We start from the raw sequence: 69,130 nt of genomic DNA on the forward strand, positions 1-69,130 counted from the left end.
GGGGGGTGCCTATGGTCATCCTGAGGTTGACGCCAAGACCAGACGTTCCTGCATCTAACACTACCTTAAACCAAAACTTCACCTAGAACCGGGTAATGCGGCTGAATTTATGGCGGCTACCTGGCTGATATCCCGCTTGTGTGTTATTGTTTTTTCAGTGTGATAAATGATCTGATGTGGGACACAACACCCACACAGCCATTAGTCCTGATCCCCTGATGTAATTCATGACACATGCAGCGAGGGAGGGAGAGGGTTTGGTTTGAAAGAAGTGATTTGGCATCTCTGCCCTACTGTAGGCCCCCGTAATCCCGTTTTGCCTTTGTCTGAGCGCGATAATTAAAAACCTCAGGGATGGAATTACCTTGTTTGGCAGCCTCGCAGTGACTTCGACCTGAGATTTACTTGCAATGGGCTATCTTAGGCTATCAAATTAGATTTGCCTAAGGCACAAATTGCCTGGATTTAGTTGCCAAACGTTGATTCAACATTTTTCACCTGATTGAGTATTTGACCTAAAACGGACAGTAAGGCGCACTTGCCTTCCGGGTATTTTAGTCTTTGCATGGGTTAGTTAACATACAGAAGATCATTATTATGGTCCTCGTTAAAAGCGCAGTCGGAGAGAAATGCCTGGAGTCATTTAAAAGAGCTTGCAAAAGTGGTCTAAGTATACAGTTCATTCATAGGCAGTGCGAGCGACCCACCGCTTTGTTACATATAAAGAATAATGATGCCCCACGAGACGCCATGCCGTGTGCAGGGAGATTAACGCTTTGTTCAGCAGAGTTGTACAATTTAAACATAACTCATGCTGCCTGCGTTAGTTTTTGTTGATTTAACATTATATATTTATAGCCTCTATACACATATATAGATAGGGATATATATAGAGAGATTTTTCTATAGGCAGTGTTATTTCTCCATATATCAGCAGTACACCTTTTACAACCTGAGTGGTGAAGATCACCGAAGAAAAAAAAGGTAGTGCATTATTGAAGCTTCTAGAGCTGTCCATGGTGCTGAAGCTGTTAAGTGCACCAATGGAGACTTGGAAAATGTATAAACTATATTCTATCACAAATAAATCCTCTTCAAACCAGTAATGAAAGTTGCACAGTTAAGTGTCACTAATCTTTTTTTTTTCAAAAGGTTTTCTGAGTTTGTTTAGACCTGTCTCACCCACCACAATGAAACAATGCCATTTGCCATTAAGGAAACTTTGAAACACATATCTTCTATGAGCAAACATGAGACTAACACATTCTCCAAAACTTTTGCCTCCGTTGTCTCTGTAGAACAGTATGTTCTATAATTACTTGCCTGCTATTTTTGTACATGTCCAGCCCACATAGATTTATAAGTCTAAATAAAATTCTTGCAGTAATGAAACATTTGTCATACAAGAACATGCAAACAAAGAAGAAAGAACAGAAAATGTTCCCTTCCTCAAACAAGTTTACTCAAACAAGAAGTTCTTTTTCGGAATCTTTCGACCACACAAATTAATCAGAAATGATAGACATTTTACTAAAAAAAGTGTATCCCCTAAATCGCTATACATATGAACAACAGAACATTTTGTCTTCAATTTCATCTAAATCACAAAACAAAGCCTTTTCTCATTTGGGAGTCCTTAAAACTGCCTGTTTGTTCTATACCTCATGGTGATACACATGAACCTGACACAGTACACAAACATATTTTTACTATTTTGACTATATAACAATTAAAGAGAATTGCAGAGTGCAGCGAGAAGGACCCAGAATTTGATTCCTTATAATCACCATCACCATCAAGTCCAGATTTCCTCTTGACCTGGTCCATAGTACTGTAATTTACTGTATCCCATGCTGACCCTTTTGCTCACATTCTGACATTCTTGAAGTGCAGGTTGTGATGCTCCGGCTGGCTTTTTCTAGAGGTGAGGACCCAAAGCCAGGTATTAGTCCCGGCCCAGGGAACCACTAAAAGGCCAAAGAATGCAGAAATCTAGACTGAGACTTAGCTTATAAGTGTTATGTATTCAGGCACTTGTCCCCTGAGGGATTTAAAAAATGAGCAGCATCTTAAAGTGTATTATAAAAATAACTGCAAATAAAAGGGATCTTAAAACAGGTGTAATGTATTCTCTTCTTCTGGCCATAGTCAGCACTTGAAACGCTGCATTTTGTATGGTCTGCAGTTTATTCACAGCTTTGTTAGAGTGGAAAAAAGACCATTAGTTGAGCTTGGTAGAGTTAAAAGCATCCAAAAGATATTCAGTAACCATGACCATGCAAGAAATGCCTTAACTCAGTATTTCTTTCTACTTTTAAGATGATAAAAGACAGTTTAGGGACAATTGTAATAAAATTTTCAAAATTCAGATCAGGAACAAAAACTATAACATAACTGGATTGCACAGTACAAAGTATGGTATACAGCTCATGAGTGTTTCTGTGCAAAGTGAGCTAACTCCCCATATAATGAGCCATTTAAGCAATTTTATTCAGACAGACAGACAGACAGACAGACAGACAGATAGAATAACCAACCGCACTGTAACATACAGTACAAAATCATACAGCAGATACAATATTTTCAAATATTTACATGAGACGTTACTTTAATTGCCTCTTTTTTTGAGATGCAACTTTAATGATCACTGCTGGGAAAAGATTTTAAAGATGCGACTCAACCCGTCTATGTTTTCAGACAATTCATTGATGACATAATTGCTGTGCAGTGGGGACAGTTGAAGCCCTCTTCCTGTTCAAAGCAGCACATTTGAGAGATACACTAAAGCTAATTTTGGCTGAGTACTTGAGACTGTCCTCAGCATTAAAGACTAGTTAAAGCCAGACAGACTTTGACACCAAAAGGACTCCACAGTACCATAAACCCTGAGCTCCATCATCAGATCTCTTCATACAGACCATCTTCATCATCAAAAGGTGTTGCCTTTTGATGATGAAGATAGCTGTAATGACAAGGAAGACTACTGAGACAGTGCTTTCTTACTCTGTGCTTCTTTCTTATGCTTTACCTCTCTGCTTTTTCTGCTTCTCCACTTCCCAGAATGACCAGAAGGCAATCAAACTACAAACAAGAGAGTAAACATAGAAACCGCTTATATCGATCCCAGGGCTTTATAGCTGTGGGTAAATGTGTTTATCTTGTGGACCCACTACATTATACTTAGATTAAATACATATTTGATGTGGTAGCCGGAGCTACAAGCTATGTGCTCATTGGAAGCATCCTCTGGCTAGACTTTATTACATTTTGTTAATACCTTAATTAGGCAAAGCATGAGAGAAATTAATCCCTGGAGAACTGGCTTCTTAAAACACTGTCCAACCACCCCTGAAACCCAGTGGAATAATTAGGCAGAGCAGAGAAATGTGTTTGTCCCTGAGAGGATTTTGGAATAAAGTTTATTCCTGCCTCCTCATCTGAGACAGGGGCTTTTGTTTGTACAAAGACTCAGCTTTGAAGACATAACAATCATAAAGCCCATATCAACTTTAATGACAACAATGCAGCATTGCTCATCCCCAGAAAACCCACCGAAAATATCTCAAGTCCAGATACAGTAGGTGGCGGAGCATTTTCAATATATGTGAACATCATATGTCATCGAGACAAGGTGCAATCAAGCCAGTATTTCATTTAGGATGAACATAAGATGCTGTTTATTTGTTAGGTAAGTAAATAAATTAATTACTGCCTGCGTAGAGTGGAAATAAATGAAAATGTCAGCACACATACAGGCAGACCTCTGCTGTTCAAGCTTTATATTCACAATTGTTTTCCAACCTCAACCATCCAGTAGATGTTGATATATTCACTGTGTAAGTGAAACCTTTGACATTAGTCACACAAGTCATTAGTATTCATCCTCTTGGGGACCATAAACAAAAGTGATCCATTGAGTGATCCATTAAATAGTTTCAGTAAGATAAATATGTCAAAATGTCAACATCATGGTGGTGCCAGAATAAAAGGCAGGGGAGCACCATAGTCTGATTCATCCTCTGGGGACCATGTATTTCTATAGAAAATGTAAAAGAAAATCCATTCATTGGTTGTTGAAATATTTCATTCTGGATCAAAATGGTGGGCCGACAGACATTTCCTGCCTCTCTACTTCTACTTCTACTTCCACACTTAAATGATGTTTTGAATGTGTGTGCGTGTTCATACTGGCAAGTATGGCAACATGCAGTGCATTATAAGTATTATTATAGTAAGACTCAAAAAGTTGAATGTGAAAAGCTGGGCACTTCTCATCCTCGACAGTCGCCATCATGGATACACAACGGAAGGCGGGGCAGAAATTTAGGTTGGTGCCAATCATGGTCAAATGTTGTGATCGTCATTTCTGGTAAGTGGACACCGGCAGTGTTTGATTTGAGACAACACCGTCCTGTCGAAATTCACACACTATCCCAGTGACTATACAGTGCACACAGTATACTACATTACAGTGCAATAATGGAAGTATGCAAATTGAGAGCAAATGTCATCCCTAGAGCCAGGGCACTAGTGTGGCTAAGAATCACAATTATGTTTATCCTCCAAAGATTTGTTGCATTGAGTTTAAAATTGTTCAGCAGAATACAATAACATTTGGTGCAGCCAACCTGGGCATTGTGCTGCTCCCAATTAGCCTGAAAAATCCTTGCATTTTCATAGTCACGGAGTTGGAGAACTTTTTAATAAGTTATATAACTACCCTGAAAAACTGATATTAGTCTTTAGAAGGGTAGGACAGAGCTCTACAGCAGCTACCTTTGTATAAAGCTGAAACTGATGCACATCCGAGGGGTGTTAAACAACCAAATAAATGGTGGTGGTGGGGGGGGTTATTGTATTTGAATGCAAGTGTGAGAACATGTTGGAGACAGTGTGAAAAGTCTTAAGTGAGTGGATTCCACATACTTCAATTCATTTACCATCAACAAGTTTATACATTTCAAGAAAAATATACAGACAAACACACACACACCCAGGCAACCTTGCACAGCTAACCATTAACTTATGATAGAATAAGCCCAAGGCCACATCACTATGTTTGTACTTGTGATTTTCTCTGGATGGTTTGTCTGCTGAGTACCAAACAAGGTCAATGAAACAAGCAATAAAACCAGCTGAGACTTAAACACAGAAAGAGAAATAGAGCATATGAACAGGAATAAACCCAATGCAGCAAGCTTGGTGAAAAATGTTGTAAGTCAAATAATAATAAATAATTATACTTCATTATAGGTCAATTAGTTTGTTCTTTATCCTGCAATACTACACCCCTAAATGCAGGTTTAATAAGTTTCACCTCTTGCACCTCATGCAGCATTTAAAACAAGGCTCATGTGCCAATAATTGCAGGTGTGCTTTTATTAAATTGGTTCTATCAATTCCTTGGTGATCACTGAGCAACTCAGCAGAGGAAGGGAGTAAAGAAAAATAGAGCAAGGTTGATATTAGAAGCAGTCTATGTGTGTGTATGCGTGTCTGACAAATAGAGGGGTTATGTGTGTGTCATATGTGGGGGGGGTCACTGACTCTGCGCCTCACTGACCCAGAAACGACTGACACAAGCACTAAAACGCAATCAACAAACTGCACCCAGTCATTTGCCATCACTGAAAAGGACTGCCTGCAAGAAGAGTTAAATAACCTAATGGTAAAAATGAGAAAACAGGATGGGTGTCGGGAGAGAAGGATAGAAAGAGGGGAGGGGAGGCAGACACAGAGTGGGGTGATGCTGGTGTTTGAGACAGCAGCAGCGGGAGGGCTGTGAAGCACTGGGGAAAAAAGAAGAGTCAGCAGACCATAGAAGCTGTAAATGAGGGAGTAATGAAGCCGTGCAGGTGGGGGCAGGTGATCTATAATGAATGAAGCTCAGAGGGGGAGGAGACAAGGGGCTGTTAGCTTGTCTTTGCTTGGTCTATAATGAATAGAGGACCAATCACAGGATCTCTGACTGACCTGGCGCAGAGGCAGGGAGCAGAGAAGGTTTGTCTTGACGTTTTATGATTTTTTTCAGGCCGGGTACGAGAGTAATACAAAGCGGGGATGTGCTAAAATGGGTTAAAACAGTGAACGGTGGTGAAAACCTGAACTAATATCTAGTATTTTCCTACCAAAATCAGCCTACACTAATATGTGTTTGGCCCGAAACTACAACATCCATGGCAGGTATCAGACAAAAAAGACAATCTTTGTTGTAAGGTATATTGTCAACGACTACCTATCTTCATCCATCATCAACTAGCTTACTGTTGTAGCAGTAACAAGCTATCATGTTTACATTATGATGGACACATGCTTTCAAGGCCACTGATGCTTATTAAGGTTATTAAGTTACTCATTCTATTTCCATTCTTCACAAACAGCCTCTAAACGAACTGGAGGCTTGTACGGAAGCTGATTGATGAACTTTTCACCCAACTCTACATGTATAATACAAAACATACATTTTATATTACCTGGAATTATAAGCAGGTACTGATCCTAATTCCCTGAACTTCATACTGACATTTGATGGATCACAGAAAAGCTCTTGGAGGTCCATATGAAATCAGAAACATTTTGACCAGTCCCCATGTCAATTAACTACAATTGTCATAGGGAACTGATCTAAACTGTGCCACTATGAGCGCTAATAACAGTCAGTGTGGGACTGCAGTGGAAGGTCTCTCATTTCCATCCAATGGTGGCGGTCCTTGACGTTATATGTTTTATTGTGAAACTAGTCAAATATTGGCTAAAATGCAACCACAAGATGATCACAAGCAAAAGATACTGACCAACACAACACATTCTCACTTCTGGCATAGACTGAAAAGTTAAAAGACAAAAATTTAAATTGGCTTTGAGATTTGGTTGCAAGCTCCAACTGACAATGAGTTAAGAATGTGTTAGTCAAACTGTTTTTTACAAGAATCAAGATCAAGAATCAGTAGTAAAGTATCTTAAAGAGACACTCAACACAAATAAAAATTAAAACGCCACCAATGATGGAGAGATGATGGAAATTTCATGTTTTGGCATATTTAGTCAGAAAGTCGAAGTGCCAGATCTGTTCTCATGGCACTCAGACAGTAACACATATCTTTTCGAGGGCATTACTTTGGAACCACCTCTTGGCTGCATTTCTACCGACAGATCTTCTCCAATTGTAATGACAGTTCAGACAGATAGAACGAGTGATCAAAGAAAATCACACCCTGTGCATAAATAACTGCAATATAATCAGTTGTGTTGTGCTGGAAATATACTCTATTGTATGTGTCAATGGGAGAGAAACTGAGACAACAATGTGCAAACTTTCTTCTTATTTCATTTCACTGTGGGCAAAGTTGATATATCATCTGCCCTCATCAAAGTTCATCATGTCAGATGTTCTACAATATATCAAAGGGTTTCTAAAATATCCAGTCCACTCTGGCTATCAGTGAGAGATTTCATAACTGATGCACCTCTGCTCATTGCTGCAGACACAGTTTCAAACAACAGCTGTGGGCAGGGAGACAATGTCATGATCAAAGACTGTATTTTGGAGCCTGGTTGTATTACAAATGAAAGCAGGAGAAGTTTAGCTTCTACAGCACTGTCAGCACTGACATCGGAGACCCTTTCCTCTCCTGAGAACAAAATATCCTTAGTCTGTTTCATTGCTCTGCACCTCCACAGCCTATGCTATCATCTTCTGCTTAAAAGCTGCCTTGTCACCCAAACTGCCACCCAAAAAAAAGGGAGTGGGACCTCCTCACCCCCCCAGGATTTCACACAGCCTTGAAATGCACATGTACTGACTGTTACAATAAACCGTAAAGAGGACAGTTCAGTGAAAAAGCCAGCTGTAAATGTGTCTGTCACGGTCCAGAGGGCCAGGAGCTGGATGTTGGCCAATCTCCTCAGCTATGAATCCAGGAAAGTTTGGTGATAAGAAAGTGGCAAGACGAGACTCCAGTCTAACAGTCTTCTTACAGAATACCAATATCAAATCTTATTTGCATGAATATAGCCTGTTGCCAAAAATTAGATCTTCTAACTTTTTAGGATTTAATATATTTATGATCAGTAGGCATTTTCTGGCATTTGGCTGTGCAAACTGTTTCTCAAAGGGATTAGAAGGTAACAGCTGCTGTTAGGGAAATCAGCTCACAAGAAGCACACCATTGTTTTTGCATATTTTAGCCAATTAACTTAAAATTGCACATATTTCTATTAATGCCACATAAAATTGCCATTCTCAAAGTATTGTTACAGTAAATCTTTAAAACTGCTCGAAGGTTTTATGTTAACAATGGATGAAATATGTGTTTGAAATATGTGGAATGTGAAGTGGTTGTAGCGGTGAACATAGAACAACTTATGACACTACTCTTCAGTTTCCCTCAGTACTGTGGAGCTTTTCAACATCTTTGTTTTGTTTTTCGGTAGTGTCCAAAAAGTGGCAGACGGCAATGCAACAGCATTCACATTCTCTTCTTGTTTGTTAAACAATGTGAAGGCAGTACTGTAGGATATCTTACAATTAAACCTTGAATACCACAATATCCACAAAGAACATTCGTTCAAATGGGCCATATTCCCAAATTACTTACAATGTGAAAATAATGAGTGTGACAAAAAAAAAAAAAAAAAAAAAAAAAAAAAAAAAGGGTGACTAAATGTTCACTGTGATGGATTGTAAAGTAGGAAATCAAAGTTATCGGTTAGAAAATGGCCAACAGTAATGTTAAATATACATGATTTGCAGTCAATGGGCTAAATCGTGCAAAGTTACCATGTTGGTCCTTTAATGGTAGAGTATCAAATTTTTATGATACAGATTTATTACCAGCCAAACATTTCTATGAGTAGAATTCTTTATAAACAATGAAGCAAAGCTTCACTGAGCTGTCCTGAAAACAGTGATAGAGAGTTACACTACTATCGTGTCTTTTAATGGAGCCAACTCTTTTTTTCTACAGTCAGTCAACAGCACTCCTGTATCCCCGTTATAAATCAACATAATGAGGCATAAATCAGCATTAATTAGCATATGGGTTGCAGGCACACAGTAAGATACATAATGGCACATGACATATATTCTCCATTATCGACTCACACACAGTAGCAGCAATCACCACCTCATCTCTCCCTCCGCCTCTCTTCGCCAGCTCATCATTATTGGCAATCAGCGTTGTGTGACTTCTAAAAATCGCAAGCACCAGCGCAGGGAGCCAGACGGACGATGCCTGCCACTGTTTAGTGCTGCAAAAGACTCATCCACAAACACGCCAGTGACTCCAATGATGTAGAGAGCAGGAAAGTGATGACAGAAACAATCTGATAAACAGCAGAGTTTAAGAAGTCAGCATTGCTCAGTGCTCTGAAAAGGCTGCATGTAGTATAGTTGGACTCCGATGAATCACAGAAAGAAGAATCAAATGAAAGTAAAGAAGAACGTCCTTCTGCTTTTATAAAAGGTGCATTACACTAACAAACCTCAGGTAACTGCAGTATGTTCCTCTCTTCATGCCTTCCTAACATCTGTCTGTCCTATGTGTACTTTTCTGTCTTTCTTCTTCTATCCTTTGTTGCGTCCCACTGCTCTCTTCACCAATTCCCTCCTTATCTTCTCCCTCTCCCCACAGAGAGCTCGGTCAATCCAGGGGGGCGTTTTAAGTGTCGCCAGTGAACAAGGAAGCAGTTCTGTCGGCAACGCTCGGCTGCTGGACAGCAAACACACAGCCTGTAGAGGCCCAGCAGTGATCAGTCTGCTGAAGTGTCTCCAAACGCCTCTCTCAGTCTGCCACACGGCATAATCAAGCCTCCAAACGCAGCACGTCGTCCCGGCCCCGCTGGCTTGGCTTTATCTGAAAAGACAGCATGTGTAGATAGACCGGCGCAATTTGTACAATCAAGGGCCAGAAAAAGAGTGGATACATTTCAGCATAAAGGCCCAGTGTCCAGCTGTGGAGCCCCTCATTCATTTGGAATTGGGAGGCGGTTGGCTCTATTCATCTATTCACTTCAGACTCTATAATTACCTTGTGCATATAATTTCACTCCTGCCCTCTTTTTCCACTTCTCTTGCATCACACTTTCTCTGACCTCCAGCATTTCCTGCTACTACATTTAGCGTCTTACGCTTCTTACATCTCTACATATACTGCAGGTTAACTAATAGGCCACACTGTCAACTGTAAAATTTGTTGTGTCGCTGGTCCAAACATAATAAAAACTGCAATAAATCTATGTACTATTACTTAAATTACTTTGTAAAAATACAGCATTTTATGTTTTAGGAGAGAGGACTATACTTCACCTTTTACCTTTTCCCTAATAAAGACATTTTGTTATTTGGTCAAAGTCACAGAACTACAGTCATTACCACCATCCTGAGCTGCATTAGTTTCCATAGAAAGAGGCAGGCATAATAATCACAGCTTCCGATGCATATTTTAGCATGGCAAAGCGTGCCTGGGGCCACATGAATCTGCTTCTTTTTCATGTTGATCTTTCTCTTGTCTTCTGTAGTCAAACAAAACAAAAGAGTAACCAAGCTGCTGTTTTAATGCCTCCAGTATGGTAATGCCTAAAGAACTGGTGATCGTACAGTAATGTATAATGTCAGATTTCATATGCATGTCTATGATGATGAATTAAGAAAAAAAAAAAAAAGGGTGAAAAGTGCTGTTAACATAGCGATTTTTTGTGTCAAACAATAGTTTCAGGGTAAATTTGCAACCTTTTTTTGCTTTCTATCAGCCAGTTATATCTTTTTATTCATGACACTTCTAATATGAGAGACTGTGCTTGCACCAGTATTGCACGTCATTGTTATTCAGCTCTTGTATCTTGCTCCGTAGTGTCATCTTTTTAACTGGAGAAATATTCAATCCTGCAAGTCAATGTGACTCCTATTGGTGCAAAAAATGCCCTGTGTTTCTTTTGTCTTCAATATAAAGCCAAAATTTTGCCAATAATAAATTAATTTGGCTATGGGCATGTTCCAAATGAAACTGTCACTTTGTTATATAAAGCTATTGAGTCGCTGTCGTGCATCCTACAAATGTGCTCGTGCCAACACATGGAGAGAGCCTACTGGTAGTTTCTACTGGGTCTTTATTTAAATAATGGACTGAGCTGAGCAGCAGTCTTGTCCATATGGTCGCCTCCAGCTCTTCCTCCTCTAATGATCTCACTGGAGAATAAATATCAGGACTGAGACGCTTGCAGGGGGAAAGGCTCACAGATAGAGCTGTGTACATTCCACTTTCTTGGGAGGGATTTATGCTACTGCGGAGCTATGCAAGTTCAGTTGGCAGGAAAGAAGATGTAAACCGCTTTACCAAAGCAGGAGAGGGCATTTTTAGAGAAGCCACTCGCTTCTCTACACATTTGTCCTTAACTAAGAGAAAAATCTTGCCAAATATGTTCGTCAATTGAGAATCTTAGTAGGTGGCTGACATGCCTCTCTCTCCCACACACACCCACACAGACATGGACACACAGTTTCCATACAGGTGCCACCCCGCATCTTCAGAAGTGACATTTTCTTAAAGAGATGTTGTGCTCCCTCTTCCCCTCCTCTACGCCATTTGTTAGCCTGTCAGTTCCCCTTACACGTAACCTTTGAAACTTCCCGTGCTCCAGTCTGATGTGTGGTATACGAGAAGATCCAAGTGTGTTGAGAATTACATTTCTGTGACTGACACGCTGGTTGCAAGGGTGTTTTGAAAGAAGCTTGATGTATTTTATGACTCTCTGCCTGGGGTATTAAATGTCATGTTGATAGCGTTATCATATTGTCTCTGGGTGACTGGATGTCATACAAGTACAGAAGTAATGCCTAGAAATTGCTCTATGTTATTGTTAATCTGTTTCAGCTAATAATAATGCAGACTCAAATGTATGCCATTCAAAAAAGCATGAAAGGTTGAGCAGTTTTATTTACTTCTCTCATTCAATTCAGTCAGAGACTTCAGCTCCAGGGAACTGACTGATTTATTGGTTATATTGCTGCCTGAAGAGTAAACACCTCCACACTTTGTCAGAGCAACCACAAGTATTTGGCTCCAACATTAACCTGGAACCACTAACGCATCAAGAGATATGTGCCCGTAGACACTCAGTGACCACTTTATTAGGCACACCTGTACAATCTAATGCATTCCAAAACAACAGCCCTATCATCGCACCCGTCTTTACAAAGCTCATGTTCAGTTTTTGGTGACATTTTCAGGAATTAAGTCATAGATAAAGGTAGTGTTGTACTGGACATGAATTCTAAAACACATGAACACCTCTATGACATTGTCAACAAAAATAAGCGGCTATATGAAAAGCTTTTCATAAAAGACGTAAGGACTGACATCTCCATAGACTGGAATGGCTCAGTCACAGTTATTGTAGAGCTCAGGTCATCTTCACTGTTTACAAAGCCTTTGGGGGAAAGCAGAAAGAGCTATACATAAAAACATATGTGGCTCTGGGCTAAATATTATTTATGAAGAAAAATACATAACGAGTTTAACAGACAGTACTACTCCTAACTCGTCAGCATGGAGAGAATTTGACTGGAAGATATCCAGATCCAAAGCAGACAGCTAAAACACTCAACAGCTCTTTTAGAGGCCCCGGGGCGCCTTGGAGGCAAGCCATACTGTACTCATGTTTACAGTAAAGCGTTTCTGGGACTATGTACTGTAAATGCAACAATAAAAGACATTATGGGATGTGCTGTGCTGCAACTACAGTGGAAACAGTGAGGGGGATATACCTGAAGAGACAGATACATGGTAAAATTTTTGCTTGTAGACAGCAAAAAAGCTCTAACAAGAAAACTGTGTGAAGCTGAGCAACGGTTGGTGGATATTTATTCAGTACAACCGTTTATCTATCTTTTGTGAGTTAAGAAAAATATTGTCAGAAATTGGGAAGTGCATCATTTACATGAAACAAGATTCTCAACTTAATTGTTAAAATACAGAATGAGTAGAAATTAAGAGTGGGTACATATATACAGTGCTGCTTGAAAGTATGTGAACCTTCCAGACATGGTCACTGTTTTTGTAAAAAACATTAAAAGAACCTTATTTAACAGACATCCAAATCCTAATTTGTAAAGCACACTTTCCAAATACTGGACACACACACAAAAAGACATATTTTTCCATTATGTAATTCAACAAATGTGGTTTATTTCACAAACACTGAAAATGTAACGTGCAAAAGTATGTGAACCCTTCTATTAGTAGCTTGTGGCTCCTCCTTTTGCAACCATTACTTCAACCAAACGTCTTCTGTAACCTCTAACCAGTCTCTCGCATCTGCTTATGGGGATTTTTGCCCACTCCTCCTTGCAGAACTCAGCCAGTTCAGAGAGGTTGGAGGGACATCTGGCATGTACCATCTTCTTCAGGTCTCGCGATTTAGATCTGGACTTTGACTGGGCCAATCCAGAGTACGAATCCTCTTTCTCTGAAGCCATTCCTTTGTAGTTTTGCTGGAATGCTTAGGGTCATTGTCTTGTTGCATAATCCATTTTCGTCCCAGCTTCAACTGTTTGACTGATGGCAGGAGATTCTGGTCAAGAATTTGTCGATATACCTGAGAATTCATGGTTCCTCGGATAATATGGCGTCACCCAGTTCCAGAAGCAGAGAAGCAGCCCCAGACCTTCACATTTCCACCACCATGCTTCACTGTTGGGAGGAGGTTCTTTTTTTCATTTGCAGTGTTGGCTTTTCTCCAAACATGGCGGTTTTGATTGTGACCAAATAACACTACTTTAGACTCATCTGTCCAGAGAATGGACTCCCAGAAGGCCTCTGGTTTGTCCAAGTGCTCTCTGAAACGGGCAGCTTTGTTCTTTTTTGCGAGCAGAGGCTTCCTTCTAGCAACCCTCCCATGAATGCCATGGCTATTCAATTGTCGTCTGATCGTAGACGCATGCACATTTGTCCCAGATGCTACCAGAGAGGTCTGCAACTCTGTAGAGGTGATGTGTGGGTTGGCCTTTACCTGATTTATTATTTTTCTGGTGGCTCTGGGTGATAGTTTTGATTGGCGCCCACTTCTAGGCAGAGTTGCTGTCATGTTGAAGGCGCTCCATTTGTAAATTATTTGTCTTACAGTCGATGGATTGAGCTGGAATCTTTTGGAGATGGTCTTATATCCCTCCCCAGACTGATGGGCTGTCACTACCCTCTTCTTCATGTCCTCGGATATCTCCTTTCCTCTCGGCATTGTTGATGTGTATGGGACCAAGTTGGTTTGGTTGTTTTCCTCTCTCTTTTAATTAGTGCAGGCCAATCCCTTTCCCAAGGATGTCTCATTTCATTGGTCTACTGAAATGATTAATTAAGCACTCACATGTATTTCACCTGAGTCTGTTACCTGCTTGACTTAACCAATGCAGCTGGGGATTCACTTACTTTTGCACATACTAATTCCATGTTTCATGTAGTTTTTGGGCTACTTAAACAAGTTCCACTAAACAAGTACAAGCAATAGATGAAACATATATCTGACATTTCATACATAAAAACTGGTGATGATAAAATAAGAAAATCATGGTAAACGACAGAAACATCTGAACTGCTCAAGGAGTTCACATACTTTCAAGCAGCACTGTATATATATATACAGAGTCCAGACTGTAATTATTTGGACAGTTATACATTTTGTGTTCTTCAGGCTCTCTGTTCAGGCACATTCAGTTTGAAATAAGATAATGGATACTTGCATTAAAGTACCAAGTCTTAGTTTTTGTACGAGCTGGTTTACATCAATATACAAAGAATTGTGTGGGAGATGTAACCCACTTAACACAGAGTGAAGCAATTGAACACTGGGCTTCTGATTGTTTCTCTTAGAGCTTTACAACTGGACTTGTTTGAGGTTCTTGAAGACATTTCTCTTATCCAAAAGGCCTCTTGAGCTCTAGCTGGCTACTGCGGAGTTCCAGGCATTTAACTTCTTGTGGGGTCAGTAACATCCTGAGTGCTATTGAGAAGAGTCAGCTTGTTGGTTTGCGAAAATCTACAGTGCAATCTTCTATAACAGCAAATGTTCACAGGAAAACTAGAAAACGCCAAACAACCTGGTAGACTGAGGAGCACAAGTCTTGTGGATGACTAAAAAATTATTTGCATGGTGATGAAAAACCTCTTTATGACTAAGAATATTCTCCAGGATGTAGGTGTACATCTTGCTTTGTCAACTATCAAGAGAAAACTTCATGAGCATAACCTCAGAGGATTTACCACAAGATGCAAACCCCTTGTAAAACAGAAAGGACAGACTGCAGATCACAAAAACATGAAAACAAAAAACAAAAAAACAATAGTTGTAGAAAAAGAATTCTATGTACTGATGAAGCAAAAATCTAACTCTATCAAAATGATGGAAAGAGGAAAGTGTGGAGAACAAAAAAGGAACAATTCATGGCCCAAAGCCACCACCTCATCTGTCAAACATGGTGCTCGTTCTGTTGCGGCTTGAGCATGTATGGCTCCAGTGGAACCGACACACTGGCATTTATTTGTGATTTCACTGCTAATGTAGGCAACAGGACGGATGCAGAGATACAGGAGCATTCTGTGTTCTCAGATTAAGACAAACTCATTCGTCGACATTTCGTCATTCACAAGGACAATGATCCTGAATATACAGCCAAAGCATTTAAAGATCTTTTCAGGGTGAACAGGTGGAATATCCTCAACTGGCTGAGTCAATCACCTCAATCCGATTGAGCTGCATTCCGCTTGCTGAAGAGCAGACTAAAGGCAGAGAGACCGCACAACAAGTGAGAGCTGAAGGTGGCTGCAGTGAGCATCACCAGGGAAGATACAAAGCACCTGGCATGGGTCACAAAGTATTAAATATGATCATTTATGTTTGACGTCACGTGTATCTGTCCAACTTTTGAACCCCTTAACGTTATTAACACATTTAACACTATGTGTTAAATGTGTTATGTCTTACACACAGTTCTTTTTATATAGATAAACCCACTTTAATGTAGTATTCATTATTCTATTTCAAATTGAATGTGCTGAAATAAAGAGTCCAAATACTTACAGTCTGCACTGTACAGAAGGGTCCAAAAGTCTCAGACCATTTTCCCACTTTCATCTGAATGGTAAACTGTATGTCTGAGTATCCCATGACAACTTTTTTTCATTGGTGACAAAAAATAAATAAGTACGTGTACGTATAAAAACAAATACAGTATACCTGCGTGCAGGTGAACACGCTGTATGAGAATCATTGGATGTTAGTACTAGTACTAGATGGAAGCCGATGAGGTGTTGCAAATGCAACTTCACTGTTGTTTGGATGATTCTGGCTTTTAGTATTCCCGTCTGATCCAAGTTAAGAAATATTCAAATAAATAATTGTAATGAGAACACATTCGGCACACATGATAAATAATAATAATAAATATTGAATGGGAAAGAAAATCAAGGTCAAGAGTCTGGAATGAAAAGAGAAAAGCATGGCAGAGAATGACAAATACAATGTTTTTGGATAAAATATCAGATGGTGATGGGTGTGTTTTGGGCAGCTCCTGACACACCAAGGTAAAGCACTTAATCAAACTGATGAAAAAATCTGGTAAATTCAATATTGGCTTAAAGAAGTCCAGCTTATTGATCTGGCTATTGCATTTATACCCCCGGGGGTATTAAAAGGATATAACGGCTATACTGTAAAAAAAAATCTGTCATCGCTGACAGATTTCAACACAGCATATACAGAATATATCATATTGCCCAACCCCATTATTTTATCTGTGTATTGTGACAGGGCTGGGAGAATCAAAGGGAAAGATGGACAGAAAGGGATAAAAAAAAAGGGAAATGATGCCTGAGGGGGGCTGAGAGGACAAAAAGGGTAAAAAAAAAACACTTTTGGCTGAGAATAGTAGATAGAGAGAAAAGAAACACTGTGAAAGGAGAGAGAGGATGAGTAAGAGTGTAGGTCACCAGGGACTTGGTTTGGCGAAGTAGCGGGAGAGGGGGAGGTAAAAGGCAAAGAGTTTGTAAGACAGAAGTGGCAGAAGGGAAACCACAATTCAGGTCCTTTGGGACAAGCATTCTTTTTTGAAAAAGCCCCAGTGTGTGTGTGTGTATGTGAGTGTATGTGAGTGTGTGTGTGTCTCCCTGACCTGTTAAACTCCAGACAACCTCAGCTTTCTGTCAAATCAACACAGCTTTAATCTCACATGCAGGGCCCTCTCCTCACACTGCATTTCACCTCATTTTAGCGTGGTGCATTCATCAGGAGAGCGGCCTGGCATGAGGCGTTTGTCAGGGCGAATTTAAATGAGTAAAAGAATATCTTGTGTTTATTTCACAATTTAAGTCCTGATGCTTTTATCTGCCCTGGCTCACACAAGTACTTAAATACAACATTGAAGCCTTAAACAGGTCAAATTCCAGGACTGACTGCCACTTTTATAAAAAATGATCTCAACCCTTGTAAGTATCCTGTTTCACATCTACCATTCATTTAATAAAATCTGTCAATTTACAGGTTACTCGCTCCATTACAAGTAAAGAAGTGGTCGTTCCACTTTTAGCATTACAAGAGAAAAGTCTTAGATCCAGAGTGTCAATAATATTCAGATATTTTTTTAAAGATTGTGTTGTATTTTGACTTGTCATTATGCCCCAGAATGAAGGCATGATGAGAAAAAAGAGAAAGTGCATATCAAGCGAACATGACCGAGCCCCTTAAGGGCGAGAGGTCATTTACTTTAACAAAATATGTTTCTATTAATAGACAAATTGGCTGTTAGGTGGTTTTTTATGCAATCCAGCTTATTAGAGCCGATACAGAAAGCAAATGCAGCTCATTAAAGTAGCTGTGCTCGCTAACATTATCATGCATATACGCACACTGGCAGCAAGTCTATAGACAAGTTGTCAGAAGTCCATTAGTCTTGCACAACCACAGTAACAGTTTTTTTTATTGGCAAAGAAAAACTCGTCTGTAGCTGCAGCCATGAACTAGCATTACTTTGAGCCTTATTTATTATTAAAAGAGTTGGTGAAGCAGCTGATTGGTGCCACTGGAAATCAGCTGCTTGAAATTGCCATTACACAGCAGCAATGCAATGTAGTCCTTGGTAGACTGGTGCTGTTCTACACAGACTGGAATCAGATACTGAAAGTTTAGAGAGGAATCTTCCTGAGGAAGGAACAATGACTTGAAAGCCACTATCACTGTCTCTCACACACACACACACGCGCGCACACACGCACGCACGCACGCACTAAAAAATATGTGGAAGCTGAAAAAAATGATTTGAGTAGCTTCCTCTGTTTTACTTGTGGTGGAAAAAGCCGAAGAGAGTGTTGTGTCTGAGCCACAACTGTTGTGTCTGTAGACTCTGTGACACACAGCGGTTTTCATGGCACCTTGCTGTACAGGTTGTTGTTGTTATGTTACAACTCGGTTGGCATGTGTCGTGTATTCCTGGACATAACAGAGAGTAATTAAATGTGTTAGCAACCTACCATATGAAAGACTGTACTTTCCACAGTGGCTCATGTCTGGGCCACATCATTATCTGACTTCCAAAAAAAAAAAAAAGAAAGAAAAACACTTAAGATTTAATTGAGTTTAAATTTGTAATTGGCTCCACTGCGGGGGGATATTAAAGTTGTTTCTGTGAACAAAGATTTTCCAATGGGGCGAGAGAGAATATAAGCATATAACATCACCATACACCATCGGTTTGAGTTATAGAAAATATTATAGAAAGTGATTTATTGGCTGAGTTTTGGAGTACAGTAAGAGATCAAAATATAAGGTTGACTGCTTCCATCCATCATTAGTTAACCTTCTGACAAAGATTTGTTCAACTTATCGTGAACGGTGATTCCTTTGAGCTCAAGAACCCCCTCTCTTCTTTTCTTTCTCTGCCCTTGTATCATGTTTCCTCTGCCTGATATATTTATTTTATTTACTCAACTGAACATTGCTGGGCTGCATTTGAAATTGTGAATGAAGTCTCTTTCAAGATGCCCTCTCATACGCCATGTAGTGCTCTGTTTGATGCTGGCAGAGGAAGACAATTAAGGATGGTATAAACTAGGTTCCACTTGTCTTTTCTCTTCTCTCACTCTGTAACTGTCACCCATTATTCTCTATCTAGCGCACACACACACACACGCACAGTATGCAAACAGCCCCAACACTGCAGCATTCCGATCAATTCAAACAACGGCTAAAACAGTGTCTGGCATCATAATGTGGAAGTTCTGAGATGTGTTTATACTGTGTACACACATTTGGCTCCTGTCAAAATATACAGTATATGCATTACTGAATGAGTCTGCAGCAGCCTGACACAGAGTAACAGGGGCCATGTCACAACTAATGTTTGCTTGGATACACAACCACTGATCTCAACAACTTGATATGCATGCATCTGAGCTACAGAAGATACACTGCAGCGCATACACCCACCACATCAAACTGCATATATACATCCATGATCAAACTCCTGGAACCCAAGTGCTTTAATACATCAGATTTCTAACATACATCTACAATAGTGTCATGCCCTTGTGCACATAAAGAATAAAACAAAAGAAAAGCTGGGGGTGGGAGTTTCTGGGAATTCCATGATGGTAAAAAAAAAAAAAAAAAAAAAAAATATTCTCACTGCATTTGGATGGATGATATCTTCCATTCATTTTCTTATTGTATGACCACATTCACCAATACCATAATCATTAATACTGATCATGCAAAATGTCAGATTATTTTACCTCCATCATCATTAATTAACTCAAGAGAAGTTTCCCAGCTGGCAGGTTGGTGAGTTTGTCAACACAACACTTTATTACCCTCAAGATAGATTATGTATACTAATTTAAACTTAATCTCTTTTATGTGATTATAGCATATTTCCAATTACACAGGCTTTTAGTAATATAATTAATTGTGGTGACATACATTTTTGCTTATAGAAACATGAAGTAATGGTGAAAGTTGGTTTATTCTGGATGGTGTGGGACTATGGGGTTTTAATGGCGTGCATCACTAACTATCAGGATTGTCATTTTTGATATTACCACTGTATGGCGCTATAGTGAGAAAGTTTCAAAGTTTCATCCTACAGAAAGTTGCTTTACAGGAGCTATTTGTAGATTCTGCTGTTGCTACATGGCCAATATTAGCATTAACAGCTGTTAACCTACCAGTCTTGCAAAGACCATCAGCCACTGTTGCGTTTACAAGACAACTAAACTTCAAGCTACTTCTTCAGGGCAGACTGGATGATACAATGACTCGGTATTGCAAAGTGACAATATGGGCCAACCAGGCCTGGGCTAACTGGTTAGCATGCTAACTTCAGTAGAAGAAAAGAAATGTTTGAGGCTAATGTGACTGATCACAAATAACCCCGAACCCAATTTAAATATTTGCCCACTGTTATATTTTGTCTGTGTTTAATATTGTGGCTACGCTTTTGCACTGTGCATATTCCTCAATAAAAATGTTTTATTCATCAAGCACTATTTTAAAATTCCAAATAAGGAGTTTTGTACATGCTGAATGGTTCGAGACTCAATCACAGTGCATCTAACAATCTATTATTCTTCCCACCACAACTCACAGCTGTGCCATATGAGTGTGTACTCTATGGAGGGGAGAAACAAATAGAGAAATGAGCAACAAAGAAGGCCTAGAATTGGCTTTCCTGTGCTCTCCTTAACCCCTGCTGCTACAGAAATAGCCCTGCAGCCCGGCGAATCTCCTAACTGGTGGGGGGAATCAATAACAAAAATGTGTACAGTGCTGTGCAAGACTGTTTCTTTGAATGACATCAGGGTTAATCAACTTTATAAATGAACAGGAAAAAAAGATGAAAAGATGAGCTGATTAATGGATTAGTAAATTAGCTGAAAATAAATAGCCAACTATTCATCTGTCAAGCAAAAATTGCCACTCTCTCTCTGGTTTCAGCTTCTTAAATGTGAGAATTTTCAACCTATTTCTGTTTATATCATTGCAAGCTGAAGATCTTTTGGTATTTCACTGGTGATTGGACAAAACAAAACATTTGCAGACATCTCTCTCACGTCGGCTCTGAGATGGGTATTTCACACAATTTTTCAACATTTTATAGACTAAATGATTCATTTGTAAAATAATCAACAAATTAGTCAATAGTGAAAATAGTAGTTAGTTTAAGCCACATTCTGGACTGCACAAGAAACAATACCACATTACACTGCACCCACTTTGGCAGGGCATGACACACTTGGACTAAACTGAAATGCCCAAGGTTGAGCTGAGCTGAGCTAAATTAAACTGAATACAAATGAGCATATACGGATAAGGCACATGAGCATGAAATACAGTTTAAGCTAGGGGTACCACAGGCTTCGAGTCTGGCTGTGGACCTTGTTGCATGCCATCTACCTCTCTCCTCATTTTTTGCCAGGTCTGTTTTATCACTATTTAATAAAAGCCAAAATGTTCAAAAAGCAGGTGTAGTAATAAAAGCCCATCAATCTGCATGTTGACATTGCTATTGCATCAAACCTCATTCTTCATCCCAATCCTGCCTTCTGTGATGCCACTGATAAGCTTCAAGCTCTTTATTTTCTATTACAGAAAAGGTGTTTTTAGCGACGGCAGAGCTTCAAAATCTCTCCTCAGAAAACCTATGGGTGACGCCAGAGGCTATATCCATCTTTATACACAGTCTATGGTATAAACAGGTGGCATTTTAAATCAACCTACATTCTAGGAAAAGCCAGAGAACAGACTGGAATGGATAGTTCTTAAATGTGATCTGTACTATGTCTCAGTTAAGTGAGCTCCATTCAGGTTACTAGCCCCCATAAGGTTTTAACAGGTTGTACATAAGCTGAGGGAAATGGCGTGTAGATGAGGTGATGTGGAGATAAGGTACATGAGCCAAGAAGTACAAAAGAAAAGTGCCATTATTTTCCTCTAAGCTCCAATTATTTGACAATGTTCATTGAACATCAACATAATAAAATGACTGCAGATAGGTAGTTACTGATTTTATTGCATTTTTTGGGCACAAGTGTGTGAGAGTGAATGAGACAGACAGAGAAAGACAGAAAGCTGGTTTTGAGCTCTTTCCAGCAGAGCTTTTCCAGCTTTTCCTGCACCACAGGAGTTTCACTGTTACCATTATTTCAGTTTAAAACCTCTTTCTGTGTTGCAGCAAGTCCATTCATGTCTTGGCAAGCCGGTTTTAATATTAAAACACATTCATAAATGTGCTTCTCTCTGAACTGTAGCATGATGCTCAGTCACTGGAGAGATCAATCTGTAAATCCAATTTCTCTTTATAAACTTATTCACTAGTAAAGGACAAGGAGTGCTGGAGCTCCACATCCATCTGTAATTCACCTGTCTGTGGACCAAGCATATTCTTCACTACTTCCTCTATGGGAACTACGTCAAGTTATCTTTCTTTTTTTCTTTTATTAGTTTACCCACCATCCCCGTCCACCATCTGGTAAATGGGCCGTGGCTGGCAAATATAGCAGTTTATTTTCATTTTACTGAGTTGGGAACTTATTTCTACAGATAGAGAGAAAATCATATTTCACCAGCAGATCTCAGTCCTGCTTGACATTGATGTATTACTTTGGTCTCAAGCATTCCCATTCACTCCTCAAGTAATTGCATTTAGATTCCAGCACCTGCATACTGGAAGAAAAATCTGAAATGTAAACAAACCAGAAATACAATTATCCCGTTTTGAAAATGCGCTCGAGGGGGCTCATTTAGATAATATTGTCTAAGACAACAACATGTTTGATAGCAGGAGAGTGACAGCGAGCTCATGTCGGCACAGATCATTCATCATGAGCTTTGCTAAAGGAGAATATTCACAAAAATCCAGACTTATACGTGAAAGAACATACTGCAGATGTGCTCCTCTGTCCCAGGGGTCTCCAACCTAATTTCCTCTGAGAGCTATTTTGACAAAATGAAAGTGGCTGAGAGCCACTTATGTCTTATATTACTACTTACATTTACACATATTGTATCACAATACTCAAACTGATCTCCGAACCAAACAAGCTGAATAAGCACATTTTTGTGTAACCATTTATCAAATATCAATACCCAAAACTCACATTTTTCTACCAAAAATATCTTAAAATCTCATCAGTCAATTTTACATAGACATAATACACATATTTTTAGATTTAGTGTGACTTACACTTTCCAAGAATACAATTGTATCCTATGTCCTTTACAAATAAAAATCCATAAATCTGCTTAGAAAAAAGAAGGACCTTATAACTCCCAAACTTGCCTGGGAATTATCACGTGAAGTTTTCTTCAGTATTTAAGTAAACCAATAATAGTTGTCAGTACATCCAATGGTACGGAGCAAACGGGAACTTATAATAGCTAATTCTGCATACTTCTGAACATCGTAAACATTATACCTGCTTACTATTAATGATTCTCATTTGTGAGCCTGTTAGCATGCTGATGTTTGAGCATGTAGCTCAAGACTTTTTTTAAAATGGAAATAACCTGGGGCACAACCTGACCATTAACCACAACATCCCCGGTTTGAGTCCAGATGGGGACTTCTGTTGCATGTCTTTCCCCATGTTTCTCTCACTTCAGTTCCCATTTCCTGGCATCTCTTAACTGTCAGAACTCTAATAGATAACATAAAAATGCCTCTGGAAAAATAAATGGGTCTAAATGGAATACCTCGATGCTGGAGTCAGACAGATACAATTGTCAGTTATGTAAGGAGGAGGAGCACACAGATATAGTACGAAGGGGATCCCACAACCACCACCACAACAATGTTTTGGCTTTGGCCCAGCACTCTTGACAGCACCTCCTTGAGTGAAACGCACAAAACTGGATTTGACACAAGGTGAAGAGACTCCACTCATAAGCGCACACACACATAATGTTGAAAGTAGATGACAAGTTATTAGCTCCTTTCTCATAGCTCAATTCCACTTATATTCTAGATGACAGTTTTTCTACTCCAGACCCTTTCGTTGTCAACACTTATAGATCATTTGTCAACCTCATTCACAAGACTGACCTTAAAAAAAAAACCTTAAAACACAGGACACCACTTAGAGACAGGAGCAGAATCACATCAAATGAAACAATCAAGAATCATACAAGGTCAGTAAATGTCAAAGAGATGCTGTATAAGGCAGTGTAGTTAGTAAATGTAATTAGCAAATGTGTGTACATAAATAAAATAAGGCAGGGGCTATTCGGTGACAATGCTATTTGCACCCGGGGTAGATAGCCGATGTAGCTATGTACACCTGGGTGTACTGTATATAGTATGACAGAGACAAGCTCCCAGGTGTCTGTAGCCGACAGTGCTACTTGGAACCGGGATGGATAACCAATGTGGCTATTTAAAACTGGGTTTTAGGGCTCTCCTGGACCTCTCAATGAGTCACATGGGAGAAGTTCTTTAACGCTTTCCTGCCTGATGGTGGCAGATATTTGGACCACCACCTGGCCTGAACACTACCAAATGCGTCCATTGATGAAGAATGGGCAATGGATGGCATAAAGTGACTGTTTGAGCTGATTGTCCTGTCAGTTTTACACCACAAAATTCACTATTATTCCCTCAAGAATATTCTTCCCAGTACTATCAGAAAACCCATTTGTATCTGCTTATTCTGTAAATGACGTGTGCATTAGTTTGATCACAGATTAAACAGCAGAATAAACTCTCTGTTCTCCCTTGTAATGAGTGACAGCAGTGAAATTTAACAAACTGACCTGTCTTTGCAAATAAAGATACAAAGCCTTTAATGTGACATCTCATAGCCATATTAGTTTTATGTGTCAGACTTATTTGTCACTGTTTGGCAACGAGCAACCAACTTTACGAGATACCAGAACTGATATAAAAGCTCTTAGTGGGTGCAAACAACTTAATGTAACTTCAGACAGTTGTACACGGAATTAACTGAATGGAGCAGTCCTTTCCTTCCTGCCATCACCGCACTAATGTGAGCCTCACTGTATCAGTAAACTAGGTTAGTTGTGCTACCTGTGCAATAGAGTGTGATTAAATCTCTGACCATATGTTCTACAGGATGACCTGAGATGGATGGATCTCTCAACCACTTCTCCTGATGGATAGCTCATTTGCGTTGTGACTCAGTAGTTAATTAGGCTTGACCAAGGACAGTAGCAGATCTCTGCATACTGCCTGACCTGATCATAAATAATGTCTCAAGAGTTGCTGCTAGTCAGCTTTAATGGAGATATAGGAGTTTGGAGGTTGCTTCAGGAGACTTTCGGATACACTTTTAGTTACAGAACAGTGCAGACGCTCTATTATTTTAAATTTGATCATTTCCTTTTTATTGTAGGGTTAGCTGTGTTTTATCCTGCCCTACCTATCTATTTGGTATCATAAAAATAAGCAATGAGACTGCACAGATACAATTTTTGCAAATGAAAATGAATACATTCTGACTGTTCTCTTCACATGGTCCAGTACTTTTATTATGGCCTTTATGATAGACATCTCTATAACAGTTGCATAGTACGCAGCACTCTTCCTATTTAAAATATGCTTTTATTATGAACATGTTCAAACAGAAGCACTCTCCTCAGCTAGCTTGAACATTAAAGGACCTGACAGAGAAAGAGGGAGAGAGAGAGAGAGAGTGAGAGAGAGAGATGGAGATGGAGGTGGGAGGAGGGGAAAGGAGGGAGCTGTTGAGTGTCTGCTGATGAGCTAACTCAATTTCAGGGAACACAATGGAGCCAAGGGCTGATTTCCAAAAGGCAAATTGTCATTCTGAGCAGTATGGCACCTGTCTGGTGAGTTCCTCTCCTGTGTGGTGGGTGTAGAAGGGGGAGGAGGCCGCGCCCAGAGGAGAGGGCCACATTATGGTGGGCCCCCGCGATGGGAGGGAATTGAAAGTGAAACTGTTTGAACTGCGTTTGAAATGCATTGAAATGAAAATTGGGCTGGCTCTTATAGCTGCCACTGAAATCCATTCAGACAGGCACTCAACTGGTTTTGACCAGACTGAGTGGGTGAACAGGCGGGGATCGAGTGAATCGACCCAGACAATGATGCGGTTGCCTCGGTGACGGGCCAAGGACCCTGATTCCCAGTACTACTGCCGCCAGTCCCTGCACTCTCAAACCCAAGCACCCCCCAACCCCCTTCACACGAGAAAAAAACACACACATACGTACACCCATCCTCCACCTCTATTATTTCTCCATCTTTCAGGCTGTGGGTGCACTGAAGGTCCCCCTCTTTATGCAGGGCTCCAATTACAAAGCTGTCTGCACAGATTAAAGAGGCAGCCCATCTGACAGCAGCTAAACACCTCATACACACACACACACACAAACTGTACTGTGCAAGCAAACAACATCTAAACCCATCAGCCCCGAGACATCTGCACATGTACATCTCCTGACTGCTCTGCTCTGTAGAATAACAACTTACCTGACACTCTCAACGACACAGACCTGCACACACATCTATCAGCTCAGCACACTTGACCCTAACGACTGCATACACACACCTACACACAAAAAACCCCAGCACACAGCAGGTGTTTGCCGCTGCTGTCTGTCACATCCAGGAAGAAACAACAAGCCATTATGAGAATGAGAGCTCCTAATTGAAGGTGCCATCTTTTTTAATTGTTGTAGAAACAATTTGCCAAGGTTAAACTAGATAGCCCTGCCTGTTCAGGTGTCTGTACAATCACAGCTGCCTGAAAGCTTTTCCAGCTCATGTCCCTGACCTCTCTCTGTGGCAAGTACGCTGATGCTGAGAAACAGCCTCAAGAAAGAAGACTCATTTTCTTTTATGTCCCCATCATTCACTCACCTGTCTCTTTCATCATCTACTTTATGTGTGAATAACTGCCTTGTACTTGAAAAAACAGTTCACCTTTTTATTTAAAACCTATCCTGAGTTGATGCATTTTCTTCTTTTTTTTAAATCTTTTTAACATGTCCTGGAAATACTGCTCACCTAAATGTGTGAGCTGATTATATCTTCTATGCCCGGATGGCTTGTGGCCCTCTGATTGAGTGATCTACCTAGCATCTATGGAGCTGTAGTTTATTTACCCCAAATAAAACAAACCATTGGAGGTGCATTAATAGATTTTTTTTACCTCTTGGGGCAGCACAACAAACACCACATGGACATATTATCACCTGATTAAAGTGTTATGATTAGGGATGCCCTGACTGATCGGCCACCAATCATTATTGGCGGAATTTCATTAAAAATACGTGGTCAGTGGATCGGAATTAATTCTTCCAGTCACCGGTCACCTTAAAACCGATCACCTGTGGTTAATACTCTGGTGTCTGTCGCCCTGTTAAAGTGATGGTGTGAGCCTCCATTTCTCTATTTATCACTCACTCTCTCTCCCTCTCCTCTCATCTTCTTGAACTGTTGCATCCACAAAGCAGAATCATGGGAATTTGCATTATCACAACGGGTACAAGGACAGACTGTTTGATTCAGTCTATCATGTTGGTAAGCCTGGATTACGGTCATACCAAATCACTATGAGATGCAGCAGGTAAATAAAGTTCTGCACTTCTGCTTCATCTGAAACCAAGTATTTAGGAAATCAAATACCATGGTCCCATACTAGCCTTCAATGATCCAGTCTCTCATGGAAAAAAACAACCGATAAATCGGTGCTGAGTGACCTCTGACAATGTAGTGCATCGCTTCTTCTTACCTTGACAGAACAGCGAGGAGTAGGAGGGTACCGCTCTGATGCTTGGCTGCTCATGTTCACAAGGTGTGTTGCTGTGAAAAAAGTGAGACAAAGAGATTAGAAGAATGAGAGATGGGGTCATCCATGCAGCTGGGCTAGTCCGCTGGAATACAGAGTATGAGGATAAGTTTTCGTCCTTGTGTAGACAGCTGGTAAAAAAAATCTCTATGTCTAACTTCATTGCTGTGTAACTGGCGTGTAACTGCAAAATCCACCAACTTTGGAAAACACCAGAATGTCACAGCTTTTCTAATACAACTAATTTCTCTTCTATTGTTCTACACCCAGACTATAGCCTGAACATGAGAATTCAAGTGAAAACCATGTGGTCTCCTGCTAGTCACAACAAATCCCCATGATCTCGCCATGAAATGATATGCTCTACCTTTTCTTAACACTATGAGTGCCTTCTTGTGCTCAAGTCATTACTACAGATCCATTTCCTTGCTCAGATATCAGTGGCCCGGCATGCGGTTGCGGTAGTCAGGCTGCAGGCTGAGAGGGGTGAGCAAAGCATGTCCTGTGGGCCTCCAACCACATCATGAGCAAGCAGCAATCCTGACTGCTGGAGCATGAAGTAGAAGCAGCCACAGTTCATAAATCCTGCCCATTGCAGCGCTGCACAGTTGGGGTTGCAAAGCCTTGGGGGACAAAAGCTTTGCACTTCTTACATGCTGTGTTTAGTAAGGTAATGGACATAGACATGCATTGTAGCCAGCCTAGGTCCCGACGATCTGAACAAGTTCTGAATAATTTTAAAAAATTTTTTAAAGCCGTGGTCTTTGTTCATCTCCTTGCTTTGCTTGTGTCCATGAATCAAAAATTGCAATATATTCTCTCTACAATTCTGCTTCCGGCAAAGTGCGTCCAACCTCTTGGACAAAACACTAAGTAATCCTAGAGTTCCATTATGCTCCAGTCATCCATCAATCTCTCAGTAATTTAACGCTGTGAGCGCATTCATGTCCACCTTTACACTGCCTGATACCATAACAGAAGACAGAGAAGAAAGTGACTCACTCACTGTTCACACAAACACAGCCACAGACATCGAATCAAATCCAACGCTCCCACATTGTGAGTGAATAAATTACAAGTGATTGTGCTTTGTAATGAAGGCAGCCGAGCATATTGTGCAAATGCTCAGCTTTTTAATGATTTAATTAGAGCACCTCACTCAAACTGGAGCAGAAAATTTCAATACGGAGATGAACGAGGAGCTCTGCCAGACAACGGCATCGCAGCTCAAGATCCTGTGTTAATTGCTGCAGCAGTCGACAGATGTGCCTCACGTTTCTGCCCATTTCCTGCTTTATTAAAATTAGTTAGACCCCAAAGAATGCCAAATGTTGTCTTCCTAAACTAAATGATTTACGACCACTAAGCGGCATCGTGTTATTCTAATTTCCAACATACTCTACCCAGTTCACAAAGGATGCTTTCTGTCAGTTTTAGGCATTTACTCAAGTCAAGTTAATTCTTATTTATATAGCGGCTAATCACAACAGAAGTTATCTGAAGGCGCTTTTCATATAGAGCAAGTCGAGACCGTACTCTTTATACAGAGACCAAACAATTCCCACTGTGAGCAAGGTGCACAGTGGCAAGGAGAAACTTCTTTTAAGAGGCAGAAACCTCGAGCAGAACCAGGCTCAGGGTGGGTGGCCATCTGCCACAACCTTGTGTTAAATCATTAACCACAGCTGTCACCAGCCATTGATTTTTAACCAAAATGACAAATTGAACAGGTACTTTGGAAGTTCCAGAACTATTTTGTTCACAAGCAGTATGACCAGACCAACTATTTTCAAACCCACCCATCGCCCCAGAAAGTTTCAGCTTTCCAGATTGACTTCTCCTTAACCAAACTAAACTACTAAAAAAGTTCACTATGGTCAGAGAGTCAGTGAACTTAGTTTGATGTGTAGACCAAAAATCAGACAGCTCGATGTGCTGTAGTGCTGCCTCGGCCCGAATGCCGTGTCCCTTGGCTGACAGCAGCTCAAGCATTAATCACCCGACTCATTAGGGCCCACAGCTCATAAACTCTGGAATAGACCATAGTGACTGTTTTACCCCCTGAAGCATCTGCTTATTTACCTCTCAATACAGTCAACCCACCAATACACACATTTCAGATGACATGGGACTACGACTGTTTATCTCTAACACCGTTATTCATCAGTCCCCATGCTGGCAAAATATCAGTTAGTAACTCACTGAATGAGATCTAAATTTCAATAGTTTGCCTTTACTATTGAATCACCCAAAACAGACAGACATTGTTCCTCTTTGGGGATCTGTGAACAATAAAAGAAAATCTTAATTTTCAAAAATGTTGGTTAAAATGGAAATGCATTGAAAATGGAAACAATGGAAATAAAGGGAAGAAATTGATTTTAACATTGATGCTCTACTCTCAAGAAGAACAAACTATCATAATGAATAAAAAACATCTGACACGACTGACCCTGATTCTGCTGTGAGAGCTTGACAGGATCCCTTGAGGTAAACTGCACACAGTGTAAATGCTTTTTATTTCCACTAAGTAAAAGAGAAAAGAAGACTTTGTCGCTGCTGACCCAAGGAAGAACACGCACGAGAAGACAGCTCACACAGTAATATGCTCCAAGGTCCCAACTTGAATAGGCAGGCTTTTCTAATGCTTCTCACTGCCCCATCATCCAGGACCAGTGGGTGTACTTTTCACTGAAACAATATTTAATGGTCACATTATGACTGTGAAAAGATTTTATGCTCACACGCTCAGCCACATGTTCTCCTAAGGCTGCATTAAAGGGAAAACTATGAGAATAATCTATCACTAATGGGAAAGCTGTGAATGAACTTCAACAACTGAATAATATCAGGTTTCTATCATGTGGTAAAAGAAGGCAGGTAAAAACCTTCATCCAAAACACAATTTTCTTTTCTTTTTTTTTTTTTCTTTTTTTTTAAATCTGTATCCAAGTCGACAGAAACCTCTACAAATAGAAAAGCCAGTCTGTATTGTTGAGTATTGAGTACTGACTACAGAAGAGGCAGCCATTTACATACTGGGAACTGATAGCCTGCAGGTTATGTGTGCAACCTAAGTTACCATGGTGATACGCACAGCGTGAAAAGTGAGTCACTGCACTGAGACCCAAAAGCCAGCCGGGGTTAAGCCCAAAGTTAGTTTGCTAACCACTAATCCTGCCTCATGGGACATAACACAGAAACAGAGGTGACAGAAACTCTGAGAGCAACGGCAGCTGCTGTGGTGAAAGAGTGACAAAGATGGCTGAGGGAACATGAGGATTTAAGCTGTATCAGTGACAGCGGTGAAGATAATCCTCTAACAAGCTCACTGAGCAAGAAAGACCAGAAAGGTTTCATTGTGGGAAAAGTTGGCCATAACATGTAAGAACGAAAGTAAACAAAATCTGCTTTTCCACAAGACAACACAACCAATCAGAGATAAGTAGTCAAAACAGTAGTGGTAAGAATAAAGGTCCCCCTTTTTAGGCCACCTTGACACAGTCATAAACCCAAGTGAAAGGTTGTCAAAATTTGGGGAATCATGCTTATAAGAAATAGATGAGTTACATGAAAAGATCAACACCACCCTTGTGTTGGCCAAGTGACTACATCAATCTGGAGCCAGCTGCAGGTTAGCTTATTTTAGCATAAAGATTGGAAACAGGGGGAAATAGCTAGCCTGGCTCTGCACACAAAAAAGAGCCCCTGTGGGTTCTTAGCATGAATGCACATGTGGGCCTTACTTGTAACCCTCCTTGGCATTATTAGCAGCCCACACGGGCAACGTTTTATGTGCCCAAGTGCCAGCTCATCATTCACCCATGTGAGGCCCACATGGGCATGTCGGCCAGGTGGGAGATCTAATATGGCTACAGGCCAGAAAATTAGTTTTGACAGGCAAATATATGAGCACCTGGCAAATTAAGTGTTGAGCCAGCGCTTCTGATTAACATCTCTACAAAACCTCCACAGATATATGTCCCAGCCATTCACAGATATGAGAGTATAAAAATATTACAGCAGTTTTAAATCACACTTTATACTCAATTTGAAATACTTGAAAAGGGAGTGTAAAACCTGCAGTATGAACCGATGCTGTAAAAGGCTCACAAAGTCAAAGTGTGTGTGAGGACGCTGCTGGTTGTGTGTGTGTGTGTGTGTGTGTGTGTGTGAGAGAGAAAGAGAGAGAGAGAGAGAGAGAGAGAGAGAGAGCGAGAGAGAGTCACTCTCCCCAGCCCCCTGCCCAATTTTCACAGAGGCTGGGTTTCATCAGGTTTTGTATTTCAGACCTATTGATTATCTGCAGTGAGGGGGCACTGTGACAAAACCTCAGCAGGAGTTCTCCATCTGTAATGAGCCATGTGCCAAAAACAGGCTCTCTCCTTCACACACACACACACACACACACACACACACACACACACACACACACTTGCTCTGCTGTGTTATTGCTTCCCTGGTTATGAAAGAGAGGTATAGAAATATGCTCTCTAATAAAAGCAGTAAGGCTCATGCTGGTGAATGCTTCTTTTATAGGATGATCCAATCTGCTGTGAATCAATAAAAACATTCACAGTACATCGCATTTATACCCTTAACACACATATAACATCTTGGGCTGTATTTCGTCTTATTCTGTATGTTTCATGTGAATGTTACAATTGGTTAGCTGATCGATTCGCTTTCAGTGAGGCCCAGTAGCCCCTGTGGTCCTCTCTTCCTAATCGATTCTTATCTCCCTGACCTTTGAGTCTCCTGTACACATGAGTGCGGCCTAAAGGTGCAAACACGGAGATGGAGAGCGGCACGTACAGCTCTGCAGAATGCAGCACACTTACCAGCCAGACTACTCGGCACACAGATTACACACAAGTAGGTTTGAAGTTTTAAGATCTCAATTATTAATTTCGAATCTTCGGGACCTTAGATAAAGATGAAAAGCCGTTACCTCCATTTTCACGGTACATGGCTTCCATCTTGTGGCGGGAAGAAGAACAGCCGCCCATGGACGTCACTGTCGTAAATAAGAAACACACACCTCGTGGCAGTGTCGCTTGACGGCAATGTGTAATTTTAGAAAATCGACATGGCTTCCTCGGTGATTTGCAGAGAAACACAGAGCAGGTATACAGCAGCTGTCATTAAATCATGAAAACAAATAGCTTACGGACTTAACGGTCATGTCTACCATTAGTTCACTACAAAACCAGTCGTAAATGTCGCATGTGGTGCTTTGAATTAACCTCCTGTTAGCTAGCAGACCTGTAAAGTGACCACTGGGATTCTTTTTTGACACTACCATTTCAGGGTGAGTTCAGTGCTAAACAGAGACGTGAAGCAGTATGGAAAGAAGTACATGTTTGACTGCAATGAGGAGACGTGCTGGAATTCAGACCAGGTAAATCTACAGCTGTGTCCAAGTGCCATACAGTACTATTCTGTGTACAGTCTGTACTGGTTACTAATTGTCCTGGTATTCTGTTTTTGCAGCTACTAACTAATCAAGATACGTCATCGTTTTATTCTAACAGGAAATGACACAATACTCAAACTGCACCTTTAGAGTGCCACCTAAACCTAATAAAGAAAAAAAAATGTTTTCTGTTCTCACCACTATTTACAGTACGTGTTATTTTTGCAGCTGTTAGAAGCTCTTCCATTTCTATTGTGTATAGCATTGGAATCAAGTACATCAACTGTGCACTACTTGCAAAACCTGATTACAAAGACGCTCAAGATAATGTTCCCATAGACTTCCCTCAGCTACCTGGATCTTACACTGTTTGTGTCGCAATGAGTCATTATGAAAATTTTATTTTTTGCAGGGTGAATGTCAGTGGGTGTCTCTGGAGTTCCCCCAGTCTGTCACGCTATCAGAATTAAAGGTCCAGTTCCAGGGAGGCTTCTCTGCAAAAACATGCAAGCTGGAAGGTGAAACCCAGAGATTACATTTTCCAACTGTAAACCTCATCACAAATGGTGTCCTAATGTGACTATCCACAGCCACCTTCTTTTTCTTTTCTTTCTTTTTTTTTTTTTTTTTTTTTTTTTTTTTAACCATTTTCTATTGCAGGTGTGACAAGATAAGGTAAATGATTTTCCACTTGTGCTCTCTGCAGGTTGCCTTAAAGATGGAGACTTTACAGTGATCAGCCATATTTACCCAGAAGACAACAACTCGCTTCAGATATCCTTCATTCTTACTATGCAGCATTTGTGAGGAGAGATTAGAATGGTTACCTGGGTACCTACATTTTTTTTCTTTTAATTTCAGTGGGGTGGCAAAATCTGAAAAGCTGCTGTATATTTTCTTCTTCTGCTGCTATTTACATTTAACTCCTGATTATGCATTATTCATAATTTACAGACTATGATGTGTTCCATAAATAATCTTTAGTTTGAACAGAGCTACTGTATCAGACAAATCTCAGTAATCCATGATAGATTTTTTTAAACATAGTTAACACTTAATGTTAATACCCAGTGCAGTTGCTGTAATACAGTAAAAACTCAGTCTGCCAATCTACACAAGGGTTATTACAGCAGCTCAGGCTGCACCTGTCACTCTAGGAACTATGTGCTTCCTGTTGGTGTTCTAGATGGGTCGTAATAAGTAACTGACAATATTTTCCTAGGCATGCTTTACATTATTACCATGCTTATCTTGTTCTTAACTCCACACCCACAGCTTTCCCATACAGGAGGCCCCTGCAGTGGACAAAGTAAAAATAATATTTGAGAATAGTGCCGACTTTTTTGGGAGAATTATTGTTTATTCCTTGGACATCCTGGGGGAAAACGCTTCATGACCATTTTTTAACCCTCTCGTGAGAGAGGAAATGACCCCTGAGTAAAGTACAGGACACAGGATGGTGTGGTGGCACTTGGGAAGCATGTCATCTGCACTGCCACCTCCTCAACTGATGTGAATGTGGCCTTTTTTGGTATGGACATTTTCATGGATCTATCTGGCATTCTCTCTTCATTACCTAAGGACAGGAGGCATGGCATGGAGTCTGAATCAGTGTTTTAATTGCAGATTTAAATGGGTTTGTTGTGATGATAAGAGCACTTGTAATCCCTTATAATCTATATCTATATTGTGCCTTTGAGATGAAGTGGCATTCAAGTGGAACAAACAGTATAAAAATACATTTTTATTAAAACTTGTTTACAGTCTTTTTTTGCTGTCCACCAACCAAACAAAAAATAATTCTGCTACATAAAAGGGAATGCACATATATGGAATAAACTATTTATAAATTAACAAATGCAGTTTACTCAGTGTAAATGTCTCTGCATATGTATTGATCTATTACAATGACTTGTAATTATAACAGGCATTTTAGTCATCTACAAATGACAACTGGATGTAGATCTGAGATTATCTGTGTCAGGCTGTCCCTTCCATTTATTTATTTTAACTAGTGTCATGTCGACGTTGGTGTTGGCTTGTAGAGTTTCAGAATATGGTCCTCCAACACTTTCTGAACTAGGAAACAAAATACATGAAATTGTTAATTCACTACAGCAAAACATTCTTTACAGTAAGATAAAAAGAAATCATATTTGTCAGGTAGAAGACAATACATACTCTTTTTGTGTCCAAGGGCAACAGCTAAGGCCATTGGGCTGTACCCAGAATCAGACTCAATGGTCATGTCTGCTCCTTTGGCTGAAACAGAGTACAGTAGTGGCCATTAGTAAAAGCATTTAAACAGAATTTGCTAGAATTTATTAATTTATGGACATGCAATGTACCTAAGAGTGCCTCTACACATTTGATGTGGTTCCCTCGTACAGCATAAAGAAGAGGAGTTCCACCATTCTGAGAATAAAATACAAAAGTGTTCATTAAGAGCAAAACAAACACATACATTGTAATTCTATTTCAATGTTTAATAGACTTTGTCAGCCATCTTAATAATGTGTGTTGGCTTGCCATAACTAGTAAATTTTGCAGATTTCTGATGATGCGTGACATAAAGAAAGTCATAAAAGTACCCAGTCGTAAGTGTTAATGTCTACTCCATGTCTGAGAAGAGACTCGACAATGTCCACATAACCTCCAGAGCTGGCCAGTGTCAGGGCACTCTCTCGCTCCCTCGCGATTGTTTTGGGGTCTGCACCCTGAAATATAAATGCAATAAACATTAGTGAGATGGTGCATTTAGTCTTAATGACATGTGCATTTCTTTATGGTCAGCAGCAGTTGCTTACTTCTAACCTTTTCCAAGAGAAAATCCACCATTGCTTTCTCTCCAAACGCTGCTGCCCACATTAGAGGTGTAAAGCCCCGTTCATCCTGTTTGCTGAGCAATGAACTGTCTGCAAAATAAAACCGATCACAGCCCGACAGAAGGAATTTTATACAATTTAGTACTGGTGAAAATCTGCATCGTGTTTTACTGCTTGGTGGATAGCAGTGAGATCCAGACCCCTCACCTTTACTCAGATGTGCAGCCACTTGTGAAACCTCGCCCTGAGCTGCCAGCTGGTGGATAGACAGAGCTAATGGAAATAAAATCTTCATATCTTCATGTGATCAAGCCAATGAAAATACAATGATTGCTTGTCTAACACAACTTTATTAAACCTTTGTACTTACAGTCTAATGTTGCTGGGCGAACTGTAATCTCATTCCCACGCTGTTTGTTGGTCAGAGTTGTGGAGTGTTTGAACAAACCCTCTTCATCCACATCCATGTTCTCTGGAGACACCAGCCCAGTCAGATGAACCACAGCCATGTCAGAGGAAGCAAGATATTAAATGTTAAATTGATTATTTTAAAAATCAGATGACTTCATGTTACACATGATGCCTAACATATATTAAAAGACAAAATAAAAAGGGGTCAAATACCATTGGACGTCTCATCTCTGGACTCGTAGGGACATGCGTTAGCGTTAGTTGCCTGAATATTTTGGCCATCTGCAACCTCATCATCACCTCTGGTCTCCATGATCACTGCAATAAATAAAGACACGAACTACTAAATACTGTGGTGTTGCCATCAAGAAAAAGTAGCCTAAATTTTGTTTATAAAACAAATTACATTGTAAACTCACCACATCCAGCCTCACAGTCTAATTTGCGCTAACTTCCTTTTGGGAAAACTGAAAGTAAAAATCATTTCAATTCACGCGACGGATATCACTGGCCATCGAAGTGTGCCTACGGTACATTACTTATCGCTCAGCTGATTTACTATTTAATGAATCAATTATTTTAACAAAACAGAGGAATCACCCCGTGTAACGTAGCACAGCGTCTGGCACTCTTTGAAGGAAGAACTGTTTTTACATAATCAATATTTCTGTCCGGAATATTGTCGTGTGACACATGACAACAAAAACACGGAAGAAGCAGGAACCAGCTGACATAACACGCTAACGGATGCACTGTTGTTGTCAAATTCCTATTGTAACAACAAGCTTGCATTATGGAGGACCAAGAGATGCAGCTGAAAGTTAGACGAGGTAAATACAAGATACATAAAATCACCATTTCACTTACCTCATTGTTACCTAGCAGCTAAGCCAGTAGCTGTTAGCTCACCTTTGCCGCTAAGCTAATGCTGTGCCGCCAGTATTGTGATTAAGCTGTCCTATGGCCATTTTTCCGTGTCCGCTGGTTTTGGACGTTTCCCTCCGTTGTTTCTAACACGGCTCCTGTATCCTCTCTGTCTGTCTTTCTTTGACTCTACAGTGTCTGACAAATTCACCGAGAGCATGTACGTACTGGCTAACGAGCCGTCAGTGGCTCTCTACAGACTGCAGGAACACGTCAGGAGGTCGCTGCCTGAACTGGTGCAGCACAAGGTATTCAGATTATGTTGTACTGTTGTAGACCACAGACTATATAAAAAGGTGAAGACAAAAACCGCGAGCTAGTGCGTGTGATCAGACGACATTTTGTTGGGGAATGGGGTTTGGTGTATTCACAGTATAATTGTGTGAGCCCCCTTAAAAGCCCAGTTCTTCATTTTGTCCTCACATTACAACGTCATTATGTCTCAGCTGTCTCAGTAAAAATGCAGTTTAAATTCGTCAGTTAAAACTGAGGAAGACAATAGTAAAGACACAACTCCTTAAATTAATAAATCATTTATACTTAAGCCTGTATTTTATTTTGGAGGCCTTTTTTACAGCAGACATTTTGACTTGACACAGAAGGAAAGCGCAGGTGTTACTAATAACATTAACACTGCCTCTGTACTCCTCAGTTGTCTCAGTAAGCCATGACAGTGAGCCAGCATGAATAATACCAGGAGCCTGAAATTGAAGCAAGTAAATGGAATTCATCCACCATTAATTTGATTATTTACACCTTTGCTTGTCTTACCGCTGCATGTCAATATGTCACAGGGGTCCATTTGCTGATATTACTTTCTCACTCTCTCACTTCCTTGTTTCCGTGTTTTTGTTTTTGTGTTGGTTAGTGTATACAGTGAGTTAAAGAGGTACTTTGTAAGTAATAGCTGATGATTTAGGTACCATTCACCTTTTAGAATACAGGTTTGTTTGTGTTCACTTTTGCATAACAACCCACAAAATATATCTAAATATATACTGATAAGTTCAAAAAATTATGACTGGTACTCTGAGCAGTCTGCGGCTGTACAGCCCCATAACATTTCTTCCACAACCAACAGGTTATGAGAACAAGCTGTTCACTCACCATGTCATGTATCTGAGAGATACGAGATAATCGACAATATTCACTTCATCCGTGAGTGGTCATAATGTTTTGCTTTTACTTTTTTCTCACTTCCCACACAGACAGATATGCAGAGCTGGGAGGAGCAGAGTCAAGGAGCCATCTATACTGTGGAGTATGCATGCAGGTGAGAAAATGCACAGACCTACATATTTTCCCAAATCACAGTGGCCCAATAATATGACTGTTAACACTGTCATTGGTATGCTGGTTTTTGCAGTGCTGTGAAGAGCATGACGAACAGCAGCATGTATTTCAAAAATATTGACAGTCTGCTCCGTCAAGCCATCAGCATGAAGGAACAGATTAGCAACTCTCAAGGACGCAGGTAGGAGGCAGCAGTGAACATCTTCACTGAGACATGGTGGTGTCCGGAGTGTAGGGGTGGGCAATATGACATTGTTTTAAAATTATAATGATATTACACTAACATATGCATATGGTGCCATAGAGCATAGTTAATCAGTGTTTTTGATTTATTGTGTTAAAGGCGTTATTATTCATCTGTTAAGATAGAAGGATCACTGTTCTCTGGTCCTTTACTGGACTTTGTTGGACCTGACACGCCTATTTCCTTAAAAATGTGAAAATAAGGCTGCTGATTAAAAAAGCAACAAAATGTGTAAATTTAAATGCACACTGATTTGTTGAGCAGCAAAGTTAGTTCTGTGCTGCTGTCGGCTAACTCAACTCTTCCATGTATGACACATAATTTTAGCTTTAAAACTGAAAGAATAAGCCTATAAATATACACTTTAATGTATCTACATTTTGTTGATTATGAAACTTGTATATAAATGCAGTGCCTGTGGGTATGACATATTTGAAGGCCCAATTATATATGATGTAATAATACACATTTCTGAAAAACAAAAACAAAATGCCTTTATCCCTGTGTGTGTATAGTAAAGTGTCAGTATGAGAGCCTTTCTCACTTTGCCAAATCAGCTCATCTTTGGAGTTGGTTTTCATGCGCAGTTATCTTTCCAAACCAATAGTGATTGACATAATTACTGTCAATATTTAAAAAAGCCAGATAATCATAGAGCATATCACCCACCCTGACTAAAGTGTCAAAGATCCACTTGTGGGTCCTTGTACTTTCACATTTTCAGTGGCTCAGTGTCTCGACTTTTATCCTGTTTGTATTCATTCTTTGCTCCACATCATACCTTTTGTTCATGTATGACATTTGTTTCTGTTTGTTTTATTCTATCCATTATTTATAATAATTTGGATCAATTAATATTTTTGCACATCAGCTAATGTTTTTTTTTTTGGCAATTTATTCCCCCAGTACAAAATATTGATCCTGTTCTGAACTCTTTGTAGTGAATAGGAGTGTCATGTTTTCTGTTGTGTTTCTTTGTGTTGTTTCTTTATTTCCCACTGACACCTGCATGCAGCTTACATGATGTGACCCATTCTCCTAGTCCCCTTGTCTCTGCTCCACATGCCCCATCCACTTCCTCATGACCTCTGAACAGAGGTGTCCAGGTCAGTAGTTTCTCCCAACATGACAAAATCACACTCTAAGGCCTCTATTAAGACATAAAATGTTTTGTTAGCGAGTTATAAATTAGTGAAATGTGCAGTAAAATGACCTTTCAATTCATTTTGTAAACATTGTTTTAATGTCTTATTTAAGTGTTCAAAATTATTCTACTTTTAAATTGAATTATATTTTCTAGAATTAATTTAAAGTTGATATGAAATAATTTTGAACAACACAAAACAAAACACTCTGCACATTGTGCACAAATATTTGGCAAAAAGCTGCCATATACAGCGAAATAAAGTATTTACATTATTACAGTGAAAGCTATAAATTTGCCAGATTGATATTTGGGCAACATTGGTGTGTATGAGATTTAAATCAAATTCATTGATACGAAACACTACAAATTATACAAAATATCAATATGTTTTTCATTGAACTAAAAATGCCATAATGCCAACAGGAGAAATCAGTTGATGAATGTGTAAAGTTGGGTTTGTTTTTAAATCACAGTCCCGTGTTGTCTAATCAGTCAGGATAAACATGTTGCATGTAGAATAATACAAATGGACAGTTTTACACCTGTTTGAGATGACACTTATGTTAGCAGTCCTCTTTTGACATGTATAGAAGTCATCAGTGTCTTAAACCATAAGCTCAGCTTCCTTTATGTCACACAAGAGTAGAGTCTTTTGCAGAGATCCCTGACTTGCGTGCAAGGACACTCCTCATCTCGTTGTTGACCCCATTCCAGGGTTTAGCCTGGGCCTGCAGTAGACCAGATTCAGTAGACAGGGTCCTGTGCATTCTGGGACAGCTGCCACCGCTGCTGTAGCCGTCTTTATCACTAGCCTGGCCCTGTGACCCTCCAGCAGGGGAGTACTGCTGTTGCTGGTATGGTTCTCGTTGTCTCGGGTTGCTACATTGAGGGAAGGGGGAGATCTGATGTTGGAGGTGAGACTGGCTGCGGTGCATCCGTGGTTTGTCCACACCAATTTTGAGCTCGCAGGGCCGAGATAAAGGCGTGTTGCTGCTTCGGTGGTCATTCTGGTAGAGGGTGTTGAGGTGGTCACTGTGATAGTGCTTAGCACTATAAGAAGCTTTGACCAGAGAGTGAATTACAACGACCAGCAGGATCAGGATCCCTGAAGACAGGACACAAGCACTGGCAATACCTGTCTCCACCTCAAATATTAGGAGCATAAAGATGGACATTGCTGCCAAGGAAGAGAAAGAGGAAGGAGAAAAACAGAATTTACTCACACAGAAGAAATACTAAATTCTTTCCTCTATTTTTAGCAAACAATGTTAATCTGTAATGGGACATTAAACTGTGCAAAGCAGATTTTGAAAGTTGTTATTTTCTACTTAAATCCCTGCTTCCTACTCTCACCAGACACGTTTTACAAGTTAGGAATTACAAAAATGTGTCTCATTTTGTTGAAATTATATATAAAGGCCAATTGTTCTCATCTGAGTTGTCTATGTTTGTCTGCAGGAAGAGGACCATGGACTCTGGCATGCTAAAGGAAGGGGGAGAAAAACACAGCTCTGGGATGTGACGTGACTTCCTTAGCTGGTGGTGTTGTTTTCTACAGTCCCTTGCTCTGCAACTTCTTGATTGCCGCTAAAGTGGGGTCATCAGGACGACACCTCCTCATCACAATGGAGTGACTGCCTCCAGTGACCCCACAGTACAAGCCGCTCAGTGGAACAGAGCACCACAGCGCTGCCAGGTTCAGCATTAAAAACACTTAAGTCATGGACGCTGCTCAAAGAATGCATTGTTCTCTTGGACTCGCTGGATGGACCAGAAAGAAAGCAGCAGGGCTGTTTTTGCCTCTGCTGTTGAAAATCCACTGCAGTGCCCATGTTTTGGACACTAGTTTTCAGGGTTTTTTTGTGTTTGTTGTTAGACTGAAAAGTACCCAGCATGCAAATTATAAAAGCTTAGTACACATACACATTGAAAACAGAGAAGTGTGCTAGAAAGCAATAACAGGTGCCTAGCACTAACCCGTGTTTCAGTTCTTAAATGTACCTCCATGCCAGATTGGGTGAAATGTTCCAGAGAATTCAGACTCTTAAAAAAACAAGAGAATCACATTTTTCACTTTTATTTTCTTACCTGCCAAGTAGACAGAAACCCCCAGGCAGAACAGTCCAATAGCCACATGTCGTACAGCTCTGCTGTCCAAAAGGAACCAGTCTGCTCTGTTGCAAGAAATTACATGTTTAGTGTCTTGTCTCATAATGTGTTTACACTAACATTGCTACTTTAGCTTTTAAATAAATCCATGATTTTATGCAATTTCTGTCATTTCTGTTTTGGCAGTTTTCTTTTGTTACACCTTCTTTGTTATACAATCAAACTTCTCTAATTCCTTTTTATTTCTTCCCTGATAAGTTTTTATATCTGAGCTGTAGGTCCTAAATCATTTGATTGATGATTATTTTGGTCAGTTTAAATGCTAGATGTTTTGTGCAGCTCATTATTATTCACATTTTCTTGGAATGTCCCCTCTGTCAGTGGGGAGGTCCTGGGGCATGCTGTTGGATTTGTAAACCGACGTGGGAAAGGACCAGCTAGAGGCCGTGCGCTGGGTGCATAATGAGAGGGAAGCCATTGTTTCGATGGGATTCATTGGGGTTGAGAGGTGGGGGTTGACCAACAACATTGCAGTAAGGGCCTCTGCACTCTGACACATAAAGGCTTTTATGCTTCTGAAACCATGTTTTCTTATAATGAAACTTAATACAGTTAAATTTATCATCCAGGATAAGGTTGTGGTTTGCAGAGAACAATTAAAGAAGGAGGAGAAACAAACACTAAATAGATTAAATGTCAATTTCCACTTAAAGCAACAGTGTTGTGCACTGTGACCAGAAAATAAGAACCCCTGTAGGATGAAGTGTTGTTTTGCTCTGCCTTATATTGAAAGTTATATATTCATGTCAATTACATGTCTGAAGGAGAAAAATAAAAAATAAAATCACCTAACAATATAACACAGATTTAAAAATAAAGCTGAGTTTAAAAAAATAGTTCCAAAAAGTGACACCATGGTCGTATTGATTGCAGCACTTTTGTATTGGATTTTATATTAGATGCACCTAAAGGATAGTTAAATAGTATGTAAATGATGTAGCTTTTTGTGTATATAATGGTAAATGCTCAAATGTTTTGTAACAGTAGCACAAGTAAAGAAGAGTCTTAAAGTCAGCAGACTGAAATTAATGCCCATTATACAACAACCGCTATCCAAAGTTTGCTAACATTAGCCACCGTAGGCTACTGGTCATACCAGCCCAAATAAGGATGAAGTAGCAAAAGTGAACTGAACTGAGCAAAAGTGTTTTGTTTTGTTTTTTGTGTGTGTTTGTGTGTGTTTGTGTGTTTTCGCTTTATCTTTATTGTCTTCTCTTTTTTATCATTGTTTGTGTTGTTGCTGATGAATGAGAAACTGTTATTTCTTCTTTTAAAACGCCTACCTGAGTGAAGTGAATCTCCTGTGCGTATTAATATTGTAATTAAGTGTAGTGCGGTCACAGGTGAGTGTAAGCCTTCAGACGTGATCCAACCTATCAGAACTGACCGGAACTATATGTTTTAGTACCGTTTAGATCTACAGCAGAATAACACAAGTGAGGGAAGTAGCTGCAATGGCTGCCGCAGTAACAGGTGGTAGAAGAGCAAGGTAACATGCTGCCTAAATACCTCTCAGTATCCTGCTCTCCTCTGCACACCTCTGTTGAAAAATAGCTGTGGAGGAGACACACCACCACAGAGCTTAAATTGAGGGTGAGGGACAGAGCAGAGAGCACCGTGGAGACCGGCAGCAACACGGCCCAGACATGAGCGGGTATGACCGAGGAGGTGGAAGGGGGAGACTCCTTCACCGACGCCTGTTGAGACTGGAGCTGGAAAATCAAAATGACCGATAAAACAGACATGATGGCGGATAAAATCCCCAGTAAAGACAGAACAATTAGAGACCGCTGGCTGTACTTGAGCGTCATCTTTGTCCCAAATCTCCAGCGGTCAGGTTTTCTGCAGAGAATAAAAACTTTTCCTATCCTGGTCGGACTCCTTAAAAACAGCTCTCAGGCGGCGATCCTAAACTCCCCAAAAGTGCGCTAGCATTGCAGTGTGTATTCAGTGTTTTCCTTTGTCCTTCCAGGATGAATAGTTTCCTCCCCAACATGGATTTTTGCAGCAGTTTGCCTGTTATGCTGGAGCGCCCCGCTGCTGCGTCTGAGCATGTGATGTGCTTTAAATCCCCAGATTAAAAAGTTCGCAACAACAATGGACTTTTTCTCTTGGATCCTCAGTAACAATGCGTTGACGTGCTCCTGCGAGAGGCAGAGCTCACTGACTAAACACAAAACACTGGCAGAACAATGGACCTTAAAAAAATTCCTACCATTATATTAAAACGTGAATTTAATTGCATTGCTTTTTTTGAGTTACGCAACAATATAGCCAATTAAAAGCAGTAGCTATTATATATATATATTATAACCTGCATTATCCAAAATATGTTCTAAGGATTCGTCCTAAGGATTCGTGCACATCCTGTAGGATGACCTGAGCTGCACTAAAATAAAATAAAATAATAATAATAATAATAATAATAATAATAATAATAATAATAATAATAATAATAATAATAATAAAAACAAATAGGAGCTAAAATCAAATGTGACAATTTGTCCAAAAGGTCTAAAATTGTTCCAGTGCAGAATTCAGACCATGGCAGTTGTAAATTACAGCAGGATTTGCAGCATCTTAGCTAACCCCTGATTATTGTTGAACACCCTTTTATTCTGGCTGCAGCTCCTCACATTCTCTGACTTGAATTAACTTTACTTTAGTTGCCGTGGAAACATGCACAGCTTAATAGGGATGCACTTTTTTTTTACTGCATCGATTTATTTTTACAATCACCTAAACTAACAGCTATACTTTTACCCCCATGTGTATATTACAACTGTGTAATAAGATAAGTTATTTTTCCAGTATTGAGTTAATAGATTATATTAACTGTTCGCTATATGTATAGTTCATTTCTAGGCTATGACTGCTGGACCACAAACACCTTGACTTACTTAAGGTCTGTGACTTATGATACAGAGCCCTTATTGTTCTGTTAGAGGTTGGGGGGGTTGGAAGGGATAAAGGTGTAACCCATGTTCTGTTGAGATGTAGATAAGAATGCAGCTATAAAAGTACACAATGTGAACAATTGCTCTCACACATGTACACTGACCATGGAGGTTATTTCTGAATTCGACAGCCTCACCACATGCTCTAAAAGGGTCGTGGCTGATCTTGTCGAAAGCAGAAGTGAGAAGTTTCAGGAAAATGAAAAAAAAAATGGACTTGATACGGAAAGTTCTCAAAGGCGCTGTTATCTCTATAGTTTCTACTTCATGGCTTTTGCCTTCTGTTGTTTATTTACGACATTTAATAATCAAGGTTGTGATTCAGTCGTCAGTCTCCTGATTGACAGACCTCTCACAGTGTTAAGAATACATTTATGAGAATACACTTGCATAAACACCACACTGAGGAAAGGCAGAATTTCCCCTTTTCTACAGGTGATTAGCTGCCTGTATTTACAGCTGGGAGTTTGCACTATTCTCTGTTGGCGTGATGTGGCCACTGCAGATGAATCCTGGAGGTAAAGGCTTTGGCAGTCTGTAGGGATGTTACTAACTATTGCATCAGATGCACAGTTTGAGTTTCCTCTTGGGATGTCAAACTGTGTGTGTTCGTGTGTAAGTAGCATTATATGTGTGTCTGTGTGTTGATATGTTTGTCAGTGTGAATATGTGTGTGTGCGTGCGTGTATGTGTGTGTCAGAGAGAGAGAGAAATAGAGTTGTTGTCCGAACTTCCAAAGATGATCCGCGCTAATAAATTGTCACTATATTATTTTTAGGAGTAGCCTACATTGTGTCACATCCCAAAAATAGTCAATAATGCAGCACATTCAGTTATTACCTCTAAATATATCTTTTAAGCTGACAGCATGTCTGCTTTCCATCACTGTCTTAGCTTTGCTTGGGATAATTTTATTTACCATTTTTTCCTTTTCCTCTCTCACTCCATTCATCATTTTATAGTAGAAGTACAGTATAGATGCAATCCAACAGCCTTGCCCCAAATACATCCTTTGTGAAGCTGATGTTAAATGTTTGTAGAGCGAATCAGAGAGTTGCTGATCAAACTATGTTGGTTTTTCGGGGCTGTTACTTATATAACTTGTTGCTGTATCACGCCATGACCTATTGTTAGGCATTCCTTTATTTTTGTTCAACCCATTAGGCCTGTAGCTGAGGACAAAATTCCAGTTATAGTTTCAATTAGTACTTCATTTTAAACTGGGATGAATTTTGTTAGATTTACTCACAGCAGCAGCAGAATTCAGACATGATGTGGAGAGGTAACTGTCTCCGTCTTATGGCTGAAGGAAGGGCTCTTCAACCAGCTGTGCAGTCATATCAACAACACTGCTTTTATTTAACTATGTATTTATGCCCAGGTATTTTGCACTAAATTAAATGATAGGATTATATATGGCCTTTGATTTAAAAGCCCATGATGTACACAAAAACTAAAGTAACTCAGAGATGTTTTCTCAGAAACCTTCATTTTTCATTTTTAATGTTGTGCAGCTTTATTAAACCCTGAAGTAATATAGGATTTTGAGATAATAATAATAATAATAATTAAAAAAACTTACATCACTACAAAATGCAATTAAATCATGCCCTACCACTGTAACTAAACACAGAACATGTGTTTAGGGCAGTGGTTTCCAACATAGATGCCTGGACCCCTCAGAGGTTGTGACATTAATCTGACGGTTCATGGATTACATTAAAAAAAAAAACCCGAACATATTGTATTTGTTTGTTGTTTTCTGCATAGTTTTACCTCTTCAGGCCTAAAAGGGGAAACCACTCTCTCAACTCAGGAAGCCTGTGATGAGGGCTCGCATGTAGACAAGCTAAGGTCATAAGCAAAAAATGCCGGGCATCACTGGCATCAATTTCTTTACACACACCAGTTACGGAAGAATAAGATCTCACAGAAGCGCCATCCTCAGTCAAAATTTAGGATTTATTGAAATAAAAGTGTGTTGGCCTATTGAGACCATCCTTCGGAAATCAACAGTGAAGCCAGTCTGAGAAGTGGTGGTTTCCAACATTACAGGAACCTTCAGGGTGCCATCAGTTGAGCTGTAGGTCGTCTCCATTGAAACAAAATAACACAATTATCAGCCACTTTCTTTACACATTTACACGTGTAATGTAATATAATGCCCTATCAAGGTTTAGATATTGTTTTATGTATTTTTCCTTCACCAGTCACAAAGAGAAAGCTGATTTTTTTTCTTCTTGTTTTGCAACATGTGAATTGTTCACATGTCACACATCACAAAACTGCACTTTTCACTGCCCACTGTCACCTCCCCCTCCCCTCCACTATTGAAATATTAGCCTACACAAAATCACAAAAATAACAAAAATACAACAAATGTAGGTAGTGTAACTTGTGCTGTAAACTCCCTGACAGCCTTGAGTGACTGGTGCGTTTGAACGGCGGCCGGGAGGCGGAGGAGTGCGTCCAATGGCACGGCCGAGGAGGCGGGGTGTTAGTGAGAGAGAGGGGCGGGCTGCAGCAGCCAGCTGTTGGAAAGCAGCGCTCCTGAACCATCCGCTACTACTGCATCAGGTGAATATCTGTACATCAGCACAGGACCGGAGCACAACGCAAGGCTCCTTCCGATCGTTAACACATCTGTGCCTTTTCTTCTTCTTTTTTATTAGCAACTTTCCTCGTTTGACTGGTCTTGATCGAGTGGGTGAAACTCAAGAAGTAAACAGAGGAAAGGAGATCGAGGAACAGGTGAGGTTAGATGCTACGGTTTTGTTTGTTTTTTTTTAAGCATGTGGGTTTACTTTTTTAATATCTCGGTTTTAAAGGCAAATGAGCAAAGTTTCCTGAGGTTTCCTGTGCGGCAGGATTCACGGCACAGCTGTGAGTAAAGTAGCCTACCTGTTGCTGTGTTATTGAGAGCAGCCTATAGATGAGGCTATATTAGACAGGGATGCTTGGCAACTCGGGGACAGACAGGCTATTCTTAAACAGTCTATTTTGAATGACGTCAGCAATTTATTAGGCCTAATTATCCGCAAACATTTTTTGAGCTATGTATTTTTACAGTTTTTATTTTTAGCGCCGAATAGCTCGCTGCTCGACTTCAACAAGCATCTCAGCTCAGTTTGTTCCACATTTATTCTTTGTCACAAGTAGTAGCATAACTATACCCCCCCCCCCCCCGCTTTTGATTGCATCAGAGAAACATGAGCAGATAGATAGATAGATAGATAGATAGATAGATAGATAGATAGACAGACAGACAGATAGACAACCTGTTTCCCTTCCAATCATTTGACTGCTCAGTCTCATTCAAAATGTGCATTGATGAAACTGATGTTTTAAAGCGTATGAGATCATTGGCTGGAGTTGAGACTTTTTGCAGCCTCCCTTCAAAAGGCTCAAAGAGGTTTCCCTCCGTCAGCTGTCATAAAGGTGTGTCTCATCTTCACAGCTTTGTAGAGTCCGTTGAATCGAAAATCTTTTTTCTTCATGGAAAGATCAGATGTTCAGCTCATGCCTGCGTGTACTCTTGCTATTCTGGCTCTATCAAAAATATCAAGGCAATTCAATTATCTCCTGTTAAAATTAGACAAATATTTCCTCACCATTACTCTGCAAAGGCCCAGTGAGCACATGAACTCTCTGACCCTGAAGATGTGTCACACACACACACACACACACACACACACACACACACACACACACACACACACATTCATTTAACCTTAACCTTCAGCATAAAAGTGACATTGTTTAAGTTAAGATGCTAGCTGTGAATGGGCTGAGAAGAGTGATAAATATAATTAAGAAATGAACAGTTACACAACGGGTTTCCTCTTGGTGATACACATTTCTGTTTTGATTTGGATGGGTTTGACATTTTGCCCGTCACCCTTTTTCACTTGCGTTTGAGAGGTTTTATGTATTGGTTCATGCAAATGTGGTTAAAGTTTTCTATTTTCGGAGACAGTTTTGGGTCTGGTTTCACATTTGACCCTATTTACCCAACTTAGATGTAACTGAAATGGATAACACTCTGAACACAAAGCTGCAGAGATCAATATAGTGTAATGCAGCAATCGTAGTAGGTGCAGTTTCTCTTGTGATTGATTTTTATTGTATAATCAACCCATGACTGAATGAAAAGTATGAAAAATAATATATCACAGAAGTGGGGCAGTGGTGCAGAGACATACATCAGAGAGAATTATATAAAGTACTTTATATTTCCCCACTTGGGAAACTGATAACACCTACAGCAGTCTTTGATTAATTTTGCCATTATATTTAGACCGTTTAACAGCCAACACTGCAGATATGGACCTGTGTGATGCACAAAATGTGATCAGTTGTTCTATGAATCTGCCTTGCCGCCACAGAATAAGCCATTTGCTTGTTCGGCTAATATGCATACACGTGTTTATCGTGTTTTTGAAACATTTACAAGCCATCATGCTCTGAATGACTCATGGAAAGAAAACCATTGAAGCAGAACCCCCAATACTCAACAAATGGCCTACTTTTTTCCCTTCTCATTCATGCATACAGTTCACTGCAGCGAGAAAAACATCTAGTGCAATATATTCACAAATGTCATCACAACAACTGATCAAACCTATTAAAATTGTTTGTTGCTGATTAGACAGAAGCTCCCAGGGTATGTCAGAGAGCAGGGCTGCTGGCGCCTGCCATGTGTCTGTACTCAGTTTTTTCCACTGTCTGGCCTCTGGGAAGATGTCTGACAACGGTGGTGTCTTTCCCCATAGAAGCTACAAGACTCAGGGGCAAGTGTGTGTGTGTGTGCAATTATTGCACTATTACAGTACACACAGTGACTCTGTTTTGCATTCACATCTCATCATAGGACTTCTGGGACTAGTTGATGACATTTAGAGGTTTAAAAGAAAGAACAGTTTCCTCTTCTAATGTTCACCTTTCCTCAGAGGTCCATGAGTTGAGCCTAAAGATGAAAGGTCACAGGCAGTGGATAGTTCTACTTGTGAAGCATTCACAGACCTCAAATGGCAGTTGTTGTGTGGGAAAACATCCAGAATTAGCTGATGTGTGGGGCACAGTGCAGCTTTTCCTGCCTGTCTTGGCCTTTAGGCCTTCGACAAACCTACTAAACCACATAGAGTTCTATAGCTAAGTCTACACCATTTGGCTGGAGGTGTAGCTATATTTATCTAGCTAGTCATGTGTTCTAACAGAGCTGTCTGTGGTGGTGATAGTCGTCGTTTGGTTATATCTGAGAGGAGAGGAACTTTCTGAGATAAAGATCTTTCTGCCCTGTTTAGAACATATGTCCCACTTCCCTCTCTTCTCACCATTAACATGCCTTCATATGAGGTTAAATTGTCTCACTTCTTGTCCAAAAAAACAAAAAACAGAGCAGCTTGACTTTCTGTGACTTCAGATCTTTGTGGTGGATGAGTTATTCAGTAGACAGAATTATGCTGGTTTTTGTGGACCTTCACTTATAAGTAAGAGTTGTTTGTCTGCAGTGTGCTGTCTTACCGCAGAGGCAATGGCAACGATGCGTTTGTCTGCAGCTGTCGGTGTTGAAGTGTGTCTTGTCTCTGCAGCATATTCAGCGCAGTGGATATCACAGGACTTTATAAGGTAATAATGAGGGCAAAGAGGTGGATTCCTCCAGAAATGCCCCAGATGCCTGTGTGCCAAGCTTACATTGAGAGGCAGCGGGCACTTTAGGGGTCGTGGGAACACGGACGCCATATCCGCTCAGGCACCATCAGGAGGGACAGGGAACTAAATATAGACAAGTCCAATACATGTCTAGTATTAAGGGGAAAAACCAGTGAAAACTCCTTTGGGCTTTGGAGAAGTACTGTATGGTCAGGTCAGAGGAGTCGGACAAGTGGTAGTTGTTTGACTGATAGTGAGTGTAAAATGGAGCTAACTCGTACACAGTGCAAGTTAATATACGGACTTCATTTAACGCTGTATGGTTTTGCAGCAGAGTTGCTTTATGACTGTCTCCCATGATGCAAAGAGTGAATAAAAAATCCTCATTGCTATAGTGTCCAGCTGTATATGGTCCTTCAGGGGCAGGGACAGGAGCGGGGGTTTTCTAGACCAAGAAAAACAGATAAACACTTGGTGTGAGTTTCTGCAATGGACATTCTCAGGCTAACCGCAATCCATCCATGTCTTTGCCTTCTGCCCTTCCAAATCCTACTTTTTTTCTGACCTGGCTGTTCATGAGAGAGGAGTGGGTGGATTCTAGCATCAGCCATCTTTTAAAAACACACCGTTTTCTCTCTACTGTTTGGTTTCAGCTATTGCCTGCTGAACCTTTAAAAGGAGCTATCGACTGTATTTTTAACCCTGTCTCTTGGGGCTGCATGGTGCAGCCGAACACTGTGCTGCTGGCCCGGGGGTAACCCAGACTGTGGGGGTGTCAGACAGTGTGGACTGCTGGCCCGGCAAGGGCCGCTCTAACTTTAGACCGCATCGCCTCATGGTGGTAAAAATAAACACCCTACCCTTACCAAGGGGGAAGGGTCTTGAGTCACTTAAACCAAATGGATGACATTTTCCCACCAGAATTACATGAACTTGAAGAGAGGTATTATTGAACATTACCATTGTTACTGTGAAATGTAGACTCTCACTTTGATGACAGGTTCAGATTCTGTACACAATAATTAACCAAACATTTATGACATATTTTTCACCAAGCTTTTATTTTCATCGAACTACAGAAGGAATCGCTGTAAATATTAGTGCTTAACATCACATTTATTTAATGCTGGTCACTGCAGCCGTATTAATGTCAACAACACAAACGTATTGTTCTCTGCTACTATAACATTTTTATGTTTTCTGTTACAGGTGTCAGACTCACAGACGGCAGAAAAAATGGGAAGAAAGAAAATACAAATTTCTCGTATTCTGGACCAGAGGAATAGACAGGTGGGCGTGCATGCACTATTTCATTTACATTGAACAATTCAAACAAGAACACTTTTGATATACAACAATTGACATTTGTACAGTGGTAACTCATTAAATAAATGACTAGAGCTGCAGCAACTATTTTGACAATAGATTTGCTGCTGTTGTCTCTCTGTATCACTGTAAACCGAATATCTTTGGGTTTTAAACTGTTTGTTGGACACAACAAGACATTTATTTGTTTTTCTGTTTTCTGACACTTTATTGACGTCAGGATTAAGCAGTACTAGTAGTAGTCACATACCGTCGCATACAGCAGCATACTGTGTGTTTCATGCAAATGTCCAGGACATGCAATAGAAAGCAGGCTAGAGTACACGGATGCTGCAGTCATAGCTCAGTGTCCAGCAAAGAATTGGACGCACATAACACACAATACAATTTGTTTGAACTGATTTGGTAGTAAAGACAGAGTATCCTCTGCGTTGTGTAGCAGAGATTTAGCTCCTGCGGCTAATGTGTGTAGGAATTATCTTAATACTGCAAGATTGTGGAGGAAGTGTCACATTCTGATATCTGGAATAATGAGTGACTGCACACTTTTATAATAATATTTAATTTTACAATAATTGTGGCGTGCATGCCTTACTCTCTCACTAGCATATTGAGGGCCAAGTTGGAGTCAGATGGGTGTAAATGCAACACTGGGTGACTGTGAGACTTACTTTTTGAAAGTTAGAGTTTTCTTTTGCCGAAAGGGCACAAGTGAAACAATCACCCACTGGTGTAAATTTAATAAAATCTGAATCAGTGTAGAAGAACAAGAAAACTTATTTAACCATGTTCAGAGTGCTTGCAAATACTTGTTTGTTTCTCATACCTGATGTTCGTGACTTAATCTTTTTTGATGATAAGGTTTGTTTTTTTTATTCTTAGAGTTTTTCTTATCTGAATTGGGGTCTGAGGGTAGATATTGTTATTGCTGCAAAGATTGTAAAGTCTTCTGGGTCGATTTCATGCTATATAAATATACCTGACGGACAACACTGTTCGTGTTTGCAAATGATCAGTTGGGATTTCTGGCTCCAATTTGATTTATTGAAAATCATTCCTTCATGCGGCGGCAATGAGAAAAACAATATTCAAGCATCTTCATATCTCAGCTTTTTATATATAGTTTACTTGAGGCTTCAGACTTTAGCAGTAATAGTCTGGAATTAAGACTCAAACCTCTGTGTGCTTGTTCGTGCCACAGGTGACCTTCACCAAGCGTAAGTTTGGTCTGATGAAGAAGGCGTATGAGCTGAGTGTGCTGTGTGACTGTGAGATCGCCCTCATCATCTTCAACAGCACCAACCGTCTGTTCCAGTACGCCAGCACAGATATGGACAAAGTGCTGCTCAAGTACACAGAGTACAGCGAGCCACACGAGAGTCGCACCAACACAGACATACTGGAGGTACTGTCCCAGCTGCTATTAGAGAACATAACAGTGAAACAGTAATTCATTTTCTAAAAACATAGTGAATTATGTGAATTATACACATGAATTTTGGATGGCAACTTTTACAAAAAAAAATGGAAATTTATAGTATTATATTTTGGAATAAAACCCTCATACCTCTTTCTTGTTTTCTAAATTTTGATGCTATCACTGTGGGTAATTTTCCGTGTGCACTTTCTGTTCTGCATCAGACCCTGCGTAGGAAAGGCCTCGGTCTTGACGGCTCAGAGCTCGACAGTGAAGAGACCATGCAGGTGGCTGCAGACAAATATCCTCTCAGCGAAGGCATGGATCTCTCTGTGGCACGCCAGCGCTTCTATGTTAGTCCACACACGCACACAATTTCACCACATATACACAAAGACGAGCACAAAAACCCCAAAGAACACTAAGATGACCTGAGCTAAAACTGAAGAAAAGGATTTGAATAGGTTTTAGTGAATTAAAACGGCAGTTTCTTGTGATACTTGCAAAGTTGTAATGGTGATTCTGACTCAAAAATACCAAACATAATTTTACCCTGTAAATGTACATTTTTCCTGGCTTGTTGACAAGTGTTAGACCTGAACTCTTATGCTGCGATTGTGTGTGTATATTTTACTTCAGGCTCCATCACTGCTCTCACCAGAGACCCAGTTCCTGGTGTCTGCAGGCTGTGAAAACGGCTTCCCCAACTCCTCTGGATCCAGCATGTCATCCCACAGACCCCCGGTCTTTAAATCTATTAGCTCCAGACCCAGCTCTGCCAGCCCTGCTGCACCACACGCACACACTGCATTCATGTCTCCGCACTCAGGTGAGCTTCACCTGCCCCGTGAAACAGAATCTTTTTATTACCTCTGCCAAGGAGGTTGTTTTCTCCCGGGACTGTTTTTTTTGTCAGCAGCAGAACTGAACTGATATGCTCCAAACTTGGTGGGAGGATGGGTCATGGGCCAGGGAAGAACCCATTAGATTTTTGGGCAGATTCAGATAATTTACGATTAATTAAAAAAAATTTTCTCTGAAGTTTGCTGTATGTTGTTTGATAGTGGCCAATGGGAAGTGGCCTTATGCATGTTGACGATTGAGATATTATATTACTACATAAATACAGTATGTCATGGCCAGAAACTGCACTGAACCAAGTCTCATAGTTTCTTTGTTGTGTTTAATGTAGCTTTATAATACCAGTAATTAACCTCTCAGTGACTCTGTGTCATCACAAAATGAATTTACACAATTTGAAAAAATGTGACTCTTACCACAAAAAAAAAAAGAATAACTGACGTCAAGTTAACACACTCTCCGCTGAATGGAAAATACTATTTTGGTAATGTTTCACAGAATATTAAAATTTTTTTGCCATATGTTTGAAATACTGAGCAATGAACATTTTTCTGTCTTAAAACAGATGCAAAGCATTGGTGTGAAAATCCATGAAACACTCTCGGAAAAACACTCCCACTAAATGCTTGCTGTTAAATTCACATGTACTGTCAACTTTTTGTGCAGCTGGCTGTGAACTCACAGGAAGTGTGTGTGTGTGTGTGCGTGTGTGTGTGTGTGTGTGCGTGTGTGTGTGTGTGTGTGTGTGTGTGTGTGTGTGTGTGTGCTCTAATCCACACATGCAGTCAGCCTGTTTTGTGAAACTGGCCCTCCACCAGTGTAACAGCGGCTGTAACCAGTTCTGTGGTTTCTGTACAGAATGTATCACACCTGCCAGTCATGTCGGCCTCTTCTACAGTCTTTCACTATTTGGACACTCTATGATGTCATTGACAGTTGTGGTGTTTTTAAAAGTATTAATTCTTTTATCCTAATAAAAGACACAGGTTTTTGGTTTACAATCAGTCCCAAATAGGTCAGGTCTGCAGTACATCATGCTTTATTACAATAACTTGTACATGATGGCTGCACATTGTTTCATAAAGATCAAGTACTGATTCAGTGGTCAAACCAAAAGAAGAAGTTCATTTCTATCACACTTACAAACAGAGGGAGGTGAAGAATGTGCTTGAAAAATAAATTATTCTTCTGTGAGTGAAACAAACTCACATCTCTTTTCACTTCCTGCTCCTGTCTTTCACTGTGTAGGTATTGGCTACTCCGTCTTCTCCCACGGCAACCTGAATCGCACTCTGGACATGAAAAGCCCTCCTCCTCTGAACCTGGGCAGTGAGAACCTGCGAGGAGATGCTGCTAATCAGGCCATGGGTGCCACACGTGCTAACCACAACTCTGCTGTAAATAGCTCTTACTATCCAGTGTGATCAAATAGGTGTCACTGAATTTAACACATACTGTACATGGAACTGCTTCTTTAGCTTGGGGCTCTTTTTAAAAACTTCAGTGAAATACCAATACATGCAAATTGTTTTGCAAACTTGAAAAAGCAGTTTCACAGTTTTTTTTTTTTTCTCACACACTCACACCTTTAGCAATTTAAAAGTTTTATATAGTATGTTAACAGCGATGTCTATGTATTGCCACAAACTTTGCTACAAAAAAGATTTTCAGTTTGACTGTTTTCTCTTTGCCTGTCCATCAGAGGGGTCTCTTGTACCAGGGTCTGCACAGCAGCAGCTCCATGGTAGCCATGGGCAAGGCGGGGCTGTTGGGCCACAGCCTGGGAGGCTACGGCCTTCCCTCCCCTGGAGCCTCTGGTACGTTTGCAGATGAGATGATCCTTTAAAGGAACAGCCTGGAATATTCAGAAAAAGGCTTATTTGCTTTCTTTGATTGAGTCCACTAACAAGCTGCCAGTTAGCTTAGCTTAGCATGAAGGAACAGGGGGAAACAGCTAGCCTGGCTGTGTCCTGAAGATAAAAAAATCCACCTATAAGCACCACTAAAGCACTCTAATTAACAGGTTGTGTCAAGTTAGCCAGGTTAGCTGTTTCCCCATTTCTTGCCTGTCATTATGCTAAGCTAAATAAGCTATCTGGCTGCGGGCAGTAGCTTCATACTTACAGTATTGGACAGTGGTTAATGATTCTCATCCAGCTCTCAGCAAGAAAACAAAAATATGTCTGAAAATGTTGCACTATTCCTTTTAGGTGAAGCTAATATATCCTTTCATTCAATGATGCCGGTGGACATCTTTTGTCTCATATGGAAGTATTTATATCCTGTCTTTTCTTTTTCCAGAGTACAGCCAGCCCGGTTTTTATCACTCTGTTAGTCTACAACGAGCAGCAGTGAACCCCTGGCAAGCAGCACAGCCGCCTCAGGAACCCCATGGGCCTCATATAAGTCCAGGGTAAGCAAATTAATGTGTGATATGGTTCCACAGTGTGGATGAAATATGGAATCATCGATCAGACAGGTGAATCTGTACAATGTTCTTCGCTGCCACAATGTTGTTTTATTCACTGCTGCTGTGCAACATTTTGATCAATCAGATCGTTGTCAGGCACAAAACATCATATGTACAGTGCATATCTCAAAATGATGACAACCACCAGCCCGAGGCAACCATAGGATATATGTATATTCAGAAAATAATCAAGTAATTATCAACATCAGGCGTCAAGAGTTTGAGTGTAAACAATATGATAAAGACTCAAACAGACAAATGGAGAAAGAAAAAAAAGAAAGCATAGAAAAACAAGAAATGGAGTTTAAAAAAATTTATAAAATTAGAATAAAATATGAAAAAAAGAACAAGAAATAAATGCTGTTAAAGATTACATAATATTAATATTAATAGTAATCCCTAAATAAAAATAAATATACAAATGATAAATAAAAATATAATAGTGTGGAAAACTGTGTGTTCGGTTGTGTTAAAGTGATACTTTCACTGTATTTTTAGGTTATTCATTAATTATTAAATCACACATTCATGTATGTTCTTGCGTTGCATTTGGTGCCTCTACTACTTTATATCGTTTATTGTTGTTTATATGTAGAGATTAGAAATATCCTTGTTGAAATTGGCAAATTAATTCCAAATGGCCCGTCCACAAACAGTGTTTTTTTATTTAAACGGCATAAAATTCTGATCTAGTTACACCCTAATGGACTTCAAATATATTTGCAGAATTGATGTTTGTTCAAACTTTTTCTTTTTCATTTTCTTTTGTCTTTCCTCTTGTTGTTTCCAGGATGTCCAGCGGAGGGTGCTCCTTCCCCTCTCAGTCTTGCTCCTCAACCTCTCCACATCTGCCCTCCCTGAACCTCAGCATCAAATCAGAGCGTAGCTCTCCTGAGCACATGTCCTCGCCCACCTCTCCTCCTATACACCACCTCAGGCAGCACTCTCCAATGAGCGACCTTGATTCGGCTTGCCATACCCCTCCAGAAACCCGACCAGCCAATGAGACGAAGGAGTTTCCCAAAACTGGCTACCCACAAGACGAAAAGGAAGGAGGGCAGCCACTCAGGCAGTTAGACATGAGTGACGGCTGGCAGAGATAGCTGGCTGCTGCAATCTACCAGCATCTGTCATTCAATCAGCTATCCACCTTCAAAACCAGTGCTATATTACACACACACACACACACACACACACACACACACACACAAACACACACACACACACACAAAAGATAGAGAGACAGGGTCGATTTGTCCCCATCATCCCAGAGAGGAATACCTCTCTTTGTCTTCTCATACAGAGCTGGTCTCTCCTGGGCGAATTTTTCTCTGCATCACTTGATTGACCCCGTGAGGAGATAGATGCATACAGACATTTGCTTTTTGTTTGGTTAGGTTTAGTTTTCTGTGTGGACATAATGTGAATCAAAAAAATACAATTTGAAATGTGTTTGTTTTTATCTGTGACTTTGTTGAAGTTAGCTACAGCAGCACAGTGGGACCAACTGAATTTCTCCAAAAGTGTAAAATGCGTCTACGAACATATTTGGCTTTCAAAGCGGCCTTCGGTGTTTAACCTAGGTTTGGTTTTAAAATTGGAAAATAGCTGTAAAATTACACTCAACTGTCTTTGTATAGATGTTACAGTGAAAAGCAGGTGGGAATGGAAAATGACTCTTAGCCTCTATGTACAGTAAACATTTGCAGCTTGTGTCCCTTTTGTTTGAAATAGTGAAATGTGCCTGGACATTAGGACATCTTAAAGGTGAGGTGCATTTTTTATTTTAAAGTTTGTTTTAAAACAATACTGACATGCCCATATGTGCACTGAAAGTGTTTTTGGTCACTGTAATTGGTCCCGATTTCCATACTGGCTGTAAAAAGAACCCTTCATAATGCAGTTCTATTTTAAGAGTTAAAGCTATGCTTTTAAGCTATTTTTACAGTTTTGTGCTAAAAATACTGTCTAGAATGAATTTTCATACAAAACCAAGATTGTTGATTTTCCCCCTCTATCTCTGGAGTCATATTAAGAGAGGATCAATGACAGATACCAAAACCTGTTTCAATGCACATATGGACATGTATGCATAGACTTGAAAAAAAGTGAACCTATTCTTTAAAAATCTGGGCATCAGTGGATCTCAGGAATTTGGATGATTGTTTCCTTAGAAAGTTAAAAAAAAATGTATCTCTTTCCATGTTTGTTTGTAAGACTTTAATTGTGGATAAGCTAAATTTTAATTATTTTATTCTTACAAATAATCATAGTTTCCTCTTTTTAATTTGTCAACCAAATTTATGGCAATCTACTTCAAATAAAGACCAAATGGTTTAAGTATTGTCCCTATGGATTGCAATCAAATACTGCAACACCCAAAGATGTATGTATTTCTCTATAGCAGGTCTAATTTGATTTAAATAATATAGAAATGGCATCAATTCCTTTTTTTGAAGGGCTTAATTTAGTAAGTACAAATTGATATTTATATATGAGACACTGTGTGATGAATGAGTCTAATTATTTATAGAATATTTCATTAAAAAAATCCCACAAATAACTTTTTTTATTGAGGGATATTTGGTTTTCAGTATAGGCTATAGGTACATATATGGACATCTGTGTGTTTTAGTTTAGCATATTCAACTTTTGTTCTGCAAATAAAATATACTCAGAATTCGGGTTGGGGTGAATTTACCCGTCTTGTCCACCAGGGGTCATCTTCTTTTACAACATTTGGATTTGAATGAGAGGTTGCAGAGCAGAGAGGACCAGCCTTAACTATTGGTGATTAATCATCAGATGAATCTGTATGACAAGACCCAGGTTCAGTGGTTCACCCTGAAGACATTTAACAAATAGATGAAGACAAACTCTGCAGAGATTCAGTGAGCCGGTCGGTGGAGGGCTTCAAGTTCAAGTGCTGCTGTGGAATTAGCTCTTTTTTTCTTTTTTTAAAAAAAAATGCAGTTATGTGGATTAATATCAGCATGAAAAACCAAGTTATCAGTATTCTGATGTTTTGGATTTAGTTTTTATATGTTTGCTGAATGCTTCACTAACAGAACAGAGACAGATTTTTATTTGACATTTGTTGTGTTTCCTTTTAAATAAAATGGTTTGATTTGTATGTTTGCTTGGGCCTGTTTTTTTTTCTACAAAAGACATTTAGTTTATTATCTTTCTTTTGAGAGTCTTTTCATGTACATTCAGTCCAAAGACAGATAAAATGGTGTCCGGTGTGTAGCTATCAAGCTTTCATGTGCCCATTTATTTAGTCTTATTCACCTCCGTTCCATCTTTTCAACACACACACACTCCCTCATTATCATGTCTGGCCCCTGTCAGGCAGCTCACCACGCAGCCACCAAACGAGAGGAACAAGAATGGACTACTTAAAAGCCTGGAAACCTTTATGTCTTCAAAAAATACATTCAGTGTAAAAAGGCTCATTTCCACAGCTGGCTGTCTCACAATAACTATGCCTGAACATTTTCTTACGCTACCCCTATGGAGCAGTTGCCTTTCTTTCCATTTTAACTAAAAGCAGAGTCGAGCCCCGGTCCATCTCTGTCGTCTCTCCTCCCTAAATGAAAAGAGACTCTCACTGGGGTCATGTCTGGTCTGTTCCCCTGAGACAAGGCCAGGCCCAGTCTGTAGGGCATGTCTGGGTCCTGCACACACACACGCACACACGCACACACACACACACACACACACACACACACACACAGACGTTTCCATAGCAACCACAGCCAGCCATGGCTGCCTGACTTGGCCCGCTGCAGTCCAGAGAGCAGATCTGAGAGGGCCCGAGGCCTCCAGCGCAGATGCACATAATTAATGTGATTATATAGATATGTCAACCCTGTCACCTTTCAGTTCATTAGGCCCGACGCTCTCTCAGACCTCTGATGAGAGAAATGTGTAATGTACAAGACTCAAATTGTGCTCCTCAATCATGTTATCTAACAATAAGACAAATATTTTCCACAGAAATCTTCTTTAATTCATTCCCCTTGTCTAAAGTTTACATTTACTCAGCAGATGCTTTTAACCAAAGTCACTTACAAGCGAGGGACATCACTAAATCCATCACTTATTCTAATGATCCTTAAACAGTGTGAAAAAAGCAGCACAGTAGTGCTACAAAAACGCAACATCCCAATCCTAAACTTCAGAGAACCATTATGTATATGGGGTGTAAGGGTTGTTAACTGGTGCCCTCCCAAATTTCTCCACTTCTCTCCCTGTGTCTTTGTGAATGCTTATATCCTCCAATGAAGCATGTCCCAGTGCACGTCAAAAGACAGAGAGGTGGCTGCCCCTCCATGAGTTTGAGAGACCTTTTGTGACTTTTGATTGGATGTGAAAGTTGAATGATATCACCAATAAATCACGTCAGCTTTCAGACAAAAGAGCCTCTCCAGTCTCGCTCTGGAGAAAGGTCACGTTCTTTAACTGTTGTTAAAAGACTGGAATGAAAATCTGAATGTTTTGATTATGTCATAAAGCTTATAAATCTGGTTTGGATGATTTTTAAATATGCTGACAAGTGTAAAGCATTTGGCTGTAATTTGTATGAAATAATATCCAGAAATTGGATAATGTCCAGAAAACAAAACTTCAGCCAAGTTGAGCGTCTTGGCTGTAGGAACTTGTTTCTTCCCAGACTCCTCAGGGGCATCAGGTTCATAGTAATTAACAGTGATTAAAGAATGATCTTCTCAGGAGGTTGGGGTCAGAGATCAAGACCCAGCACAGCGGCGAGACACTCCATTGTCATGCATGATGTCTTTTGTCAATTGATGCACTGATTTTTTTTGAAGGGAAAAGTTTTATCTGCGATATCTCCCACGCTCCTCGGTGGAAGGCAAATAAAATGAGAACATTAAAATGACATGAAAATAATTTTTTTATTAAGCCAAACAAAACGATCAGGTTACAGCCAGAAGTTTGCACACCATGCATTCAGAAAATCTCAAAAAGCAACATTTTCATATGAACTTCACAGTATAATGATTTTACAACGTTCAATTCAAATCTATTAAAAAAAAACACAAAATCAACTTTTGCCACAAACAGAATTTAAAAAATGTACAGAATGACAGCATCTGTATCATTTCGAAACAACACAAGTTATGTGAGGCAATGTATCATAAATAAATAAATAAAATGCACTTATGCAAAATGAATTTAAAGTAGACTTTGATTAATCCTACATGCACATGACTGATTGGCAATAAAGACAGCAAAAAATAAAAACACATGTAGCGAAGACACTGCAACAAAAATGTTTCCAGTGAATAGTGTTTGAAAATCAAAGGAAACACAGAAATGAGTTTGGAGTGTTAATTGTATCTATAAACAGATTTTATTCATTCTAAATACGCATGAACAGGGAGGAAGGAGATTTTAAAACTGGCCCAAAATCCCTGAGCTCCCAGGCACTTAGGAATTCTGAAAGAAACTCTTTATGTCAAAGCAAACACGTTTCAGTTCTTGGCTAATACACAGCCTCAGCTACAGTTTGGACTGATTCATGTTCAGCTGCGTTAAATTCAATAGGCTGGATCTGAGCTTTACTACTTCTTTGCGGTCAAAACATTAAAGCAGAAAAAGACAACAAAAAAAAATCTAAACCATTTAGCACTCTTGAATCGGTTCATTAAGAGGGACAAAGAGTCCCTCACAAAAATAAAGCGTCTTATCTACATTGAAACACATAATAATACTCAACTTGGTACCATTAAATATCTTATATGCAGCATCTAACAAAGTTCTAGTAAGAAAGGTTCGGGTAACACTGGCATTGATACAAGTTGCAGAAAAATGTTCTGCTGAAGTAGCTGGAAGATGATCAGGGGCCTGGATCACAAAGCAAGATGAGCCGTCTTTGGCCTTAACTCATGTAACCTATGCTGCATGGCTAACCTGACCAGTCAGCTCACTGGGAAAACTGAGTCATCATTTCAGGTCGTTTTCCTTCACAGGAATCACTTTGTTATATTAAGAACTCCACTTATGGTTTTCTTTTGATGTTGCATGTTAAGTTGCATAAACGTGCTCAGAACTGGATCAGTCAACCCAGAGTGATAACCAGCTTTGAGATACTGGTTTTCAAGGAGTGCTACTGTTAGTGAAGCCAGGTAACCCAAAGATAGAGAGACTAAGTTTAACTTGCTTTGCGATACAGGCTCCAATTCTCTCTGATCTGATACCAGTAGCCTGCTGGTCATAAAAAGTTGTAACGGTAACAAGGGGGCCGATGTTACAGACAGTACTCTCAAAAAACTTTGATCAATTCTTCTGTTACAACCCAAAAGCATGGTGCATTCTGTTTGTAGTTCTGTTTTATAATGAAATGCCCCCACCCCCTTCTCCCTCTGCAATCCTTCGCAGCAGTGTAACAATAGCTGTGGGCTGGAGAGTTGCATTGCAGGTAGAGCAGCGTGGCAGTCTGCTTTCCTCAGTTAGTTCTGCATAAGGTACTGGTGGAAGTAGATGCCAAACAGAGAGCTGATGACCTGGCAGGCAGCCACCCACCAGGTGAGGAAAGCGAAGAAGCCTCGGAAAAACAGTGGAGTGAGGACGGACCGCAGCGCTGTGAAGGTCGCTGACAGGTGAGCTACTGTGGCCTGGATGTCTTCCTCCATGTCCTCCGCCCCCTCTTCATCTTCATCGAGACCACTGGGCAGCACAGGCGCTGCTGTGGGCATCACCAGTGCCGGTGTCACCCCGGGGGTCTCTTCTGCACCCACTGCCCAAGAGAAGTCCCCTGTAATTTCAGCAGAGATCAGTTAATATTTAGATTTCACCAGAGAACTTGGAGGAAAAAGAAGGAAAGCAGGCCATTGAAAGAAACCTTTACTTTTTATATTAAACCGACACTAAAACTTGACATTGACTGTGGAAAGTTCCTAATATCTAAGTCCACTGTTGCTGCAAATATTTAATGTGACACTACAGGAATAGTTCCACATCTTGGGAAATCCACCTACCACCACTTCTAAAGTTCACCAATTAACATGTTATACCTTGTTTGTTTATACTAGTTATTGTTTGTACTCAAACTGGTGTAATTGCAGGGGGCTAATGTGCTGGACTCTTTTTGGCCTGAGGCAGTACACTTTGTGCTAAGCTAAGCTAGCCAGCTCCTAGCTTCATATTTAACAAAGAGGAGAAGATCAAGTGTGGATTCTTCCCTTGATGCAGTGGTGTGGGTATTTTACTTACCTAGAGCCTTGAGTGACAGTGTGGAGAAGAGGATGAGAAAAACAGGAACAAGGTACTGGAGAGTGACTACAGTCAGATAGCAGAACACACGTGTAACCTGAAAAACAGCACATTGCCTTTATACTTCACAAGAATTTATAGAGTTTTTGTTTTTCTATGTTCAAATGTTCAAGATTCTCACTTTAGTTGTCCATGATTCATATACTATATAAACATAAATATTGTATCTGACCTTCCTCTGAATGTCAATGGCAGCGATGCGTCCTGCTTCCTTCTTCATCTGCTCCACCCACTTCTGAGCCAGGTTGAGGTACGCCTGCAGGTGGTAACGAGTCAGTGCTAGGCGCAGAACACACAGCACCACGATGATCCACAGACGCATGCTGTCAAATACTGCACTGGGCACTCTGAAAGAGATTATAAGTTCAGCAAAAGTCAGCAAAAGCCAGGTGTCTACTCGGCACTGTTTGGACAATATCTTGCATTTTTTGATAGCTGTTTTTCTTTTTTTTCTTTTTTTTTTGAGTTGAGGTTTCTTGTTGCGGATAAAATGAGCAAATATGTACATGCACTCACATTGTGATGGAGGTCTTTCCAATGGGTGCGTTGGCCAGGAAGTCTCTTGCAATGGGTTTCACCCACAAAACCAACACAATGACTGGAGACAGGAAACTCATGTGCAGCAGAATCCTGCAGGAAAGATTAGGGGCACCACTGAGAGAGCTAAGTACTGCTAATGTAATGTTTTCTTTGAATAAGGCAAGGAGTACATTGCTTTTTGCAGTGTAAATGTATTGGGTCCTACTGGATGAGTGGGCGGTCTGAGTTCATCTGTACAGCATCAAGATGAGTCTGAGCCAGTCGCAGTCCGGGGAAAGCCAGCAGAGAACCAATGTAAGCACAGATAGCAGCCAGACCGAGCTTCACTGTCAGCTTAGTAACTGGGATTCTGAAGTCAAAAAAACAACAACCGATGATTTAGCTTTGCAGCATCTAACTCTGGATTTTTCGAGTAAAACCTGTTGCTGGCCTATGCATCGTACTAAACGAAGATGGTGTCTCTAAACACATGATGTAATGTCAATCAACATGAAATTAACACAACTTCGTTTATGAAGCAGTATTTCAGTTATCAGTCATCCATGTGAAGTTGATACTTACGACCACTCAGCATAACCCTGCTGTTTGGCAAAGACTTCTAAGTTGTCGAAGAGGTTGGAAAAGCCGGACTCCAGGCCGAACTCCAGGTAGTCCTCTCTGACCACCAGCACCAGCATGGCCACGAGCAGAGACAGAAAACCAAAGGCAAGGCACACTGATCGCTCGCCACCCTCTTCAGAGCGGAAGTAGTGTCTCATCAGAGTGTGAAGGGTCTTTCTGAGTGTTGCACATTGAGTGTAAACAACTGTGAGGAAAAGGCAGCACTCGTCTAGTCAAAGCCTCTCCATATTGTATATCTTCATTGGGCTATGTTATCTTGAGCTTGTTAACAATTTTTTTTAAAAATATCAATAGACATGCACTGTACTTTATAACTTCTTATCAATAGGCATGTATTCTGATAAAAGGATCTTACAAATTTGCAAATATGACTAGATGCTTCATCATCTTTGCCATTCGATCATGAAAAGTTTTGAGACTGCCACTTCAAAATAAAATTACCTTTTGTAAGATCATGTTTAAAGATGTGTCTGTTGCGACATAAAGTGACTTTTCAGTTGAAGGATACAGACTGAAGAGAACAGTCAGAACACACCAGATAGCTCCAATGTTGACCTCTTTGCTTGCATCCACCACATTGTAATAACACTCAGTGAACAGGAAGACACCCGTTGCATAGACTGCAAAATCTACCAGCCACTGGTACTCCAGGAAAAAACGCAGCACTGAGAGTAGAAATATGGAAAAAAGAACATTAGTATTCGGAGAAGGTTATTCTGTTTTCTACCTTTTGATCGAAATTAGATTTCATACATTGTTTTGAGGCAGGAAATTGGAATCATAAAAAATGAAAGAATGAACGTATGGTTGGGAGTCAACAGCTGAGTCTGAGCGGTATTTGGACTTGCACAATGTTAAGTGGTGGTGTAGACAGAGCAATGTTTGTTTTACCAAGAGCGTCAATGACGTTGACTGGAGCTTTCTCCAGGTGAAGGTCGATGTCTTTGGGCACAGTGAGGGGCTTGCTCTCCCCATTCTGTCTCCTACAAATAACAAAGAGGACACATGGCTTCGTTAAAAAACAAATATGCTTCTGTCATGGAGTTTCACAAGAAAAAATAAAACAGAGAGTCACAAAGTCTTGCTTGCTCAGACGTAAAATACAACATATGCAACAAAAAGTACAAATCAGCAGCTTTATTTCAAAGACCACAAGGATTCTTTTCACCACTGTCACACCCTCCCCCAAATCCCACCTGTCTCTCCTGTTTGGTTTGGGCATCTGCTTTCCTGCCAATGCACACAGCTCTCCTTCTGATGGGTGTTTGAACCGGAACAAACTGGAAGAAACAGCAGGCACATGTATGTTGACAGTGCACAGCACATTATGTGTATCAATATACTGCATGACCAGATTGTAAGAGTGACAATACCTGCCATTGCAGAGGAGCCAGCGAGCAAATGAGCAATGTGGAGCCATCCTCTGCATAATGCTGGCAGCCAGCAAGCTGACCACCAGCTGAACCCCCATCAGCGCCTGTCAGAGCACACAGATTTTAAGTATGAGATCCAACCCTGAAGCCCCCAGCTGTGTGTGTCAGTAGGTAATGCATCAGAGACGGTCTGAGAGCAGGAGTGTCCTCTCTACAACTGTGGCAGTCTGTCATGACTGCATTTTGTGTTGACTCAGCACACAAGACACACTTAAGTTTCTACAAGACGTAGTTTTCGCTACATGAGAGCTTAGTTAGTTCCCATGTCAAAGGCTGTGGCAGAAGCCATGTCATACACTGTGCTGAAAGCTCACGCAAAATGAATGAAAGTCAGCAAATGGCTATCGTGCTAAGTTTAGCTAAACTTCACCACCTGTCAGTGCTGCTGCAAGCGTCAGCTAGCTACTTAGCATTAGCAAACTAGCTCTCACAGTAACTGATACGCGCAAAATGGACTCGCTAGTGAGCATTACAGCATGCTTTTAAGAATGGTCATTACATGCAAGTATACAAGAATGTGACTTCAGTTACCATCTCTTCTCCCGAAAGACGTGGTTAAACCCTGACTATGTACTGGAGCTTCTTCTTCTCATGCAGTAGAGTCTTGACAGCTGAACCAACTGACATGTGAAACTGCTCAATGTCCCGGATGTACTCGTGGAGTCACGCGCTGCCTTAAGGTGCTCCACTAAAGCTCTGTAAATTCTAAACATGATGACAACGCCGGCCTGCACTGCTGCTACAACTCAGGCAGGAGGTAAAGTAGCTAGATTAGCACGAATTACCGTGCTTAAATGCTACGTTTTTGAGTTGGTAGTGTTTTACTTGACTGTTGTTCTATGAGACTGTGTTTTATGCGTTTAGCCGGCTGGTTCAATCACAAGTGACCTTTCAAACCGATTTATTTGACATTAAAACACAAAGCATGATAAATGTTAAACTATAGAGTAGCATATGCAGGTGTTTTTACATCTAGCTACGTAGATGTAAAAACACCTGCAGTCAGGTTAAAATGTAATAATTTCACTTCTCTGAAAGGGACCTCAAATTGAGTCCTTATTACGTTTGAAACTCGATGACGTTGACTTTTACTCAAGTAAATTTGAAACGCAGGACAGTTAGTGTATTTTTTCATTGCTACTTTAAAACAACATCAATTCTTCTTCCACTGATACTACTACAACTACAAACACCTCTGTGTGCACTTTTAAGTAACGATTTTAACTTCTTTCTTCTTTTTTTTTACCGTTTGAACCTTGTTTGTGTATTTTACAAACCAAGCGGCAGAGTGCAAGTACTTTAGGCACACTATTTAAGGTTTAATCATTTTTATGGAAATCGTTTAAACAAATGAGTACAACCAACAGTGGCATAGGCCTACCGTATAGCTCAATTGTTTCATCAGGCATTCTCATTCACTCACATGAAGTTTCAATTTCTGATGTCCTTGAAGGCCTTAGAGCAAGCACAGAGGAGCAGTGCATTCGCTGGCTCTAAGCTGCTCTGACAGAAAAAGAATATTATCACAATGAAAATATTATTAAAATTCATTACTTTCCATAATATTACCGTTAAACATACACATTCTGAAGATATTTGGCAGACACATATGCTTAGCTAAGGCACATCCATTCTGTTCTGATTATGGAAACTATGGATTAAAAAAAAAAAGGCCATAAGGAAAGCAGTACAGCAATTTTAATTTACCAACATGCTCCCACTCCTCATCTCTTATTAAAATGTAAAATTATATCCATCTTAGTTCCTTGTTCTTCCTCAATACCCCTGAACATCCTCCTAATGATAATCTCTATGTTTTATGCTTCCACCATCATGTATCTTAACATTTCACTGGATGAAAACAAACATTATGCAAATTGTGAGGCTTAAAGTCTCAGAAATGCTCCTCTTTCCCTCTACTTAGGAATTAAAACGCACAGACACTAGGGAGGAGGAGAGAAGGATAGTGCAATATTTTGATGTAATTATGTATTAAAGCATTATTTTTCTATTTAGATGGATAGAAACGAGGAAGCATTTGGTGGTTATCTTCAAACCTGTCGACAAAGTTTATATCTTTGTAATTTCTTAATGCATTAAGATGATCTCTTAGCCTCAGATTATTATAAGCCATGAGGTGTTTGGGGAATAATGGGGTAGGAGGACGACAGCTCTGGCTGCACTGATGCATCCTCCATGTGTGGTATGCTTGGTCACTCTTGATGAAAATGATTGTCCACATACACACACACACACACACACACACACACATACACATATACACACACTGGCCTGTACGTGCATTATAATGTCAGCTCA

The 69,130-nt window shown here is 40.1% G+C and overlaps 6 protein-coding genes across 11 annotated transcripts; 3 read left to right on the forward strand and 3 right to left on the reverse strand.

Moving 5' to 3' along the window:
- The first annotated feature begins 32,791 nt into the window (after positions 1-32,791).
- On the forward strand, positions 32,792-34,975 carry nr2c2ap (nuclear receptor 2C2-associated protein). Its single transcript, XM_023404146.2, has 5 exons — positions 32,792-32,933; positions 33,117-33,207; positions 33,635-33,740; positions 33,929-33,996; positions 34,496-34,975. The coding sequence occupies exons 1-5, from the start codon at positions 32,896-32,898 to the stop codon at positions 34,616-34,618; spliced, it is 426 nt and encodes a 141-aa protein (XP_023259914.1). The 5' UTR covers positions 32,792-32,895; the 3' UTR covers positions 34,619-34,975.
- Positions 34,954-37,524, reverse strand: rfxank (regulatory factor X-associated ankyrin-containing protein). 3 transcript variants are annotated; one of them, XM_023404145.2, is made up of 9 exons: positions 37,368-37,524; positions 36,672-36,776; positions 36,418-36,519; positions 36,255-36,320; positions 36,037-36,137; positions 35,814-35,939; positions 35,571-35,637; positions 35,404-35,484; positions 34,954-35,301 (listed from the first exon to the last, which is right to left on the reverse strand). In XM_023404145.2, the coding sequence occupies exons 2-9, from the start codon at positions 36,769-36,771 to the stop codon at positions 35,240-35,242; spliced, it is 705 nt and encodes a 234-aa protein (XP_023259913.1). In that variant the 5' UTR covers positions 36,772-36,776; positions 37,368-37,524; the 3' UTR covers positions 34,954-35,239. The 3 variants fall into 3 exon arrangements, with proteins under 3 accessions (XP_023259913.1, XP_023259911.1, XP_087029571.1); XM_023404143.2 differs by lacking the exon at positions 37,368-37,524 and adding an exon at positions 36,878-37,097; XM_087173445.1 differs by lacking the exon at positions 37,368-37,524 and having other exon boundaries at positions 36,418-36,517.
- On the forward strand, positions 37,117-42,337 carry borcs8 (BLOC-1 related complex subunit 8). 3 transcript variants are annotated; one of them, XM_023404150.2, is made up of 6 exons: positions 37,117-37,288; positions 37,518-37,630; positions 38,591-38,655; positions 38,749-38,856; positions 39,962-40,025; positions 41,525-42,337. In XM_023404150.2, exons 1-5 carry the CDS (start codon positions 37,252-37,254, stop codon positions 40,002-40,004), a joined length of 366 nt encoding a protein of 121 aa, XP_023259918.1. In that variant the 5' UTR covers positions 37,117-37,251; the 3' UTR covers positions 40,005-40,025; positions 41,525-42,337. The 3 variants fall into 3 exon arrangements, with proteins under 3 accessions (XP_023259918.1, XP_023259917.1, XP_023259916.1); XM_023404148.2 differs by having other exon boundaries at positions 37,237-37,288; positions 39,935-40,025; XM_023404149.2 differs by lacking the exon at positions 39,962-40,025.
- Positions 40,154-44,370, reverse strand: tmem221 (transmembrane protein 221). Its single transcript, XM_023404151.2, has 3 exons — positions 43,745-44,370; positions 42,155-42,240; positions 40,154-41,243 (listed from the first exon to the last, which is right to left on the reverse strand). Exons 1-3 carry the CDS (start codon positions 44,044-44,046, stop codon positions 40,699-40,701), a joined length of 933 nt encoding a protein of 310 aa, XP_023259919.1. The 5' UTR covers positions 44,047-44,370; the 3' UTR covers positions 40,154-40,698.
- Positions 44,371-47,595: 3,225 nt separating this feature from the next.
- Positions 47,596-60,051, forward strand: mef2b (myocyte enhancer factor 2b). Of its 2 annotated transcripts, XM_087173446.1 has the most exons (10): positions 47,596-47,769; positions 47,865-47,943; positions 52,054-52,134; positions 53,372-53,575; positions 53,812-53,940; positions 54,227-54,416; positions 55,697-55,845; positions 56,151-56,265; positions 56,750-56,861; positions 57,709-60,051. In XM_087173446.1, exons 3-10 carry the CDS (start codon positions 52,081-52,083, stop codon positions 58,019-58,021), a joined length of 1,266 nt encoding a protein of 421 aa, XP_087029572.1. In that variant the 5' UTR covers positions 47,596-47,769; positions 47,865-47,943; positions 52,054-52,080; the 3' UTR covers positions 58,022-60,051. The 2 variants fall into 2 exon arrangements, with proteins under 2 accessions (XP_087029572.1, XP_023259909.1); XM_023404141.2 differs by lacking the exon at positions 47,596-47,769 and having other exon boundaries at positions 47,776-47,943.
- A 1,767-nt stretch (positions 60,052-61,818) lies between these two features.
- On the reverse strand, positions 61,819-67,453 carry tmem161a (transmembrane protein 161A). The gene is made up of 11 exons (XM_023404157.2): positions 67,343-67,453; positions 66,752-66,855; positions 66,575-66,658; positions 66,270-66,361; positions 65,887-66,043; positions 65,319-65,534; positions 64,963-65,106; positions 64,734-64,847; positions 64,390-64,564; positions 64,158-64,254; positions 61,819-63,699 (listed from the first exon to the last, which is right to left on the reverse strand). The coding sequence occupies exons 1-11, from the start codon at positions 67,343-67,345 to the stop codon at positions 63,395-63,397; spliced, it is 1,491 nt and encodes a 496-aa protein (XP_023259925.1). The 5' UTR covers positions 67,346-67,453; the 3' UTR covers positions 61,819-63,394.
- Positions 67,454-69,130: the final 1,677 nt, after the last annotated feature.

Source organism: Seriola lalandi, unplaced genomic scaffold, assembly GCF_002814215.2.
Source record: "Seriola lalandi dorsalis isolate HSWRI2012SDOR001 ecotype SW California unplaced genomic scaffold, Sedor1 jcf7180002054224, whole genome shotgun sequence".
Lineage (NCBI taxonomy): Eukaryota > Metazoa > Chordata > Actinopteri > Carangiformes > Carangidae > Seriola > Seriola lalandi.

Coding starts and splice junctions, on each gene's coding strand:
- nr2c2ap (XM_023404146.2), top strand. CDS start 32,896: ATGGCTTCCTCGGTGATTTGCAGAGAAACACAGAGCAG. Junction 33,741..33,928: donor AAAAACATGCAAGCTGGAAG/GTGAAACCCAGA, acceptor TGCTCTCTGCAG/GTTGCCTTAAAGATGGAGAC. Junction 33,997..34,495: donor AAGACAACAACTCGCTTCAG/ATATCCTTCATT, acceptor CTCCACACCCAC/AGCTTTCCCATACAGGAGGC.
- rfxank (XM_023404145.2), bottom strand. CDS start 36,771: ATGGAGACCAGAGGTGATGATGAGGTTGCAGATGGCCAAAATATTCAG. Junction 36,138..36,254: donor GGCTGCACATCTGAGTAAAG/GTGAGGGGTCTG, acceptor TTTATTTTGCAG/ACAGTTCATTGCTCAGCAAA. Junction 35,638..35,813: donor ACATTAACACTTACGACTGG/GTACTTTTATGA, acceptor TTTTATTCTCAG/AATGGTGGAACTCCTCTTCT.
- borcs8 (XM_023404148.2), top strand. CDS start 37,252: ATGGAGGACCAAGAGATGCAGCTGAAAGTTAGACGAG. Junction 37,631..38,590: donor CTGAACTGGTGCAGCACAAG/GTATTCAGATTA, acceptor CTTCCCACACAG/ACAGATATGCAGAGCTGGGA. Junction 38,656..38,748: donor ACTGTGGAGTATGCATGCAG/GTGAGAAAATGC, acceptor TGGTTTTTGCAG/TGCTGTGAAGAGCATGACGA.
- tmem221 (XM_023404151.2), bottom strand. CDS start 44,046: ATGACGCTCAAGTACAGCCAGCGGTCTCTAATTGTTCTGTCTTTACTG. Junction 42,241..43,744: donor GGAGAGCAGGATACTGAGAG/GTATTTAGGCAG, acceptor TTCTTGCAACAG/AGCAGACTGGTTCCTTTTGG. Junction 41,244..42,154: donor GGTTTCTGTCTACTTGGCAG/GTAAGAAAATAA, acceptor CTTCCTTGGCAG/CAATGTCCATCTTTATGCTC.
- mef2b (XM_087173446.1), top strand. CDS start 52,081: ATGGGAAGAAAGAAAATACAAATTTCTCGTATTCTGGACCAGAGGAAT. Junction 54,417..55,696: donor ATTCATGTCTCCGCACTCAG/GTGAGCTTCACC, acceptor TTCACTGTGTAG/GTATTGGCTACTCCGTCTTC. Junction 56,862..57,708: donor GGGCCTCATATAAGTCCAGG/GTAAGCAAATTA, acceptor TGTTGTTTCCAG/GATGTCCAGCGGAGGGTGCT.
- tmem161a (XM_023404157.2), bottom strand. Junction 66,659..66,751: donor TGGCTCCTCTGCAATGGCAG/GTATTGTCACTC, acceptor TGTTTCTTCCAG/TTTGTTCCGGTTCAAACACC. Junction 64,565..64,733: donor GGAAAGACCTCCATCACAAT/GTGAGTGCATGT, acceptor AATCTCTTTCAG/AGTGCCCAGTGCAGTATTTG.